The following is a 71,575-nucleotide window of genomic DNA, read 5'->3' on the forward strand; positions in this document are numbered from 1 at the left end:
TCTGTCTGATGTGAAAAACTGACTCATTGGGAAAGCCCCTGATGCTGGGAAAGATTGAAGGCAGGAGGAGAAGGGGAGGATGGAAGATGAGATGGTTGGATGGCATCACCGACTCAATGGATATGAGTTTGAGCAAACTCCAGAGATAGTGAAGGACAGAGAAGCCTGGTGTGCTGCAGTCCGTGGGTCACAAAGAGTTGGACACAACTTGGCGACTAAACAACAACAGCAAAACTGTCCCCTAGTGTGTAGAGGTGACGGGGCCTTCACAGAGATTTGTGATGTACCGATAGGGGACTTTTCGGTCTAAACAGTTGTTTTTCATGTACGTGCTGTCATCTGTCCGCAGGAGGATCCTGCTTTTAAAATATTGCAGGCTCCGTCGTGTTTAGGAAGGATCTACAGGAAGTCCACTACATACGAACTTTCAAGTCACGAGCTTTCAAAGATACGGACGTGCTTTCCATAATGACAGGCGTGAGTGAAATCACAGCTTGCCCTCCGTCTCCTATTGCTGACGACCCTTCATCCCTACCATCTCCCACCTCCTCTCCCTCCTCCAGGCAGTAACCCTTCTTGCCTGGTCACTCAATGCCAGCCCCTGGGGACCAGCTGCTGTACTGCACTGCTGAACTTTTCAAGGTACTGTGCTATAAGATTAAACGTGTTTTCTTTATTTTTGTGTGTTTGTTCTTTATGTATCATTTGTATAAAAAGTGTTATAACCCCATTATAGTACAGTACTATAGAGCCGATTGTGGTAGTTGGGTTCCTAGGCTAACTGTGCTGGACTTTTATAAATGAGCTCTCAGAAGGAAGTCCAGTCGTATGTGGGGCACTTACTGTGCTTGTTTTTTTAACCTGACTTTCCACTTCAGTGAAGAAAGTTCGCAAGAGGAATCCAGAGGAGGAAGGGGGAGAGGAGAGGAGGAAGAAAGGCAAGGAGGGAGAAAGGAGTTGGAATGAACAGCAGCGAGTCTCCAGTGCCCGAGGTTACGTATCGATCTTAGGCCTACTCAGAAAGCTGAGCAGAGGCCCCGCGAGAAAAAGAAAATCGAACCAGTTTCACGGGCTGGTTTTCCTACACCGGTCTTCTATTTGTTGCTGACGTCTGCCCCCCTGTGGACATTCTTCACATCGCTTGGATTTTCAGAAACGGAAGGGCTCACAGTGGAAAACAACGTTTTCAGAGCGTCCCCAGTGCCCCAAACAAAGAGCCTTGGGGATCCAGCCCCTGCCAAGACAGCCTCCTGTCCGTGTCCGCCCCCACCAGCCTTCATAGTTCCCCAATAACAGCCTTGATCAGAGACCAACCCTGGGATCAGATCTTTTCTCCTCAGCTGTGTGACTCTGGGCAGGTCACCTAACCTCTCTGAGCTTGTTCCTCATCTGTAAAACGGGCACAATAATAGCACCTACCTCCTGGAGCTGTTGTAGGGTTAAATGCCATAAAGCATGAAAACTGCCTTACAGGTTACACACCTCGATGGACTTCAGCTGCTCTGCGCTGTGTGCTTAGTCACTGCGTCGTGTCTGACTCTTTGGGACCCTGTGGACTGTAGCCCGCCAGGCTCCTCTGTCCTTGGAGTTTCCCAGGTGAGAATACTGGAGTGGGTTGCCATGCCCTCCTCCAGGGGATCTTTCTGACCCAGGGATTAAACCCATGGCGCTTCCATCTCCTGCATTGGCAGGCAGCTTCCTTACCACTAGCGCCACCTGGGAAGCCCTCTCTGTAAATTCATTCTTTCTGCCTCTAAGATTAGTCACTAAGTTGTGGACAGAGGAGCCTGACAGGCTACAGTCCATGGGATTCTCCAGGCAACAATACTGGAGTGGGTTGCCATTTCCTTCTCCAGAAGATCTGCTTCTAAACCAATCATTTAATAAGAATTTTTTTATGAACTACATGGATGACAAATAAAGCAGCCTTTAAAAGACCTATAGTCAAATGGAAGAGAAAGAAATACAAATAATCGTGATATTTTTTATTTTGGCAAAGGCAGTGGTAGAGTTCAGGGTAGATTTGTGTCCTTAGCTCAGTCATGTCCGACTCTTTGTGACCCCATGGACTGGAGCCCACCAGGCTCCTCTGTCCATGGGATTCTCCAGGCAAGAATACTGAGTGGGTTCCCATTCTCTTCTGCAGGGGATCTTCCCGACCCAGGGATAGAACCTGAGTCTCCTGTATTGCAGGCATGTTCTTTACCATCTGAGCCATGAGTGATTTTGAGTTCCTCCAAAAAAGCAAACCTAAGATAAAGAATTGTAGGCATTGATTCATCTGGGGAAGTGGTCCTAGGGAACAGAGCTGGGGGTTTGGGAGGAGTGAAGAGAAGCAAGGAAGAAAGCCCATAGAAGGCGCTTTATCGAGTGGGATCTTGTGGACAATTGAGGCTTGAGCCCATGGGGACTCTCTAAGGAGCCACAAAGAGTGTGACTCGTATTGACTGCCTAGAGGACTGAAAAAGGGGACATTTATCCAGCAGCTCTTATGTCTCAACCGTCAGGATTGTCCCTTAGAGTGTTGACTCCCTCACTCTCCCAGGCCTGTGCGCCTGCAAGAACCCAGCACATCTCAGCATGGATCCTGAGCCCCAAAGTCAGGCACGCCCAGAGGCAGAGAGCAAAATCAGCGGGACAACTGAGGCAGCGTGGGCAACTTGCACCTGCCCAGAGCTGGTGGCCCAGGAGTGGCTGGAATAAATGAGGGCAGGCAGGACTCAAAGAATTGATGCCTTACAACTTGATGCCAGAGAAGACTCTTGAGAGTCCTTTGAGCAATAAGGAGATCAAACCAGTCCATCCGAAAGGAACTCCACCCTGAATATTCATTGGAAGAACTGATACTGAACCTGAAGCCCCAATACTTTGGCCACCTGATGCGAACAGCTGACTCATCGGAAAAGACCTTCATGCTGGGAAAGAATGAAGGCAGAAGGAGAAGAGAGTGACAGAGGCATCACTGATGCAATGGACATGAATTTGGGCAAACCACAGGAGACGGTGAGGGACAGGGAAGCCTGGCATGCTGCAGACCGTGGAGTCGCAATGAGTCATACATGACTTGGCAACTGAACAACACCAGGATGCAAGGCTGGGCACGAGAGACGTCCGATGCTGGCCCAGGGAATCACAGGCGCGGAGGACCGGCCCTTAACACAGCTCAGCCTTCGGTCAAAGACCTGCGGTTTCATCACACAGAGTTTCCTGGAGTGAATGGCTACCCCAGGGCTAGAGCACATTGCCCTCATCTGGGGAGAGGGGGACAGACTGCTGAAGGACTGAGCTGGGGCAATGCCAGGGGGGCTGAGGGCAGAGGTGGAGGAAGGGGGTGGTCAAGGGGTCTCTGCAGGAGCTAAGGTGGGCAGGGTTTGGTGAGACAATAGTCACAGTGGTCGATGACTCTGGGTGACCCACGGTTCCAACCTGAACGCTACCATCCAAGGCAGAAAAGACTTGCCCCTCGTGGATTGCTATGGTTTCATTGATTGAGTACACATACCCTCCCCAACAAATTCCTATGCTGAAATCCTAACATCTGATAGGATAGAATTAGGAGGTGGGGCCTTTGGGAGGTGCTTAGATCATAAGAGTGGAGACTTCGAGAATGGGATAGTTGTCATTGTTCAGTCGCTCAGTCACGTCGACTCTTTGTGACCCCACAGACTGCAGCAGGCTCCCTTGTCCTCCACTAACCCCCTGAGTTATCTCAAACTCATGTCTGTTGAGTCGATGATACCATCCACCCATCTCAGCCTCTGTCGTCCACTTCTCCTTCTGCCTTCAATCTTTCCCAGGATCAGGGTGTTTTCCAATTAATTGGCTCTTCACATCAGGTGGCCCAAGTATTGGAGCTTTAGCTTCAGCATCAGTCCTTCCAATGAATATTCAGGACTGATTTCCTTTAGGGTTGACTGGTTTGATCTCCTTGCTGTCCAAGGGACTCTCAAGAGTCTTTGCCAACACCACAGTTCAAAAGCCTCAGTTCTTTGGCACTCAGCCTTCTTTATGGTCCACCTCTCACACCTATACCTGACTATGGAAAAACCATAGCGTTGACCAGATGGACCTTTTTTGGCCAAGTGATGGCTCTGCTTTTTAATATGCTGTCTAGATTTGTTATGGATTTCCTTCCAAGGAGAAAGCTTATTTTAATTCCATGGCTGCACTCACCAGCCACAGTAATTTTGGAGCCCAAGAAAATGAAGTCTGTCACTGCTTCCATAAGGGTAGAGCCCTTGTGACAGGGATTAGTGCCGTTATACAAGGCCCCACAGAGCTCCCTAGCCCCTCCTGCCATGTGAGAACACATTGAGTAGTCTGGGACCCAGAAGAGGGCCCTCCTCAGTTCTGTTGGCACCCTGATCCAACTTTCTTCCAGTCTCAGGCTCTAGGAAATAAAGTTTTGTCATCTGTAAGCCCTCAGCAGGCTGGCATCTCAGCATCCAGAATGGACTAAGACAGGGATGGATGCTGAGCTCTGACATAACATGTCAAGTTCCCTCTGGACACCGAGTGGAAAGGGTCAATAAGCAGATAGGAACCGGAGTGTAGTAATTAGGGAAGCTTCGGCACTGGAATACGGAGAGACAGAACAGGAGGTTGAAAGGGACCTGGTGAGTCAGTTTTTCTGTTGATGCCCACAAGTGACAGCATGATAGCTACCTGGTACCTGTGTTGGTGTGGGGCCCCTCGAGAGCCTGGGAAGTCACTGCTAGAGTCCTTCACACCTACCTCCAGCTTGTGACAGAGCAGAGGATGGAGAAGGAGAGATGAGCTACTGAAGACTGAGTCTCGTCCCTTCCCTTCTGTGTTAGACAGAGGAACCAAGACTCAGACTCGTGGGGCAAGCCAGAGGTGGCCACGTGGGAAGAAGCCAACATCGAGGCCTCTTGGGAAGGACACTGCCCAGGAGAGGTGGCCTGGCAGGACGAAGGAGCCCAACACAGAAAGGTACCATGGCATCAAAAGGTGAGAACTATGGCAGTTTCTTCCCAGGTGGCTCAGATCATAAAGAATCTGCCTGCAGTGCAGGAGACCCAGGTTTGATCCCTGCGTTGGGAAGATCCCCTGGAGGAGGGCATGGCAACCCACTCCAGTATTCTTGCCTGGAGAATCCCACTGACAGAGGAGCCTGGTGGGCTACAGTCCACGGGGTCGCAAAGAGTCGGACACGACTGAGCGACTAACACTTTCACTTTTCTTTCACTTTCCTGGCAGCCTAGTGGCCAAGGGTTACTCCTGCTGGAGGAGAAAGCTATATTAAGGGTTGCTGGTTGTAGGCAGTGGCCAGAGGACTCCAGCTGAGATGTACTCGATGAAATAATTAGCCTGTAAAACTGCCATTCCCAGACAGCACCTGTGGCTGAATATACCTGCGTCAGCCCAGCACACCCTCCTGGTCCTGCATTCTTCCTGGAACCAACTTACCGGCACCCTCGGAAGTGGATACGCCAGCCCTAACCAAGCCTCCAGATGAGTGTAGCCCCAGATGACATCTGACAGCAACTTCAGGGAGACCCTGAGCCAGGATCCCCGAATTAGCCACCCCCAAAACAGAAACTGAGGAGGATAAGAAATAATGGTTTTTTAACCCACTGTTTGTTACGCAGCAGCAGACAACTAGTAAATGGCTCCACCCACAACTATGATTCAGAATGGAGGAGAGTTCCAGGAAAGCGTTTTTAACAAACTCGTTAGAAGATCCTTCTGATGACTCAAGTCAGAGGAAGAACGGGACCAGAGCAAGGTATCTGGGGTCTTGACACTTGGTGTCTCTATGTTCAGTGCCTCCACGGAGCTCACAGCCCCGGGGTGCAACAGGCAATTTTGTTGGTCAGTCGCTAAGTCATGTCTGACGCTTTGCAGCACGCCAGGCTTTCCTGTCCATCACCATCTCCAGGAGTTTGCTCAGACTCATGTCTATTGAGTCGGTGATGCCATCCAACCATCTCATCCTCTGTCGTCCCCTTCTCCTCCTGCCTTCAATCTTTCTCAACATCAGGGTCTTTTCTAATGAGTCAGCTCTTCACATCAGGTGGCCAAAGTATTGGAGTTTCAGCTTCAGTATCAGTCCTTCCAATGAATATTCAGGACTGATTCTCTTTAGGATGGACTGGTTGGATCTCCTTGCAGTCCAAAGGACTCTCAAGAGTCTTCTCCAGCACCTCAGTTCAAAAGCATCATTTCTTCAGTGCTCAGCCTTCTTTATGGTCCAACTCTCACATCTGTACATTACTACTGGAAAAACCATAGATTTGACTATAAGGACCTTCGCTGGCAAAGTAATGTCTCTGCTTTTCAATATGCTATCTAGGTTTGCCATAGCTTTTCTTCCAAGGAGCAAGTTCTTTTAATTTTATGGCTGCAGTCACCATCTGCAGTGATTTTGGAGCCTTAGAAAATAAAGTCTGACACTGTTTCCATTGTTTCCCCATCTATTTGGCATGAAGTGATTATTGCAACAGGTAAACATCGTTTTGGGGTCTTGGATTTTGTTTTTATTGAGATATAACTGACATGTAATATTGTGTCAGTTTACAGTGTGCGGCGTGGTGATTTGATACACTTAAATACAGCAACACAATGACCACCATAGCGTTCCATAAGGCTTCTATCACATCACGTAATTACCATCTCTGTGATGAGTACATTTAAGATCTGCTCTCTTACAACTCTGAAGTATAGAATACAGTATTGTTGACTATAATCCTTATCCTGTGCATTAAATCTCCAGAGCTTACTCATCTTCCCGTGGCAAGTTGTTTAGTTATGACTGTAGAATCTGTGTTTGAAGGAGCTAGGCAGTGTTCCGGGGCAGCGGTTTCTAAGAGTCACTGAAACAGCTCCAGAGGAACTTGTAGATAAGCCAGTCGCACTCCCAGCTAAGCTCACAGCACCACCAAGTGGACATTTTAAAATATGCACTGTGTTGTTAGTTTCCAAGTCTTGTCAGACTCTTCGTGACCGCACGGACTGTAGCATGCCAGGCTTCCCTGTCCCTCACTATCCCCTGGAGTTTACTCAAACTCATGTCCCTTGAGTCAGTCATGCTACCTATCCATCTCAGTATGTATAAAACAGATAACGAATAAGAACCGACTGTATAGCGCAGGGAACTATATACACTGTGGTGGTCTGAATGGGAAGGAAACCCAAGGAAGAGAGGGTATATGGATGTACGTGGCTGATTCACTTTGCTGAACGGCAGAAACAAACGCAACGTCGTAAAGCAACTACACCCCAATTTTTAAAAAAACAAACACCTCTCATCTTAGTGGTTTCCTTTTCTACACCTGCAGCTGCAGGCACCTAAAGCCCACCGTGACCACTGGCTGAAATGCTGATTCAGAGCCTGTTTCTCTCTCCTGCCGACCAGCTTTGCTGTTATTTAGTCACTAAGTCGTGTCCGACTCTTTGTGACCCCATGGACTATAGCCCACCAGGCTCCTCTGCCCGTGGGATTCTCCAGGTAAGAATACTGGAGTGGGTAGCCATTCCCTTCTCCAGGGGATCTACCTGACCCACAGATCGAACCCAGGTCTCCTGCGTCAGGCGGGACAGCTAGTGGCCTCCTAAACGAGAAGCCCCTCTCCTCTGCCTCCTGAGAAGTCTGGTTTGGAAGGTCATGTAGGAAAACTGTGAATTCAGAACAAACAACACCAAAAAAGTGATGTCGGAAAAGTATTTTCAAAATGTTGAGTCAGCTTCTGCCCATGGAAATAAACTTGTTAAAAAAAAGAAAGAAGGAAAATCATTCTGCGTGAAATTTTTATTAACAAAAGTCTGCTTCTCCACGACAGGTATTTTTCACATTCCACGAGGATTTTCTCATATCAATAAGAACTGTTTGAAAATGTCATCTTTAATAGTGATATTAGATTTGTCATTAGCTAAGTTCTGCTAGTCATATATTTGCAGGCTGCTGTGGTGTAGTGACTGAGAGCGCAAACTTTGTAGTCTGAACGCCTGTTCAAATGCTGGCTCTCACTACATCCTGTGTACACTTGGGCAAGTAACTTCTCTCTATGCCTCATTCTTCTGTAAAATGGCTGTAAAATGGACACAAACACAGGAATTTCTTCAACAGAATTGCGAGCACTGGTTAATCCTTGTAAAGCTGGAAGTAAAGAAAGTGCTTGATAATGTTAGCTACAGTGATTCAGTTCAGTTCAGTCGCTCAGTCGTGTCTGACTCTTTGCAACCCCATGAACCACAGCACGCCAGGCCTCCCTGTCCATCACCAACTCCCAGAGTCCACACAAACCCATGTTCATTGAGTCGGTGATGCCATCCAGCCATCTCATCCTCTGTCGTTCCCTTCTCCTCCTGCCCCCAAATCCCTCCCAGCATCAGGGTCTTTTCCAATGAGTCAGCTCTTTCCATCAGGTGGCCAAAGTATTGGAGTTTCAGCTTCAGCATCAGTCCTTCCAATGAACACCCAGGGCTGATCTCCTTTAGAATGGACTGGTTGGATCTCCTTGCAGTCCAAGGGACTCTCAAGAGTCTTCTCCAACACCACAGTTCAAAAGCATCAATTCTTCAGCACTCAGCCTTCTTCACAGTCCAACTCTCAACATCCACACATGACCCCTGGAAAAACCATAGCCTTGACTAGATGGACTTTGGTGGCAAAGTAATGTCTCTGCTTTTCAATATGCTATTTAGGTTGGTCATAACTTTTCTTCCAAGGAGTAAGCATCTTTTACTTTCATGGCTGCAATCACCATCTGTAGTGATTTTGGAGCCCAGAAAAATAAAGTCTGGCACTGTTTCCACTGTTTCCCCATCTATTTCCCATGAAGTGATGGGACCACAGTGATTACTGAGCAATATTTCATTGTTGGTCTTTTGAGTTGTTTCAAAGATTGCAGAAATTAACATATTTGTTATAATTTCTTGTTCTTTTTTGGCTGTGCTGGCTCTTAGTTGCTGCTCGGGCTTCTCTGTAGTTGCAGTGTGCGGGCTTCTCACTGCGGTGACTTCTTCTGTTGCAACCCCTGGGCTCGAGAGCACAGACTTAATAGCTGTGGCACAGAGGGTTAGTTGCTCTGTGGCATGTGGGATCTTCCCATACCAGGGATCAAACCCATGTCTCCTGTATTGGCAGGTAGATTCTTTGCCACCGAGCCACGAGAGAAGCCTTCCTTGTGCCTTTTAATCTTATTGAAGTATAGTTAATTTACAATGTTGTGTTAATTTCTGCTGTTACAGCAGATTGATTCAGTTATATACGTATGTGTGTGTGTGTGTGTGTATTCTTTTCCATTATGGTTTATCACAGGATATAGAATATAGTTCCCTGCACTAAACAGTAGGACCTTGTTGCTTATTCCTTCTATCTTGTTTCTGATTATTTCACAGAATCTAAGATATGGGGCTACTAGATCAAATGCTGTAAAGTCTTAAGAGTATTGATAGAGATCCGAGGACTCCTGAAAGCTTTGACGTGACCCTCCGACTAGCAGGACTGGAACACCCACGTCAGCACACGCATTGAAAATAGTTGCTGGTTTGTGTCAGGGAGGAAGAGAGTGTCCTCCACCCTTCTAGGTTCTTCTGGCTGGTCTAAGAATTAAATTGACATGAGACAGATTAATAGGAGAAAAGCAAATAAAATTTTATTGACATGTACGCATGGGAGAGTCCCAGGAAAATGGCCAAAATGGCCAAAGTCCTGACCTTAAATACCATCTTCAGCTAAAGACAAAAGAGGACCTTGTGGGTAGCGGTTTGGAATATGGAAGGGGAGAAAGACAATCCATGTGAAGATGGAAAATAAACAAATGTTTGCTGGACCCTGCAGAGTCGAGGGACACGGAGTGGACTCTGGTCTCCCCCAACCACACCCAGCCCATATTCTTCTCAGATCTCTCTGGAGGCAGCTCTGTTCTCGGAACAAGCTCTTTATCTAGATTCTTTAGGCACCTGATTCTTCTTGTTTTTCATCGCTAAGGCATGTCTGATTGTTTGCAACATCATGGACTGCAGCGTACTAGGCTTCCCTGTCCTCCACTATCCCCCAGAGTTTGCTCAGATTCATGTCCACAGGGTTGATGATGCTATCTGTCTTCTGTCGTCCCCTTCTCCTCCTGCCTTCAATCTTTTCCAGCATCAGAGTCTTTTCCAATGAGTCAGTGCTTCATATCAAGGTGGCCAAAGTATTAGAGTTTCAGGATCAGCATCAGCATCAGTCCTTCCAATGGATATTCGGGACTGATTTCCTTTAGGATGGACTGGTTTGATCTCCTTAGGCTAAGGGAGAGGTCAAAAGAATGAAGTCCTAAATCTCATTCTTCTAAATCAGCCTAGGAGTTCCCTGGTGGCCCAGGGCTTAAGGCTCCAAGTTCTAATACAGAGGGCAAGAATTCAGTCCCTGGTCAGAGAACTGTGATCCTACTTGCCGCCAAAAAATATAAAAACAAGAAAACAAAGTTAAAAAAAAAAATACAGTCAGCCAAAAAAAACCCTCCTGCCAGAGAGATACGTGTTGAGGTGACAGATCTTGCCCCCTTACGCTTAATGATCACTACTGCCATCTCGTTGATTCCGTTTGCATTTCTTCAATAATGAGTGAGGTGGGACATTTAATTTTCCTCTCAGTCAGATTTCTAGTTCAAACTACTTTATCCAGAGATAACATAGTTTGCAAAACATTGTGGAAAGAAAATTCTCCCTGAAGATGGACCTCATATCCTGTGCTCTGTGACAACCTAGAGGGGCAGGAGTGGGTGGGAGGTGGGAAGGGGACCCAAGAGGGAGGGGACGTGCGCATACCTGTGGCTGATGCGTGTGGGTGTATGGCAGAAACCAACACAGCATTGTAAAGCAATTATCCTCCAATTAAAAATAAACATATTTTAACTTAGAAATTCTCCCTGAAAATGGAGCACATATATCTTTGGGACACTGAGGCAGAGGGCAGAAAGGGACTTAGGAGTATTCCCTAGGACACAGTCTCTCAGTGCTAAGAACATTCTAGAAACCCATCAGGTTTCTATCCATAATCCCCTGCACATAGTCTGGTCTGGACCCCCGGATGGCAGATGCCTCTGGCTGAGATGGGCTTCTCTTAGCCTCCATGACGCTCTGTCCTTCTTTCTTTCTCTCTAGAATGCCCCAAGTAGCATTTATTTTACCCATACTAAAAGTCACAGGCATCACTCTGCTGACAAGTTCCATCTAGTCAAAGCAGTGGTTTGTGCAGTAGTCACATAGGGATGTGAGAGTTGGACCATAAAGAAGGCTGAGCGCTGAAGAACCGATGTTTTCAAATTGTGGTTCTGGAGAAGACTCTTGACAGCCCCTTGGACTGCAAGGAGATAAAACTAATCAATCCTAAAGGAAATCAACTCTGAATATTCATTGGAAGGACTGTTGCTGAAGCTGAAGTTCCAATACTCTGGCCACCCGATGTGAAGCGCCAACTCATTGGAAAAGACTCTGATGCTGGGAAAGGTGGAGGGCAAAAGGAGAAGGGAAGGACAGAGGACAAGATGGTTGGATGGCATCATTGACCGAGTGGACATGAATCTGAGCAAACTCCAGGAGACAGTGAAGGACAGGGAAGCCTGGTGTGCCGCAGTCCAGGGGGTCACAAAGAGTCAGACACGGCTGAGCGACTGAACAACAACGAAATGGCAGTGTCACGGTAGAATTGATCTGTGGGGACAACATGAGACTCAACCTTGATTATGTTCCACCAACGGAAACCCGGGATCAGAGCCTTCCTGTCCATTTTTCCAAGCCCCTGGATCAGCTCTCGACTCCACGGTCGATGAAGCACCAGCCTTCAGGGTTTCCTTAGACACGATGCTTTAGCCTTTCCGTTTTCTGGGGTTGTAAACAGCTGCGACTTGAACAAGCTTGGAGCAGCCGCTGGCTCTCCCAGACTCTCAGCTGAGCCACCTGCCACGGACCATGGTCACACTGGGAAGGCCTCGCTCCAGCCCCTGGTCACTCAGCTGCATTGATCCAGCCCCTCACGCATGTCTGGAAGCGTGAGTGATGACAATGTCGCCACCTCCCTACACTGAGACGTGGACACTGCGCACTTGAGCACCAGTGACTGTTGGGGCAAATTTAAACTGCAGACATCAAAGCAGACTCTTCCCTGAAACAGGCCCACTACTTCCCCCTGAATGTGGTGCTTGCGTGCTAAGTCGCTTCAGTCATGTCCAGCTCTTAGTGACCCCATGGACTGTAGCCCACCAGGCTCCTCTGTCCGTTGGATTTTCCAGCCAAGAATACTGGAGGGGGTTGCCATTCCCTTCTCCAGAACACTGAGGATGGGGAGAAACAAGATGGCAAACAATGCTTTCAGGGCTCAGGGGCATGCATGCATGCATGCACTCTCCCCTCCTCTACCTTCTTAACCACCAGGGGCAGGCAGCAGGAGACAAAAAGGCCAGGGTGATGCAAGTCAGCTCCTTGAGGGCCAGGGAGGGAGACACATATTGCCCAAAAGCCACACGGGGCCTGGCCCCTGGTCCACACGGTGGCTGCTCACTCTTCACGCCCAGCCTCTCCCATCAGGTCAGTCCTTTGTCCTCCTCATGCTGGGGTGAGGGCCTGAAGAGAGGGAAAGACAGGTTCCTGTGAAAACCGCCCCTGGGTGTGGACCCCCTAAAGGATATGTGAGGAAGAGCGGCCAGGATGCCCCAGGCTGACCTCTGAGCTGGTGAGAGCCCATCGGGGACAAAGCAGAAGGCTTCCTCTGGAGCATGGCCAGAAATGGGCACATGGGTCCAGGGACCCTCAGATGCGCTCTGGTGAAGGCACTGGGAAAGGCTGCCCTCAAGAACGCTGCAAACCACACATCTCAGGTTAGCTCTCCAGAAAAGACTTCAGCCATAAAGTAAAGCTGACAGCAAAGCAGAGCCAAATGCCTGGTAGACTTTGCCAGATTCTGTTCAGGAAATAGAACTCCCATATAAGCCAGCAATCCCACTGCTGGGCATACACACAGAGGAAACCAGAATTGAAAGAAACACATGTACCCCAATGTTCATCGCAGCACTGTTTATAATAGCCAGGACCTGGAAGCAACCTAGATGTCCAATGGCAGACGAGTGGATAAGAAAGCTGTGGTACATATACACAATGGAGTATTACTCAGCCATTAAAAAGAATACATTTGAATCAGTTGTGATGAGGTGGATGAAACTAGAGCCTATTATACAGAGCAAAGTAAGTCAGAAAGAAAAACACCAATACAGTAATTAACACATATATATGGAATTTAGAAAGATGGTAACAGTGACCCTATACGCGAGACAGCAAAAGAGACACAGATGTAAAGAACAGACTTTTGGACTCTGTGGGAGAAGGGGAGAGTGGGATGATTTGAGAGAATAGCATTGAAACATGTATATTATCATATGTGAAACAGATTGCCAGTCTGGGTTCGATGCATGAGACAGGGTACTCAGGGCTGGTGCACTGGGATGACCCTGAGGGATGGGATGGGGGGTGGGGAGGAGGGAGGGGGGTTCAGGATTGGGAACACATGTACACCCATGGCTGATTCATGTCAATGTATGGCAAAAACCACCACAATATTATAAAGTAATTAGCCTCCAATTAAAATAAATAAATTAATTTAAATAAAAAAAGAATAACATTTAGGAGACTCCAACAAAATACCTAAACTGAGTTAGGGACTTCCCTGGCAGTCCAGTGGTTAAAACCCCACCCGCCAATGCAGGGGACGTGGGTTCACTCCCCGGTCGGGGAACTAAGATCCCACAGGGCAGCTAAGCCCGAGCACCACACCTGCTGAGCCCGAGAGCACTAGAGTCTGTGTTCTGCAACGAGAGAGCCGCGTGCCACAGTGACAGATCCCGCAGGCCGCAGCGGACACCCGACGCGGCTAAACGTAAAACTAAACATTTAAAAAAGGAAACCGAGACAGAGGCGTCTACACACTCATCCCCTCTCTTCCCTGCTCTCCGATGTGGAAGTGTTAGTCACCCAGTCGTCTGATTCTCTGTGACCCAAAGGACTGTAGCCCTCCAGGCTCCTCTGTCCATGGGATTCTCCAGGCAAGAATCCTGGAGGGGGTTGCCATTCCCTTCTCCAGCAGATCTGCCCGACCCAGCGACTGAGCCAAAGTCTCCTGCACTGCAGATTCTTTACTGTCTGAGCCACCAGGGAAGCCCTCTCTGAAGCTTGCTCGAATCTTTGACCCCCACCACTCCACTGAAAGTGCTTGCCAGCGTCATCCGTGATCTCCCTGCCGCTAAGTCCAATGGTCTGTTTCTAGCGGTCGCCTTCCTTAACTTCTCAGCAGCATCTGGCCTGTGCATTCTTTCCACCTCAATATGCTTTCTTCACTTTACTCCTAAGACAGCACATTCCGCCGATCGGTTGTTCCCTCCAGTGTCCTTTGCTGAGTTTCCCTCTTCTTCCCAATTTTAAGAGAGCTCAGTCCCTGGTCATCTTCTCTTGTCTGCACACATTTTATGTTTTCTAGTGTCTTAGTTCAGGCAGCTGTAACAAACTGCCTTGGATGGGGTGGCTTATAAATGACAGAAATATATGCTCTGGAGGTTCTGGGAGCTGGAAGCCTGAGACCGGGTGGCCAGCATGTCTGGGTCCTGGTGTGGACCTGCTTCTCAGCTGCAATGGCCGGCTTCTCGTTGTGCCCACCCATGGTGGAGATCAGAGCAGAGGGAAGCGAGGTGTCCAGGACTCTCATAAGGACACTAATCCCGTTCATGAGGGCTTCACCCTATGACCTCATCTCATCCTAATTATGGGGCTTGTTGGTCTAAGGGTATGGTTCTTGCAAGAATTGGGCTCATAAAATCGTCTCCCAAGGATATGAACTTGACTGTGTGACTAAGCACACATGGTGGATGAACCCTGAAAACATGCTAAGTAAAATCCACGCGTGTGCGCAGTCATGTCTGACTATGATCCCATGGACTGTAGAGCCTGCCGGGCTCCTCTGCCCATGGGATTTCCCAGGCAAGAATACTGGAGTGGGTTGCCATTTTCTCCTCCAGGGGATCTTCCAACACAGGGATCCAACCCATGTCTCCCACGTTTCCTGCAGTGGCGAGCGGATTCTTCATCCACTGAGCCACCCGGGAAGTAGAAGTAGTCAGACACAGAAGTCTACATCGTGCACGACTGCATTTACATTCTGAAACATTGGGAACAGGTCAATTCACGCAGACAGAGAGCAGACTGTTGGCTGCCAGGGGCTGGGGCGGGAGGAAGAGAATGACTGCTTGGAGGCTAAGGAGCTGGATTTGGGGATGATGAACACGTTTGGGAACCAGACAGAGGTGGTCACCAGACCACCGTGAACATAGTAAATGCCACCAAATGTTTCACTGTAAAATGGCCAATTTTATGTTATATGAATTTTATTTCAATGAAAAAAAAAGGCTTTAAAAGAATTAAGGAGAGGACAAACATGGTAAAGGCCTCTGTGAACTGCAACCATCTGGTGACTGGGGTTCGGGCTCACTCTGATACCTACTGACTGTGAGGATGACAAGGCACTGCTGTGGGCCTCAGTTTCGCCACCTGTCAAAGGGGTCGCACTGCACCACCAGTTCTCAGAGCAGCCTGTGTGAAGTCACAAGGAGCCCTGCTTCTAAACGCACGGGCCACCCTGCAGATTCCAGTACGCCTGTGAGGCAATCGTGCCTCTTGCCGCTGTGCTGAAAACACTTATTTCAGGGTTTGAATCCAACCCCCTTTCTAGAACATCAGGCTAAAGAGCACTGGCAGCCCACGATTCTAGTGCAGTCACCCATGATCGTTCATAAGATGCGTTTCAATTAGAGAAGACAATACCATAAACGAAGTGCATTTATTAGGAGGGTAAACACCACACCATCACAAGTGGGCACTCGGCAACTTCACAGGAAAAAGACACCTTGACAGAGCCCACAGGATTTTGCTTATACCACAGCAGGAGCTTTAAGGCAGATGAATTCGAGGCTACGAAAACTACATCTGTGATACAGGCACAACATTCAGAAATAAGTCAGGCTCCAAATGTCCCCATTCCCAACAAATCTCTGAACGAGTCGGTCAACAGCCACGGTCAGGGACTCAGACGCAGAGTCTCAAAAGCAATTCAATACGACACCAACGCAGAGGGGGTCGTCCTGAGACCTCCCAAATCTCGTGGATAACACTGACCCACGCTGCTGTCTGTGAGCCTCACATGCTTTTATTTCACACAAACTTGGATACCATCCTAGGAGAACAAATGCACATTAGGCGAGAGGAAAACAGGACTTAGAATCACATCCCACAAACAGGATTACAGAAAACAAGGGCCACACTCGGCTGTGCGGATGGACTGATGACTTTTCTGACAGACGGTGAAACGAAGCTTATAGAGATGCTGCGGTAAGCTCTGTCTTCCCCTCCGTGGTCACCACCTGGATTAGGCTTCCTGAGCTTGGTCGATTCTTCTCTGTGATCCAGTCATGGAAGGTTCTAGAAGAAAAAGAAGAAAAGCTTTACATTCTAAAAGCAAAAATCTGGACACAGGCTTATCTTCACATTAGGGCCAAGCAGCAGCTTTAAAAAAGCCTCCAAGGCCTCATGGACACACACCCACGTCCCCAGTGACTCTAGGACTTCACTGACTGCAGTTCCCGAGTGGTTAGGATTTGCCAAGGTTTTCACTTGGCTATTTTCCTGCGTTGTTGGAATACAGTGATTTTATGTGATTAAAGAAAGATTTTCATGAGTTCATCCTAAGAGACATGGGCACCAGTCTGGCATTCTATGATGACCAGGAGGGATGGGAAAGGGGGAGGAGAGGGAGAGAGGGGATGATTCGCATTGTTGTTACGGCAGAAACCAACACAACATTGTAAAATTCTTTTTAATATATATTTAAATTAAAAAAACAGAATAAATGGCAAAAGAATTAGAAAAAAAGAGAGAGAGACATGGGGAGAATACTTTATACTTTGTTATATTACCTCCCAGAAAGTTAAAAAGAGAAAAAATTATTATTATTTTCTTAACAAACATTTATGGAGCATCCATGGCTGTGCCATGCAATGGAAAAAGATATTTAAAAAAACACAGTACTGCAATAAAACACATCCGGTGCCAGGATGGGGCATTTAATCACCAGCTCTGTGTGGGGAGGGGTGTGGGTTGCCTGGGGGAGTTGTGTTCGGTGTGTGTGTGTTTGTGTCAGTCACTCAGTCGTGTCCGACTCTTTGTGACCCCAATGGACGGCAGCCTGCCAGGCTCCTCTGTCCGTGGAATTCTCTAGGCAAGAATACTGGAGTGGGTTGCCATTCCCTTCAACAGAGGATCTTCCCGAGCCAGGGAGGGAACCCAGATCTCCCGCATTGCAGGCAGATTCTTTACTGTCTGAACCACCAGGGAAGCCCTTTCACAATGTATGTGAATATAAAAACTCAAACTCTATACCTTCAATCTATATCATTGTCAGTTATATCTCAATAAAATCTAGCAGTTGCCAAAAAAAAAAAAAACGAGGAAAGAAAAAGGGTACAAGGAATTATTAAGGTTTAATGATGCTGAAGCTGAAAGTCCAGTACTTTGGCCACCTCATGCGAAGAGTTGACTCATTGGAAAAGACTCGGATGCTGGGAGGGATTGGGGGCAGGAGGAGAAGGGGACAGCAGAGGATGAGATGGCTGGATGGCATCACTGACTCGATGGACATGAGTCTGAGTGAACTCCGGGAGTTGGTGATGGACAGGGAGGCCTGGCGTGCTGCGATTCATGGGATCACAAAGAGTAGGACACGACTGAGCTACTGAACTGAACTGAACTGAACAAGAGACTGATAATTTTTATTTTTTAATTTGGCCACACCATACCGCATGCGGGATCTTAGTACCCCTATCAGGAACTGAACCTGTGTCCCCTGCATTGGGAACACATAGTCTTAACCACTAGACTGCCAGGGAAGTCCCCTGGTCATTTTTAAAGCATTAACTCCTGCTGTTGAGAATATTGTCCGCTCTGACATCCCCCATCCACAGGTGGGACTGTGGCCCCTCCTTCGCTAGAAAGTCCTCAGGAGCTCCTGAGGTCTTTAGTGCCTATGAGAAACCTGCTGGACCAGAGCAGACCTTCAGCCGTCCAGTCATTCGAGCTGCCACAGACCAGGGGCTGAGTAGGTACAGGGAGGCTGCTGTTGCTGTTGCTCAGTCACTAAGTCGTGTGCGACTCTTTGTGACCCCACGGACTGTAGCCTGCTAGGCTCCTCTATCCATGGGGTTTTTCCAGGCAAGAATACTGGAATGGGTTGCTATGTCCTCCTCCAGAGGTTCTTCCTGACCCAGGGATTGAACTCCCATCTCCTGAGTCTCCTACATTGGCAGGCAGATTCTTTACCACCGAGCCACTTAAGAGGCCCCTGCTACAAGCATTTAATAAGACCAGGGTTATGAAGTCAAATGGCTTGGCACATAGGTGCTATGTAAGCGCTTGTTCCAAACATAAAAGTTGCAACTATCTCCCAATTCCATCTAAATAAAAGGCAACCTCAGACCAGAAGTACATCGCAAGCCTACAAACATCCCATATGAACACAGCCATCCAGGCAGCTCACCACTCACTCTGCTGGACAAGGTGGTCCCTGCTCCCTCATCATCGTCCCCAGGCGCAGCACAGCCCCCAGCCCCAGTGGGTGCTCAGCGAACATGTGCTCAACACCCCCTTAAATAGAGGGGTCTGGGGGAACTGAGATCCAGGTGAACACAAGCAAGCAGAAAGCGCATCCTCTCCTGACCTTCCAAAGCCACTCATATTCACAAAGGGCCTTGGGGGCCGAATATGATCTGGGGGACAAAGGACGCTTTTCTGAGGTTTGGCACTAATTCAGACACGTGGGCCCAGAGGTCTCACCCAGGTCAGCGGCTCACTCCATGCAGCTGTGCTTGTTAACAGAGAGAGCCAGTGTTCCAGGCGATGGGCTCACACAGCATTTCTGTGGGTCAGACATGGGCTGGGAGCCTGTCCCACTCTACGACGGCTTACCCTCCCAAAGGTCATCACGGACCCCCATTGTACAGACTGAGAGGCTGAGGCCTAGAGGAATTGAACCACTCCTGGTGGAGGCGGAGGCACCATTAACCCCTCCAGCCTGCGAGGTTCACACAGAGTTGCGAGATGCCCTTGGAGGTCAGGACCTCATGGAGCAGCGAGTTGATTGATAAGCCAGGAGAACACGGGCCTGTCCTTTCACCCGCAAGAGGGAGGCACGAGGGCTGTGAGCTGCTGAGTCAGTGACGTGACTGCGATACTCACTCGACCAGGAACTCCAAGGGCGTCCAGGAGCTGAAGTCGGCTTCGGGCATTGACTTCCTGTTCACCGGGGTGTCCAGGGTGACCCTGCAGAGCAGAGACAAGCCTGTCACGTGTGTGTCCCCACTCCCGGGAGACGATGGCACCAAGGGTGACCACGCCGACGTGGACAGACCACTCGAAGCTCACCAGGGAGGCTGGGAAGCTGCCCCCGGTCAGAGACCACAGCCCAGCCCAGCCCTGAGCCAGCAAGGCACTTTGGGTAAGAGCCACGTTTTGCCTTTTTCTAAAACAGTCTTTACTGCAGTAAACTCTTTTTCTGCCTGTGTCTCCATTCCCTCCCTAAAATGCAGCAGACTCATTTCTCAGGATTTTTTTAAGTGTAATAATAATATTTCTTTAAATATGGGGGGAAGACAGCCTCATCCTTCATTGTGTACTGTTTTCCAGGGAATCTTATGACTTTCAATAACAGAATACAGAATTCTGAAATAAATGACTTTCCCAGAACTTTCAGGCCTGGGAAATCACTCAGAATCATAGCCCTGGGACCAGGTCACAGAATCTCAGAATGAAAGGTGAGAGGACCGTCCAGTGCCCCAGCCCACCGACATCATCTTTCAGGACTAAAGCCAAGAGACAAGGTCTTTGGTCTGGAAATCCTTCCAGAAACATCTCCCAGAGTTCCCCAAATTCTCCCCAAATTCTCTTCCCACACCCACAGACCAAACAGGAGTCTTTCTTCCATGCTGACCTTAACATGACTTGAAAGACAGAGCTACAGATATTAAAATTAAATGTGTCCACTATTTCTTAATCAAGAGGGACAGAAGGACAGAAAATGAGGAAGACGCAGGCCAGGAAGACCCATCCCATCAGCTAAGAAACCATCCGGGAAAGCCCAGATAATCCAAAAGCCAAACAAGTGTCGTCAGGGCCTTTGACGACTCTCAGGGGCTGAGGTGACAGCACGCGCTCATCCCTGGTGTGGAGTGACTCCAGGACCCACGTTAACCCTGGGTGGGAGTCAGATGTGGAGGGACCCCCAGCCACTTACGGGAGCAGGGCGACGGCTGCAGCCCCGGGTGGCAGGCCACTGCTCTTCCCGGCCAGGCTCTGGCAGAGCTGGTGAACCGCGGCCTTGGCCATGCCGTAGCCGATCATCCCTGGGAAACGGGGAGAAAACATTTCAGGGACCGCTGGCCACCACTGGCACATCCAAAGGGCAGCATGCCAGGGTCCCAAGGAGGCTGGGAAGAGAGAACTAGGGACATCTTTGGAAATTGGGAAGGACATAACCTACTATTCACCTGGCATTTAATGGTTATCAGAGAAGCCATGAGGCTAATCCTAGTTCTACTGCTAAGGAAACGGAGGCTTGGACAGGCCCAGGCTCACACACAGACTCGTACCGAGGCCAGCGGAGAGATGAAAAGCCAGGCAAGGGTTCTGAACCCTTGAATCCATAACAGCTTGTGAGCAGCCAGCATTCACCGCTGGGTGCCCTGTGGGTTGGCACAGCAGTTTGAAGTACAGGCTTTAGGGTCAGGCTGCGCAGGTCCAAAGCCCAGCCCTTCCCATTCACCACTGCAGAAATCCTGGGCAGCTTCTCAAGACCTTGCTAACCCTCAGTTTTCCCATCTGCAAAAATGGGGATAAAGTACTCAATTCTAGGCCCAGGACAGGGGAGCACCTCCATACATGTTGCCCATCATATTAACACAAGTGCTGTGCCCTGGGGTCCGGCTCCCATTATAGGACACCATTTGAATCACATGAGACTGCTTACATGTGGAATCTAAAACAGTACGGGGTTGGCCAAAAAGGGCCCTCGGGTTTTTCTGTAAAACGTTATGGAAAAACCCGAACGAACTCTTTGGCCAACCCAATACAAATAAACGTACTGACAACACAGAAATAGACACAGATGCAGAAAACAAACTTATGGTTATCAAGGGCGGGAGGTGGGGGTGGGGTACATTGGGAGACCGAGACTGACACGTACACGCCGCTCTATGTAAAACAGAAGGACAGGAGGAGCCACTGTACAGCACAGAGCACCGGACTCATGACTGTAATGGCCTACATGGGGACAGAATCGAAAAAGGAGTGGCTATATGTGTATATGTGTGTGTGTGTGTATATATATATAACTGATTCACTGTGCTGCACAGCAGAAACTAACACATTGAAAATCAACTAGACTCCAAAAAAAGTAATTAAAAAATAAACCACACTATTTGAGCAATCGCAACATATGCGTATACTTGCTTCCCATGGGCCTTCCTTTCCCCCACCAGTCAGTGAACGCTTGCTGACAGAAGCGAGGCATGTCTTTCTTTTTTTTAACTGAAGTATAGTTGATCCATAATGTGTTAATTTCTGCTGTGCAGCAAAGTGATTCAGTTACACACACACACAGACATATACATACACACACATACACACACACACACACACATACACACACACACATACACACACATATACACACAAACATACACACACACATATACACACACACACATACACACACACATACACACAAACATACACACACATATACACACACACACATACACACACACATACACACACACATACACACACATACACACACATACACACACATATACACACAAACATACACACATACACACACATATATACACACACATACACACACACACATAAACACACACATATACACACAAACATACACACACATACACACACATATACACACACATACACACACATACACACAAATATACACATACACACACATACACACACATACACACACACACACATATACACACAAACATACACACATATACACACACACACATATACACACACACATACATGGTGGTGGTTTACTCACTAAGTCATGGCCAACTCCAGTGACCCCATGGGCTGTAGCCCACCAGGCTCCTCTGTCCATGGGATTTCCCAGGCAAGAACAGTAGAGTGGGTTGCCATTCTCTTATCCATGGATCTTCCCAACCCAAGCCTTGTACCCGTGGTGCCTGCACTGCAGGTAGATTCTTTACCAACTGAGCCACCAGGGAAGCCCCATATATATATATATATATACACACACACACACATATGCATTCTTTTTTAATATCCTCTTCCATTAGGGTTTATTACAGGATACTGACTAGTTCCCTGTGTGATACAGAAGGATCCTGTTGCTTACTCAGTCTATACGTAACAGCTTATCAGGACAGGGCTCCATCTGTCCCACAGACACGCGAGGTCTCTCTCGTCTCAGAAGCACCCCACAGCACCCAGCTGTAGATGCACTAAACGCAGCCATCACAGCAACAAAGAACATTGTTGGCTCATTGCTGCCAACATCCCTCCGCCTTCAGCAAACCACTACTTCCAAAGGTCGGCCGCTCCCTAAAAACCCAGCAGGTCGGCTGTTTAAAGTACAACAGCTCAAGAGGCATCAGAGTCTGGTGGGAGGTGGGACTCACAGCCCAGAGGAGCAGCCAATCACTGGACCGCTTCCACAGTGACTCAAATTGCAAAAGAGGGTCAAGGTCTCAAAATTTTATTTAGAAGCACAAGAAGATTATTTCACCATGCCTGGTTTTCTTGGCTTAATTAGGGGCAGAAGGCCGACCATGGCATGAAGATCTAACAAACTCTGTAGCAATTAAAATAAACCAGTGGAAGGGTTGGGATGAGTTGGGAGGCTGGGATTGACATTGCATATACACCGCTGCTGCTGCTGCTGCTGCTGCTAAGTCGCTTCAGTCGTGTCCGACTCTGTGCGATCCCATAGACGGCAGCCCACCAGGCTCCGCCGTCCATGGGATTCTCCAGGCAAGAACACTGGAGTGTGTTGCCATTTCCTTCTCCAACGCATGAAAGTGAAAAGTGAAAGTGAAGTCCGTCAGTCGTGTCCGACTGTGTGACCCCACGGACTGCAGCCTGCCAGGCTTCTCCGCCCATGGGATTTTCCAGGCAAGAGTACTGGAGTGGGGTGCCACTGCCTTCTCTGTGTATACACTACTATGTATAAAATAGACAACTAATAGAGAACCCACCATATAGCTCAGGGCTCCATGGTGACCTAAATGGGAAGAAGATCCAAAAGAGGGGGATGTATGTGTACCTATAGCTGATTCACTTTGCTGTGCAGTGGAAACCAACACGACATTTTAAAGCAACTATACTCCAATAAAAACTATAACAAATAAATGAGTGAAAAATCACCATTCCAACAGCTTTAAACAAACCAGCGCATGAATTTCATCTGACCAGCCCCTGTCCCCAGCACTCTCTCTTCTCCCAGGACTCTCTCTTCATCCCATTCAAACAGCATGAAAGCAAGGAATCGGATGAGGGGGGCAACAAGCAAGAAGCAACGAGTAGCCCTAAAGGTTTAATTCCACAGAATTTTGTACAATGCTGGTGAGGATCATGTGCAAAATATGGGGAAAGAACGCACTTCATCAAGAAGATAAATAAGGATAAAGTGATCAGTGTAGTCCCTAAAGACTGGTTTCTAAACACAGCACAGATCCTTAAATGGTACAGGAGAGAGATCACCAACTCTTGGATACCGTTTACCCTCCAGTGGACTGTCCCCAAATAAACAACCTTGGAAAGAGGAGCTGGGGGCAGGGGGTGGTTCTCAGCGTGTTTCCACATGAAAACCTTTTCATTTTTGAATACCTCTTCTTGGGTTTTCAAGGACTATTAAGCCTGTTCATCGCCTGCTTTCATAGACTTCCCCAGATTTTTCTGGAGTCTGAATAGAAGTGAAAAGATTTCATGACTCAAATAAGTTTAACAACATCTAACTAAAGAGCTAAAAGAGGAACAAACTTATCAACATCTGAAGAAGTAACTGAGCAAAAAGAAAGCTGGAGTAAATAATAACAGTTCACATTTACCGCTGACTCTCTGCAATACCTGTCTTAAACCATTTACATCCATTAAGATGTGTGCAAGTCCCAACCACCATATAAAGGAGGTATTACTGTTTCTTCTCATTATACTAATGACAAAACTGAGGCTCAGAGAGGTTAAGTAATTAGCCAAATATCACACAGCGACCAAACGGCAAAACCACAATACGAAACCAACCTGTATAGTTCCAGATCCTATAGTCTTAACCAGTATCAGAAACTATAAGCAAAGAATGATACTAATAAACCAAAAGCAAGGCTAGAAAGCTGTTTCATCCTTCAGAAAAATTAGTGTTTCAGTCCTAGGGTTTTCTCTTTTCAATGTCAAGCTATTACTCATTTCTGTATTTACTCTCTCGAGTCTCTGATTTTAACAAAAATCAGATCTCAGCCAGACTACCAATGAACATTTACACAGTGTGAATTATTGCAAGAGCCATGGATTTATAAGATCACTTTCTCTGTGAAACCTAATAAAATGAGTGGCAAAAAAATGATTAATTTGTAAAAGCCTCACAGTTCAGTTCACTACACAAAAACTCAAAAAGATGCTCAAGGTTTCACCACTTACTAAAGAGGTCCAAAAACACTCCCCTCTTTTTTTATAAGAGTTTAATTTAGGTAGTGGAGACAGTTCCTGGCTCCCTGAACTATGTTCCCCACTCCCTGCTTAAACCCCTTTATCCCAATCCAAAGGGAGAGTGAACTGTCCCCAACCCCTCACTAAATTCAGATGGTGAAGTCTTAACCATCCCCTGCCCGCACTTCAGTACAAGTGTTAGTCACTCAGTATTCGGAGAAGGCAATGGCACCCCACTCCAGAACTCCTGCCGGAGAAATCCCATGGACGGAGGAGCCTGGTAGGCTGCAGTCCATGGGGTCGCTCAGAGTTGGACAGGACTGAGCGACTTCACTTTCACTTTTCACTTTCATGCGTTGGAGAAGGAAATGGCAACCCACTCCATGTTCTTGCCTGGAGGATCCCAGGGACGGGGAGCCTGGTGAGCTGCCATCTATGGGGTCACACAGAGTCGGACACGACTAAAGTGACTTCGCAACTCAGTATTATCTGAATTCTCCAGGCAAGAACTGGAGTGGGTTGCCGTTCCCTTCGCCAGGGAATCTTCCCGATCCAGAGACTGAACCTGGGTCTCCTGCATTGCAGGTGGATTCTTTACCATCTGAGCTACCAGGGAAAAGCCCATATTAATGAGGTGAGAGTCACTGCAACACCACCCATTCCCTGGGTGGGTCCCAGACATACACACACAAGACAAGCCGGTGCCAGAGGACAGTGGTCCTTGGCCAGCACGACTGTGAGGACAATGCCTGTGAAAAGATGAGGGGTGCTGCCCCTAAAAAAATGTGGGCCTAACAGGGAGCAAAAGCCACCCAACTGCAAACAGCCCTGGAGAGTAAAGGGCTCTAATACTCCCCCTCCCACGGAAGCGCTCAGCACCCCAGCGAGTGAGAAAGTGTGAGCGTTCCCATTTCACAGACGGGATAACGGAGGCTCACCGGGCGTCCCATCCAGGGCGGCCCTGGCCCCTGCCAAGGTCAGGAGGCCTCCTTCCTTGAGGTGCTTGGTGGCCAGGTGGCTGGAGATGGTGGATGTCCACACGCTCTGCTTCCACATCAGGTCACAGTTTTTAAAGAGCGCTGAGCAAAGAGACACACGAGGTCAGCATTCACAAGGAAGAAACTGAAGGGTGAGCTTGACCCCCAGCACCCAACACTCCAGGAAACCCCCATGGCCACTATGGGTCTGCAGGGAGATCTAACACACACACACACACACAGCCCAGGGCTTGTGCTCAGAGATGCAGGTTCAAATCCAGGCCACGTGATCACCCAAGCCTCAGCCTCCTCACCTGCAAACTGGTTAGTGTTAGTCACTCAGTCATGTCTGACTCTTTGGACCCCATGAACAGTAGCCCACCAGGCTCCTCTGTCCATGGGATTCTCCAGGCAAAAATACTGGAGTGGGGTGCCATTTCCTTCTCCAGGGGATCTTCCCAACACAGGGATTGAACCCAGGTCTCCTGCGTTGCAGGCAGATTCTTTACCATCTGAGCCACCAGGAAAGCCAAACTGGTAAACATCAACCAATAAATGAGGACTGCTAACAGATAGGTGGGACTGGCTTTAATTCAAACACTGCCCTACTTTATAAATGGCATTAGGGGACTCCCCTGGTGGTCCAGTGGTTAGAACTCCATGCTCTCACGGCCAAGGGTCTGGGTTCGATCACTGGTCGGGGAACTAAGATCCCACAAGCCACGTGGTAAGGCCAAAAAAATAATTTTTAAAATTACAAAAATAAATAAAGGACATCAGATCTTTAAGTAGAACCTATATGTCTAAGTCAAGTTTTATCTGTGATAAAAAGATCTCAGGGACTATGACGACATAAAGAGGGCTTCCATGGAGTGACAGTGTTCTATGGTTGAAAGTTTAATGCCAACTTTGAAGACTCTTTAAAAGAAAGCTGAAATAACAACCATCTCGCATTTGTTTTAACCCTCTGGCCTCGCCAGAGACGTGAGGAGGAACAACTGGTAAGGGAGGTCACATTACCAGCTGAATGACCATCCCCTTCCCCCCTCACAGGATACACAGAACCCAGTGCACCCATGACCCAGAGACAGAGCCCTCCTGATACAGAAGGAGGGTCTGCAGTGGGTGATGACCAAGGCACTGCATTTCCCCGTTAAGAAGAACTAGGGGAGAAAAGGGTGGACCCACAATTATAACTTCCTGTTCCCAAAATACGCAAAAGGCCAACAGGTGTTCTGCCAAGCCGATCACGGACAAACTGACAATTTCACATTTAGGTGTGGTTCGCAGGGAAGGAGAAGGAAATGGCAACCCACGCCAGTATTCTTGCCTGGAGAATCCCACGGACACAGGAGGCTGGCGGGCTACAGTCCACGGGGTCGCCAAGAGTCGGACGTGACTGAGCACACACACGTGCATGCACACACAGAAAATCAATTCCTTTTTAAATCACTCCGGCTGATAAATGTAGAAGCAATGATAGAACTGGAAAACTCCCATTTTCCAAGCCCCAGTGGAGGGACTGATTATCAGTGGATGTTTACAGCCACTAGTTCTGGGGAATTTGGGTTTCTCAAGGTGTTTGGGAACAGGATACTCATACATGATGCCAAAGCACAATTGCAAATAGAAAAATGGACTTTATGATGGAGATCTATTGCCTTAAGCCTGACCCAGCATCAAAGTCGGCATCACTCTGGATGGACGGCGGAGCAGGCCGTGGGATACGGTGAGGACTCACAGGGGTGCAGAGTGAAGCCCACATCACTCAGGAAGCATCCTCACCTCCAGAGTATTTAACCTGAATCTGAGCAACTCTCCAGACCTACCTTCCAGCTCACAGGAAACACCAGGGACAGAGGAACAAGGTAAATGATACCATAAAGAAACGGTCTGACACATTCAGGGTGGGGGCATTCTACATGGAAACTGCTTTGGACCTGCCAAGCCTATCACGGGAAAAAAAAAAAATTCTAGATTGAGAGACACAAATAATAACACAATGCCGTACATAAACCCTGATTAGAATAAATCTAGGGGAAACAGCTATGGAATAGACTGAGGTAAGTGGAACATGGGCTGGTACTATTAATCTTACAGAATTACTGGTAACTGCCTTAGGTATGAGAATGGTATTACACTAACGCGAGAGAATGGCCTAATCCTTGGAGACACATACTGAAATACAGTCAAGTGTCAAAGCACTTTCAAATGATTAACGACAGCAGCAAAAATACACACACAGAGGACACGCGTGCGAGAAAGCACGAGAATGTGAGTATGGCAAACATTAACAAGGACTGAACCTCGACAGGGGCATAAAGGTGTGCACTGAACGCGTCTTTCATCTTTTCTGTATATTTGAAAATGTTCACGAGAAAAAAATAGCAAATAAACTCACAGCTTCAACAAAAGCTCAGTTGTGAACTTCTGAATGATCTCTCCATTCCATTCACTTTCCCAGATCCCAGTAACGAGCCCTGAAAGACTGCGGTGGGGACCATGCTGACTTCGTCCTGTCTCCTTTTTAATCTCAAGGCCCCTCTGCCCTAACTCCTCTGAGCGTCCGCGCGTGCTAAGTCACTTCAGTCGTGTCTGACTCCTTGCCCCCTGTGGACTGCACCCGCCAGGCTCCTCTGTCCATGGGATTCTCCAGGCAGGAGTACTGGAGTGGGTTGCCATTCCCTTCTCCAGGGGATCTTTGTGACCCAGGGATGGAACCCCAGCCTCCTGCAGCTCCTGCACTGCAGGTGGATTCTTTACTGCTGAGCCTCCAGGGAAGCCCCCTGACCCCTTTTATGGGAGGTTTTTTGCTTCCTCTGTAGAACGGGGTGTTGATCCCCACCTTACAGCAACTAGAAAGATTCTGGGCGGCAGACAGGAAAACGTCCGGCCTGGCACATAGGACAGGCCCGACCCGTGCACCTGGACAAAGAGCAGAGCAGGTGAAAGATTAACTCAGAAAAGGACTCACACTTGGACTTGGCATTGCCCCCGGCCCATCCTCCAGCCACACAAAGGATGGCGTCCACCTTCTCTGTGCCCAGGAGCTTCCCCACCTCAGCTGTCACCTGAAACAGAGGACCAGAGAAGACGCACAGGTGGTAGGTAAACCTCGACAGGCTGACGCCTGCCGTTGCTATAGTCACCTCCACTGACCTTTCACTTCTTTGTAAGTCAGCTCACAGTACCTGGCAATTAACACTTTGAAAATCAGGTGCAGGACCAATTTACAATGAACATTTTGGACAGTAAAGCCTGCCTACATTTCAGTGTGATTTTTATAAAGCAACCTAGAGTCTTCTGAATATTCTAAAGGGTGGAGACGTACACATTCCTGGGATAAAACAATAAATAAAGTAGGAAAAGTTTAAAAAAAAAATCACACACAAATTCATGAACCATTCCACATTTTTAAAAAAATCACCTAGGATTTCACTGCCTATAGCTAGATTTCTGGTATATTTCTTTCTAGAATTTCTTTGCCAATCACAGAATCATAATCTGAGATAATCAATTCTACTCTCCCTCCAATACAAACATCCCATTAACTGTAACTCCAAAAAAAAAAACCAAAGCCAAAAAGAAATTTTTTCCTTTAAAAAAAAAAGCAATAAAAAATAATTCATGGCAAAATGTTGGTAAGCAATGAATACATGGGGGTTCATTTTAATTCTCTACTTCTGTTTGATTAAAATGTTTAAGGTGTTAAAAACAAACACATGTCTTTTGTTATAGTTTATTAAAACAAAACCCTGAGTAGACACACAACCCTGGCCATCATGCATGAATCTTTTCCATATTTTCCTGGAATGGCTCAAAGGATCATAGCCTGTCAACAACTTTGTTAAGATCAAGCTTCTAAAGAAGCAGCTTAACACAGGACAGTGGAATTCTCGCAGCAGTAACATTTCAGTCTCTGACGGCTTTCCCTAACAATTTCTGAGCCTCAGATCACTCTTTCAGGGGAACTGCCTGGCGGTCCGATGGTTACGACTCCACGCTTCCACCGCAGGGGCATGAGTTCCATCCCTGGTTTGCGAACTAGGACCCCGCAAGCCACGGGGCATGGCCAGAAATAAATTATTCTTTCCTAGAGACCGATTTGGCAATGAAAACCAATCTTTCCTCTCCTCTACATTCTATACCAAAATCTTTCAATTTAAGTAGATTCCTGACCGTCCCTTGGCAAGTACCTGACATAACCTTGGTCCAGCTTTTGAGGTCTTCCTCCTGTTACCCCGGTTCCCTGGCTGCCTCCCCTTCATTTCTAAGCCACATCCCATTGCCAACAGCAAGATCTCATCTGCCAGCAGCTGCGTTATCTCCCCTGACCTCTGTACCCGCACACAATCTGTGCTCTACGTTTTAGGGAAGCACGGGACCCACAGCAACAATGCTCCTGCTTGATCTGTCTTTTTCTTTTCATTTACCACCTCTGTGTTCTATTTTTATAATAAAATTAAAATGAGGCATTTTAAAATTCCTCACCCTTAAATTCTTCCTTCTGCCTATCCAACAGTCTTATATAGGTTTAGTTTTTTTCTCACTTCTTCATCTTCTGTCACTAGTGAATTTTCAGCCTAAGGGGGCCAATTTAAATATGCCTGCATGGGGGCTCATTCAGTCGTGTCCAACTCATTGTGACCCCATGGACTATAGCCCGCCAGGCTCCTCTGTCCCTGGGATTCTCTAGGCAAGAGCACTGGAGTGGGTTGCCATGCCCTCCTCCAGCGAATCTTCCCACCCAGGGACTGAAGCTGCACCTCAAGTCTCCCGCACCGGCAGATGGGTTCTTTCCCATTAGCGCCACCTGGGAAGCCCTAATTTGCATGTCCTAAGGTTGGACTTCCTCTTCTAGAGCTTTAGATTCAAAACCTGGATGTCATGCTTTTTGTCCAGAAATTCCTGATTGAGCAACTAGGGGACGAGAAGACGCAGGAGGGGTTAAAGATGTTAAAAGCTAAGCTTTTCCCAATCTTCATCCTAAAGATGCACCGTATAGTCAAGTCTTAGATGTGGACAATTTCACATCCGAAATGGGATGCAGACATCAGAGACCTCAACTAGAGGAGCAAGAGAGACACTGGCCGCAGAGGACCATGGCTGCAGGAGCCGCAGCTGTCCACGCCCAGGGGCTCCCTCACATCTGGTTTAAGTTTTCATTGCTTTATTCACACGAAGCTATTCTGCTGAGAAGCAACTTTAACATGCAGTTAAGAGCACAGGCACCACCCCCTACCAGAGCCCAGGTTCAAATCCCGGCTCTGCTACCTACGACCTGTCTGAGCAAATACTTGGGGCTTCCATACCATTTCTAAAAGGGAGATACGATGAGACCCTTGGTTTTGGGGTGTTAAAGAGATTAAGTGGCTTATTGCAAATAAGACACTTCTTACAATGTCTGACACACAACAAAGCCATACTGAGTTTTCCTGCTGCTGCTGCTAAGTCGCTTCAGTCGTGTCTGACTCTGTGCGACCCCACAGACGGTGGCCCACCAGGCTCCCCTGTCCCTGGGATTCTCCAGGCAAGAACACTGGAGTGGGTTGCCATTTCCTTCTCCAATGTGTGAAAGTGAAAATGAAAGTGAAGTTGCTCAGTCGTGTCCAACTCTTAGCAACCCCATGGACTGCAGCCTACCAGACTCCTCCATCCATGGGATTTTCCAGGCAAGAGTACTGGAGTGGGGTGCCATTGCCTTCTCCGAGTTTTCCTATTAAGTCCAATAAAACCAATAACATCATTAAGCACAGAAATCATTAGGAGGTTTCCTTGGACTGTGGGCTGCAGGGTTGGCATGAAGACCACAGATAGCACATCCTTCATGCAGCTGGTGGGAAGGGCTCTTCCAGAAATACAGATCTGCTTAAGAGCATCTCAGATACTTATACCAAGACAACCAACGAACTGTCAACAGTTCCTCCTCAGGGACACAGTCACAGGGAGAAAGAGGGATATTTCACAATTTATATAGCTGTAGAGTTTTGCCTGACTTCTTTACAATACGCCTGGTCGGGAAGATTCCCCTGGAGAAGGGAGTGGCTAGCCACTCCAGTACACTTGCCTGGAGAATCCCATGGACAGAAGAGCCTGGTGGGCTACAACAGTCTACGGGGTCGCAAAGAGTCAGACGTGACTCGGAGACTAACATTGTCACTTTCACTTTATAATTGGAAACGACCTAGTTTGTTAGTATTCTTGCTTTTAGGGGGAGCTCCGCTTTCTGGAACGTATCTTCAATAAATAAGAGAGGGAGATGAAGATGTTCACCACAGTATTCTTAACATTAGTAAGTAAAAGAAGTTAGAGTAAAAAAAGAAAAATTGCAAAAAAAGTTTAAATGTACAAGCACAAACCAAAGAAACTATGACCAATCCATACAAAGAAAAATTACAAGTTGACACAGAGGTGTTATTAAGTGATTTGAGAAAGAATTCAAGCTAAGTTAAATTGAAAAAAGAGAAGCTGACCATAGCTTATAAAATACGAATTTATCTCAACCTGTAAGACTTATAGTATGCAGAGGAAGCACAAGAAAATGGGCCAAAATGTGAACTAACTAGTGAGCTAACTAGACATGGATCATGGGCTACTTGTCTTTTTTTTTTTTTTCCCACTTTTTCCAAATTTCCCTCGATGAGCACAATGGCTCTCATAATTAGAGAGACACCTGAAAGACGGAAGGACACACCGCCCTGGAGCCCTCTCCCCAGGGCTCCCCACCCCACATGCAGTCCTTCCCTGGAATCACCTGGTCGGCCTGCTCCGTGAACGAGTCCGTCATTTTAACCACGACGTTGGCACTGGCCTCTTCGTTCTCCTGCACGTCGATGCTGGCAACCCACTGGAGGAAGGAGAAAACAGGTTTGGTCAAGAGGCAGTCAGGCATGACAGATTCATGCTGGAGTTGGAGACAGGTTAGAGGCTTAAGTGAAAACCCACTAGAGAAAGGACCTAGCAATTGACCTCTAGCATCCCTTGCAAGGCTTTCCGGCTTTGGCCAGCATACCCCTTCCTGATCCCCAGGCCAGTACACTGTACCTCCAAACACCTCTTCCCCTTCCACTCTCACCTCTGAAAGCTAAACCCTGCTGGTCAGAGATGCCCGAGACCAGGGATTTGCAAACCTTTCCTTAAAGAGCCAGAGGCTAAGTCTTGCAGGCTGTGATGGCCATACGGCCTCTGCTGCAACTACTCAACTCTGCTATCACAGCTAGAGAGCAGCCACAGAAAACAGCCCAGCAATCGATGAAAGAGCCTGGCTGTGTGCTGAGAAGACATCAGTCACTGAATTATGAATTCTATATAATGTTCACATGTGGCTACTCTTCTTTGGATTTCTTTTCACTAATTAAAAATGGGGAACTCCTTTTTAGCTCTTGGGCTCTGTGATAACAGGCGCCAGGCAAGATCCAGCCCGTGGAGAACTGGAATTTTCCAACCCCTGTCCCAGGGCACGAAAGGATGACTGTGGGCATGGATATCAGGTCAGAGTTTGAATCCTGGTTCTGCCATACAGCGACTCTCATCCACCCACTCGGCAGAGGTTCCTCCCATGCAAAATGTGGGCTGTCAGCAATCAACAGGGTTAGTGACAGAATTAAATGAAATGCAGGATGCTACGGTGGATGAGTGGCATCACAGACTCAATGGATAAGGGTTTGAGCAAACTCTGGGAGATAGTGGAGGACAGAGGAGCCTGGCATGCCGCAGTCCATGGGGTCCCAGAGTAGGACACGACCGAGCGACTGAACAACATCGGCTGCTGACGCTTGGTGCTGACTCAGAAAGCTCCAGGGCCCTGCAGTCTGAAGGCCCCAGAGATAAACATCTCCCCTACAAGCTTTGAAGAACACAGCATCCATTCAAAACACTCACTGCTCTGTGTCACAGCGAGGAGGGTACTGAGACAAAGAAAGAGCTCCATCCCAGAGCCCCCAGAGCTCCCAGGAAGGAAGGGAGGGAAAGACAGAGCCACAGGTAGGTCAGCTCTCCAGATTGACCACGTGAAAGGACAGCCACCGTTCACCCCCCGCCCCCGCCCCGAGAGGAAGCACAGCCCCTGCACCTGTAACACACAGATACAGGAGCCCTGTATTTTTAATTGGAGGATAACTGCTTTACAATGTTGTGTTAGCTTCTGCTGCACAACAGCCTGAATCAGCTATTTGCTTTGTTTGTTCAGCTGCTCAGTTGTGTCCTACTCTTTGGAACCCCATGCACTATGGCACCCCAGGCTTCCCTGTTCTTCACCAACTCTCGGAGCTTGCTCAAACTCGTGTCCACCTAGTCCTCTGTCGCCCCCTTCTCCTCCTGCCCTCAGTCTTTCCCAGCATCAGAGTCTTTTCTAATGAGTCAACTCTTCACATCAGGTGGCCACAGTATTGGAGCTTCAGCTTCAGCATCAGTCCTTCCAATGAATATTAGGATTGATTTCCTTTAGGATTAACTGGTTTGATCTCTAGGGATCTGTACCATTTTTCTAGATTCTCTATATACATGTTTTAACTCTGTATTAACGTTACTGGAAAGACTAAATGGAACTAAGACTATGGAGGGGCTCTGATGTGCAGGAGCTTAGTGCCTGGCCCTGGGCCGGCAGTCCTTAAATGTTCCATGGTCACCACCCACCCCTCCTGCAGACCTGGGAAGACATCTCAAGACAGGTAAATGGTGGGTATTCAGAACCCTTCGAAGCATATTCCTACACTAATACGAGATGAAAACCCTGGCTGCCTTTCTCCTTGGTCCCAGGCTGCTGCTGCTGCGGGCAAGTAAACCCCCAGGAAAGCTCCCGGAGCTACAGCGGGGGGGTCTCTGAGCAAGAAGCCGCTGCAACTGAAGACACTGTGGGCGGAGTCTCCACCTGGAATTCGCGGGGCGGGCTAGGGGCAGAGGGCAGGGGGCAGGGTCCCTGGCTCGGTGACAAGCGCCCCTCCTACCCATGATGCCAAGTACTCCAAGTAGACTTTGCCAAACAAAAGGCATTTGCAAACTTTCAAAATATCACATACAAGGGAAGCTAATGGAACAGGGATATATATCAATAGGGGGTTTCCCACGTGGCGCTAGTGATTTAAAAAAAAAAAAAAAAAACCATGCCAAAACAAGAGATGCGGGTTTGATCCCTGGGTCAGGAAGATCTCCTGGACAAGGAAATGACAACCCACTCCAGTATTCTTGCCTAGAGAAGAATTCCATGGACAGAAGAGCCTGGCGGGCTACAGTCCACTGGGTCGTAAAAAGTCGGACACGACTGAAGCAACTGAGCAGGTATATATCAATAACATATGTATATCAATAGTAGCTAACATTTAAATAGCTTTTACCAGCGTCAGGTAATTTACAACTTATGCGTAATGACACCGATTATTTAATCCTCATAACACCTCTAAGAAATAAATACAATTAGTACCCCCATTTTACAGATGGGGAAAGTGAGGCTCGCTAACATGAAGCGGTCAGTTCAGGGTCACAGGGCTAGTAACCCCAGTGGCCGTGAACAAGGCAGTGATTTCAGATCCTTCCCTCCCGTGACCTCTCCCTCCGGTTCTGGTCTGTCCTGAATCACGCCCGACACTCCGGACCGCGCAGAGGCCGGAGAGCAGAGCCCCCTGCGCCAGCCTCCCGGCAGAGCAAGGCCCTGCACCTCGGCCCGGGTGCGCACGCAGACGTGTCGACCTGTGCGAGCACCTGCGAGCACTCACGTCTCGGGGGGTTCAGCGGCCCCCAGCTCCCTTCCAGACCGCCCTGCATCGCGGCGCCCGAAGGCCCCTCCGCGCCAGCCCGCCGAATTACCCAGTTGCGGGCCCGGAAGGCCTGCACGCATCGCGAGCCCAGCGCGCCCCGGCCGCCGTACACCAGCACCCGGCGCGCCTCCCCCGCGGCCGCCGCCATCCCTCCGCCGCGTTCGGCTACCGCTGCCGCCGCCGCCCGGATTGCGGACGCGGCGCCCCGCCCCGCCCCGCCCGCCCTCCGGGCCAAGAGGGACCCGCGCGGCGGCCGCGCCCCAGCCCAGCCCGCTGCTGCCGCCTAGCGCGCGCCACCCGCCGGAGCTCGGCCTGCCCCCGCCCCGAGCGCAGGAGGGCACTCTTTATTCAGTAACGCCCTGGCGTGACACCCACTGGGAGACGTGATCTCCAAGTGCTGTTTCATTTTCCTTTGCACAACAAGCCTGAGACAGGTTGTGTGTGTGTGCGTGATGTCATCTCCAAGTGGTGTGTGTGTGTGTGTGAGAGAGAGAGAGAGATATGATCTCCAAGTGCTGTTTCATTTTCCTTTGCACAACAAGCCTGAGACAGGTTGTGTGTGTGTGCGTGAAGAGATCTCCAAGTGGTGGTGTGTGTGTGTGTGTGTGTGTGTGTGAGAGAGAGAGAGAGAGAGAGAGAGAGACATGATCTCCAAGTGCTGTTTCATTTTACTTTGCACAACAAGCCCGTGACAGCTTGGGTGTGTGTGTGTTGTATGTGTGTTGCTCAGTCGTGTCCGACTGTTGGGATCCCATGGATTGTAGCCCACCAGGCTCCTCTGTCCATGGGATTATCCTGGCAAGAATACTGGAGTGGGTTGCCTTTTCCTAGTCTAGGGTAAGAGGAGAAGGGAGTGACGGAGAATGAGATGGTTGGATGACATCACCCACTCAATGGACACGAGTTTGAGCAAACTCAGGGAGATAGTTAAGGACAGGGAAGCCTGGTGTGCTGCAGTTCACGGGGTCACAAAGAATCGGACATGGCTTAGAGACTGAAAAAAGAACAACTCTAGGGGATCTTCCCCACCTGGGGATCAAACCTGTGTCTTGTCTGTCTCCTGCATTAGCAGGTGGATTCTTTACCACTAGCGCCACCTGGGAAGCCCTGTTATATGAATTGTCGACTAAAAAATATTTTCACAACCTGAAATTAGTTATTTTATTTGTTGGTCAAGTTTAGGACTCAGAACCTGGGAGACAGCATCTCAGTAGCTCTGAGAAAACTGCTCCCAGGAAGCAGGAGGGAAAGTCAGGCTACATATAAGTTTGCAACAAAGGGAGCAGGCAATCTGAACATCAAAGATCAGGTATCGAGTTAAGGAACTTGGCTTTCTATGTCTGGGAAGAAGCAAGCCTCTGTACTCACTGAATTCATTCCTTTCATATGCACCTCAGCTATCTGGGGCCAATCCTGTTTCCTTATTCACCTTGCTTCTTGCACTCTCCCAGCTCCTCAGCAATTGGGGCTGGGGGAAGCCTGGGCGGGCAGCCGCTACATCCAGTGGATCATATGGGTCACAATTAGTTTTGGGAGCCCTCATTCACCTTTGGAGGCCAGCAATCGCTGATGGCTGCTTCATTCCTTGTTTATTGATATGGCAGGACATATTTTCATTTCACAGTATGTTGTTCATTACCAGAAAAAAAGAAAATTGCTATGTCAAGGTCATTATGATGAAGAAGCATTTCAAAGACCTGATCTCCAGCCCCAACTCAGACCTTCAGTTTCCTCAGGAAAGAAGTGTCTGGAAAGGCCCGTCCCCTGCCCCCCACAATGGGTTGCAGCACCAGCAGGGGTGAGCCTGGTTCCCTGAACTCCTGTTGGTTAACAATGCAACCCCCAGGACCCCCTCCAGAGATCTGAGACCAAAGGAGGAATTTCACTGGGCCATGTCAACCCCACTCTGCCCCCAAACCTATCCGAGTGGCTGTTGCCAGCCTCACGTGACATGAAGTTGACATTCGGCAATTGTCTAAAAATTAAAATTTTAAACGCACTGTATAAGATAGAAATTAGGGAATATTGCATTCCTTGTGCCTGTAAGTGAAAAGGAAGTGACATACCTTCACTACTCTGTGCTCAGTCTTTCAGTCTTGTCCCACTCCTTGCGACTCCAGGGACTGTAGCCCTCCAGGCTCCTCTGTCCAAGGGATGCTCCAGGGAAGAATACTGGAGTGGGTTGCCATTTCCTCCTCCAGAGGATCTTCACTATCAGAAGAGACAAAGACCCCAGCAGGGTGATGGGAGATTATTTGCTAAAACATTAGAAAAACACTTTCCCATTCAGATGACATGACCTGTGAAGGATAAAGAGGGTGTGTGTGTGTGTGTGTGTGTGTGTAAGTGTTGGGTCCAGGCTGCCCCAGCCATCTCAAAGCTGCAATTTTACCCACAGTGGATCCACCCAGTGATAAATTCAAGAATCATAAAACCTTGCTTACGCATTTCAATTAAAAAGGTTGAGAACAGAGGTCGTTTCATGGTATTAATAACACTTCTAGGGGTTCTGACAGCAGTGACATTTCAGAGAAAGCAATGCCCAGGCACGCATCAAAGAGATCAACATCTGATACCGCGCATTGTTGGCAACATTCAAAGGCTAGTCTTTCCATCTTTGTTTTCCTTCTACCGTTTGCATTTTGTGAGACTGCTTGTTGTCTCTTTAGACTCAAATCTACCTGATTTTGCCTGCTAATAGCTCCTTCGTCCTTAAGAGAGCCGCAGTAGGGTTATTCAAATACTCGAAATGAAGAACAGTTAAACTGTCTTCTGAAACCTTAGTCTAGTGGAAGATATAGGGTTACTTCCTGGGTAACATACTCCTCCACACTGCAGTCAGGTGAAGACGTCCCTGTAGACACTTCCCCTGTGGTTGTAGTAAACATGGGCTGTGGGGGCAGGTGCTGAGGGAGGACCAGGACACGCACCTGAACTCTTGAGCCGGCGTCTGGGAGAGCCAACCCTGAAGCAATGGATCACCCAGTGTCCGGAAGATGCTGAGGACCCCCGGTGTTGCTGGGCCCCCTGGAGCATGACCTGCACTCAGCAGCATGCCTGGATGGTTCAAAAAGGCGTGGTACGGGCTGGCTTCTCTGCTCAGCTTCTCCTCCTTCATCCTGATCATCGTTGCCCTGGCACTGCCCCACTGGCTGAGTGGGAAAATCCTCTGTCAGACGGGAGTGGACCTCGTCAACGCCACGGATCCAGAGCTGGTCAAATTCATCGGAGACATTTACTACGGACTCTTCCGCGGTTGTAAGGTGCGGCAGTGCGGGCTGGGGGGCCGCCAGTCCCAGTTCACGAGTGAGTATACTGCGGCCGCAGAGCTGCTGTAGAACGCTTATTTGTAAATACTTGTATGGGGTGCGTGCACGCGCGCTCTGTCAGCCTGTCGAACTCTTTGCGACCCCATGGACTGTGGCCCACCCACCAGGTTCCTCTGCCCATGGGGTTTTCCAGGCAAGAATACTGGAGTAGGCTTGTGTCTAAATGCAGAATTGAAGAGCCACTTCAGTCGAAGGCATGATGACAAAATCCACAGTAAGCCAAGGACTTACTCTTGTTCAGCATCAAGAAAAGATCTTTTTTTTTTCTTTCTGCAGAGATTTGTAGATCTTTGTAGTTACCTCTATGAATAATCACTATTAATATATTGAGTGCTTACTTGTGTCAGACATTCTACAGAATGCTTTCCATGGCTTATCTCTGTTAAGCCTTGTAACAAATTTATAAAGAAGGCATTGTTAACATTTCCATTTTGCAGAGGGTTACACACGGACACTCGGAGATTTCATTACCTAACTTGCATGAGGTCAACCAGCCAGGAAACAGTGTCAGACTTCAGATGCAGGCCATGCAACTGGGGTGCACTCAGCCAGTCTAGCCTGCAAGTGTAGACCAGCTGCTGAAATGAAACTTACACTTCTGTTTATATTAATATAAAAGTTTCAGAGTCTGAGAAAAAGCCAAAGAGCTCTACATCCGAGCACTGGAATCAGACTACCTGGGTTCAAAGCCCGAACCCATTGTTTCCTGGCAGGGAGAGCTCGGGCACAGCTGCTGTCTGTGAACTTGAGCAGGTACCGACCTGGCCAGGCGGACATCCAGGTCACGTCAGAGCCTCTCTGCGTGTAAACAGAGCAGGAATCCAAGCCCAGCGTATGAAGGGTCCTCTGGGAAGGAAAAGCCAACCCCAAAAGGCCAATATTCTGCATGTCTTCAGAATAAAACAGATTACCAGTAAGAACAGTAGCCTACAAATACATAAGTAACCCACATAATGGAAAAACAAGGGAATAAGGAATGTTATTCATTATTTGATTTCTATATGTCAGGATTTTAGTGGAGAAGGAAATGGCAACCCACTCCAGTACTCTTGCCTGGAAAATTCCATGGATGGCTACGGTCCATGGGGTCGCAAAGAGTCAGACACAAGTAAGTGACTTCACTTTCTTTCTTTAGCCAGAGTATCTTCTTAAACATATAAAGAGAGAAAACTGGAACCACTGACAAATAATACAAATTGGCTTCACTTATATACATGAAGGATATATATATACTAAAAATTGTTAGGTATAGCAATAAGAAAAATCTTGGGGAATATTTATATTTACCCAGAAATTAAACTGGACAAGGGATACTGAAAAAATAGCTAGGTCTTTTAAGAATATGAGGGGATAAAATATATCAGCAAATCTGATTGTGCTGTACAGTAGAAACTAACCACCACATTGTAAAGCAACTATACTCCCATAAAATGTAATAAAAAATTACATAGAAAGCTGAAAACACATTTAACATGAATAAATAAAAAAATATAACAAAGAAATAGGACAGGCTAAAAGGAAATGATGACAACTGTGTGCAGTACTCGGTTCTGAGCTGGGTCCATTTACTGTAAATGACGTCACTAGGATAATCGATGGAACTTGAACCGGGCGTCAGGATTAAACACCAGTCATACGCCAGTGTTGACCTAATGATTTTCATAATTGTATCATGGTTGTCAAAGAGAATGCCCTTTTTGAGGAAACTGCCCCTGAAGTACTCAGGGTTGAAGGAGCAATGTACCCTCAAATGGTTCAGGGGGAAAAAAAAATTATTGGTAGCATTAAGGTTATTTCAAACCACTTATACAAAAAAAAAAAAAGTGGGAGATGCACAATTTTTTAAACAGTTGTAGATAATTTGCAAAGTTTTTATTCTGTATTGGATATTCTCATCAGAAGTGAGTCTTGCTACCTTTAGTAAAAGGTGAAAGATTTATATGATTTGAAGAGAAAGCAGAGTATATTTCTACCTTTAGATGTACAGCTCCTAGAGCCAACATCATCTACCTGTGTGAGGTACCTAGGGGGTGCATCAGAGCCCACCACCCCCAATACGGAATCAGGATTTACCTACTACTATCCATAGAAATTAAAAAAAATCCTGCTCCTAGGGCCTGTGTGCAGATCAGGAGAATTGGGGGGTGGGTGTGAAAGTGCTTTGTAAACTGGAGTAGGAGGGTTTGGTTAGGTCTTGTAAGACAAACAGCCTCCATTCCCACCTTCAGAGGGGTCTCCCCTAGAGTCACCCAGGAAGGTCAGTTTCCAAATCAACCAGGGAGAAAAGCAAAGAGCTATATATACAGGATGACTTCCCAGCTAGTTCAGCAGTAAAGAATCTGCCTGCCGATGCAGGAGACTCAAGAGACCTCAGGTTCAATCCCTAGGTAGGGAAGATCCTCTGGAGAAGGAAATGGCAACCCACTGTAGTATTCTTCCTTGGGAAATCCTGTGGACAGAGGAGCCTGGTGGGCTACAGGCCATTAGGTTGCAAAGAGTTGGAACAACTGAGCGACTGAGACTTTCTGAAATAAAAGCAAAACAACCTAGCCATTTGAGTGGAAAGAAAGAGACAGATGCTTATTTAGCCACGTTCACATATTCACCCATATTGTAGAGTATTTGTGGGCCTGATATTCAAGGAAAACAGGGATGAACTAAACAGAGGATTGTCTGCCGTTAGAAGCTTTCCATCCAGGAAAGAGAAAGGCAGTAAGTGATCCCTGAGCAGTGACACATGAGTGTTACAAGCTTCCTTCTTTGTTCATTTCCTTCATCCATTTCTGCACTGGAAAGGAGATCTTACTGATGCCCATCTACCTGATGAGGAAACTGGGGATCAGAGAAACCAATAAAGAAAATAATTTCTGTAAAAGCAGCTGATGTAATGCCTGAAAGGTAGTATGTGCTTGATCATTTTCAATTTGCTGGGGCCCTCGTTATCTCTCACCCCCAAATATTCCATCCACAGCCTGTAACTGACTTCAGCTCTCACACTTTTCTTATTACTGTCTATTTTAGATAACAGTCCTCTCTCAGATGTGTCTTTTGCAAATATTTTCTCCCATTCAGTGACCATGTTGTTGTTTTTTTTTTGACACTGTCTTTCATAAGGCAGAATTTTTCCACTTTAATGAAATCTAATGTATCAATTATTTCTTTTTTAAAATTATTTTTTGCCTTGCTGGGGTAAAAAGGACCTCTGGACTTCTCTAGGATATTACAAATTATGTAATAACGTAATTATCTAATTTGAGATGCTGATAGGTTGATTAATCACTTCTGGGATTCAAGCAAGGTAGCTTTTATATGTACACAATAAGAATACTTATTCAAATTCAGGACTTGCCTGGTGGTTCAGGAGCTAAGACTCAACACTCCCAATATAGGGAGCAAATAAAGATGGAAACTCCCATGTGCTGAAATGAAGATCTGACGCAGCCAATAAATAATTTCTTTTTTAAAAAGGAAAATTCAAAATAAAGCTTCTAGAATTTCAGCTCTGCAAGAACTAAATTTTTACATCTTTGCTTATCCAAGTTATCTGATTTTCCTGCTACGCTGTGTGTGTGTGCTAAATCCCTTCAGTCATGTCTTACTCTTTGTGACCCCATAGACTGCAGCCCACCAGGCTCGCCTGTCCATGAGATTCTCCAGGCAAGAATACTGGAGTGGGTCGCCATGCCCTCCTCCAGGGGATCTTCCCAACCCAGGGATCAAACCTGCATCTCTTACATCTCCTGCATTAGCAGGCAGGTTCTTTATGACCAGTGCCACCTGGGAAGCCCCCATATCACTTCATATGCCCCAAAATGCCCTTGCCCATCATAGTCATTGGTTATTTCTCGATTTTTTATTAGATCAAATCTGAAGATGGCTTCATACCATTACATGGATATGATTAATTCTTTTCAAAAGCTATATTGTATGGACTGTGCTTTAATTAATTAAATCAGTCTCCTACTGATTCATGGGCTTCCCAGGTGGTTCAGTGGTAAAGAACCTGCCTGCCAATGGGGCAGATGCAGGAGACGTGGGTTCTATCCCTGTGTTGGAAAGATTCCCCTAGAGGAGGAAATGGCAACCCATTCCAGTATTCTTGCATGGGAAATTTCATGGACAGAGGAGCCTGGGGGGGGGGAGGTGGTGGAGCTACAGTCCATGGGGTTGAAAAGAGTTGGACAGGAATCAGCACAGCACCAATTCATATTTTCGTTTCTCTCCAACCTTTTGCTACTTTAAGGAATATCTGATACACACACACACACACACACACACACATACAGCTTTGAGCACATGTGGGAATGCTTTTCCTAGAAGTGAAATTGCAGTGAGACATGCTGCCAAATTCCTCGCATGTTGTTGTATAAATTAATATCACTACCAGGTTTGACAGCATCTCCTTCCCTATACCTTCGTCAACACCGTGTATTAGCGAACCTTTGGTCTTTGCCAATCACATAGGTGATGATTTTCTATTTTAAGTGTTTGGTGAGGATTATTATGCTGGTCATATGTCCTAAGGATTGCATGAGCAAGTAAGGGGATAAGGAAACAATTAGGTAATCAGGCACAAGCTACCACGTTTGGAATGAAAAAAAAAAAAATGCTGAGAGTCTGCAATAAAAAATAAAAATCTAAAGGACACTGAGATATAAGGAATGGAAATGAAAATGAGAAGTCCTACAGGGAAAAGTCCCATGGGAAGGAGTTCATTTTCCAGGGTAAAGTTTCTCAGGCCGAGGAGATAACCACATGAAGATAAATACACATGGAAATAAAAAACTAAAAGGAAAATTCGATCAGAACTAAAGATGTAACTGTGCTGTGTCTGGAAACTTCTGAGTGGAAAGGACACTTTAAAGGGAAAAAAATTCTTGTTCTCAGACTTGGCAGACACCAGCCTTCTCTGAATAAAAATGAGCAGGTGAGCCAGCAAAGGAGCGGGGGGACGGGGTCAGGCAGAGAGTGGAGCCAGGAAAGCTTTGAGTCCTGGATCTCAGTTGGGGTGGGAGACGGGCTGGTCAGTTTGGTGCCAAGTAGTGAAGCAGGGATGCGGGAATGCACAGGATGGACCCAGGTTAGACCAGGAAGTGTTCAGTAGAAACCTCAGAGTAGTTGCAGAGGAAGGGGCTTGCCCAGGTGTTTTTATTTATTTTTTTAGCTTTCATCGTTTTATTTTTTTAAGTCTTTATTGAATTTGTTACATCATTGCTTCTGTTTTATGCTTTGTTTTTCTGGCCATGAGGCACGTGGGATCTTAGCTCTCCCAGCCAGGGATTAAACCTGCACCCCCTGAACAGGAAGACCAAGTCTTAACCTACTGGACCACCAGGGGAGTCCCCGCTTTCATTGTTTTAAATCATTCATATATAATAACTGAAGCCAGTGACTCTCAACTCTATATACCATATGGTATATAGGACTATGGGGCTTCCCTGGTGCCTCAGACAGTAAAGAATCCATGTGTAATGAAGGAGACCTAAGTTCGATCCCTGGGTCAGGAAGATCCCCTGGAGAAGGAAATGGCTATCCACTCCAGTCTTCTTGCCTGGAGAATCCCACGCACGGAGGAGCCTGGTGGGCTACAGTTCATGGGGTTGCAAAAGATTTGGACAAACAACACTCTGACCCTGATGAAAGCTTTGTGATCAGCCTTCTTAGACTGCTTCTCATGCCAGGCTCCTTTGCTAAAGAGACACCCCCTGGGGCTTGTGTGGATCAACTCACACCAGATCCCAGAGCCGCAAGGCTGATGCAGCTTAAACACCCAGCTGGGGTATATTCTGATTTTGCATCCACCCTAAGGAAGCGAAGGTTGTTGGGCAACTGATAAGGGGTAAATTTATCTGGGAAGTCTCTTGCTTTTTGGAAGCCCAGTGCTTGCTGCCTTGCCCTCACTCTGCTGTACTAACACCTTCATGGTCAGCAGCCTGGGCCATGTACCCTTGAGCTGAGCTCTGAGGCTAATGTGTTGGCTGTGTCTTGTTTCTGCAGTCTTCCCACACCTGGTGAAGGAGCTCAACGCAGGCCTCCATGTCACACTTCTGCTGCTCCTCTTCTTGGCCTTGGCGCTGGCTCTGGTCAGCATGGGCTTTGCCATTCTCAACATGATCCAAGTTCCATACCGGGCAGTCAACGGCCCTGGGGGCATCTGTCTATGGAATGTTCTTGCAGGTAAGGGAGGCCCCATGGGGAGAGAGATTCCTGCCCACATCACCAGGAGGCTGAGTTCCAAGCAGGTGGGCAGGTGTGAAGGAGTGAAAATACCCCACCTCAAGCTTCACTTCCCTGGGTTTGTTACCTTCTTGATGGGCACCAATGTCCTTCTTACTAAAAGTTGAAGAATAGCTGTCATCATGAAGAATCAGGTCTTAGTGTGTATGAGTGGCTGAGGACTTGGAGAAGCAAAGAGGTTGGGATGAGAGACAAGGGAAGACAGAAAGATGGGGGTGGAGAGATGGGGACCCTGGGACCGGTGGTAGGGGAGCTGCTGCCATGAAGCTGGAGGAAACTCACAAAGAACAGAGGAGAAGGAACCTGGGGGGCTCACAGTCCTTATTTTCTGTAACCCTCACAACCTCCCTATGTTTGTTGTTGTTATTCAGTAGCTAAGTCGTGTCTGACTCTTTGGGACCCCATGGACTGCAGCCCACCAGGCTCCCCTGTCCTTCGCTATCTTCTGAAGTTTGCTCAAATTCATGCCCATTGAGTCCATAGTGCTATCTAACCATCTCATCCTCTGCCACTTCCTTCTCCTCCTGCCTTCAATCTTTCCCAGCATTAGGGTCTTTTCCAATGAGTCACCTCTGTGCATCAGGTGGATAAAGTATTGGAGCTTCAGCGTCACTCCTTCCAATGAATATTCAGGGCTGATATCCCTTAGAATTGACTAGTTTGATATCCTTGCAATCAAAGGGACTCTGCCATATTATTAGACCCATAGTTACAGATGAAGAACCTGAAGCTCAGAGATGTTAAAAGATGCACTGAAAGTCACATAGTCATGAGCAATAGAGGCAAGATTCCAACCCAGGTATAACTGAGTCTAAGCCTTTTGTTTTTTCATTAATCCATGGTGTCATCTATGACCACCATGACCTATTTTCCAAGACAAAACCCAAGTCAAAAGATGTGCATAAGTGTGTGCAGGTGTGTTAATTTAGGAGAGTATATGGTATATAGAAATTAATTCACCTTTAGTTCAGCATTGAAAAAAAAATCACCTGTAATGAAAGTAACAAAATCGTGAAAATGATTTCAGAAAATCCAGGTCAAATGGTGAAGGTGTCCTGATGTCAATAAACCCCACTACCTCACTACCTTATACAGGATGACCAGCAAGTATAAAAACAAGTGACGTTGATTTAAAAAAAAAAAAAAAAAAGAAGGCAAAATTGAAGGCAAAAGGAGGAGACGACAGAGGACGAAATGTTTAGATAGCATCACTGACTCAATGGACCTGAATTTGAGCAAACTTCAGGAGACAGTGAAGGACAGAGGAGCCTAGTGTGCTGCCCTCCACGGGGTTGCAAAGAGCTGGACACGACTTAGGGACTGAACAATGACAACAATGTTACTTTATCATGCATTAGAACCTAATGTCAGTAAATCAGTTATTACATACTTGCCTATATTTGCAGACTGTGACCATCGTGTAGAATTTCTTATAGACTTGGCTCACTCCCATCTAGACTTGCATATCTCTGCCTGAATCCTCACAGTGACTGGCATGTAGAAAGTGTTCAATCTCACTCTTTAAGTAAATGCTTATCTAGGTCAATTTCCTTCCTTCTTGAGGCAGTACTCTCAAGCTCATAGTATTTTTAAGAAGGCAATTTGACAAAACTTGACTCTTAAAAGGCATAAAAACATGAATAGCCTTTGATTAAACAACCCCAGACAGTAATTTATGCTAAGAAAATAACTGGAAAAGAGCACAAAAATATACATTAAAAGGTGTTTCTGGCAGCACTTTATAATATCAAAAATTGGAAGCAATCTAGAAATCCAGAAATGAAGTTACCCTTAATTAAACTTAATTAAGTGTGTCACTGGAATGAAGCATTAAAGATCCATTTAAAGTGGTGCTGTAACAGAATATTTAGCAACATGGAAAAAAAATATTCAAGTTAGAGAGAAAAAAATCAAGTGTAAAAGAGTAGGAGTACCATAATACTAATTCTGTTAAAAAGAGAGAAATGTAAAGAAATATACTAAAATGTTCCAAATGTTTTCATTTGACTTTTAGGGGAAAAAGCAAATTTGTCTTTTCATCTTTATGATTATCTTGGATGTCCAAGTTTTTTTCAAGGAAAGAATAATAATCTAAAGAAAGAGAATAATAAATGTGTTTTTAAAATATTAATTAAAATCAGGATAGGAGAAAAGTTGAGCAAGAGAGAGACATGGGGAGAGAAAAAGAACCAGAGAGAATCCGGAAGGTCGAAGTCCGAAGCAGCAGATAGGGAAAGACATGAAGTCTGCTCCTCTCTCCTCTCCTTTCCTGCTTCTCTTATCTTTCCTTATCACTAAGCTTGGAAGGAGGATATTAAAGAGGAGAGAACTGTCTAGCCCTCTGTTGATCCTCCAGTCCACCCCATAAGATGCTCTTGCATCTTTCCTTATAGCCTCAGGGTCTGCATACACAGGCTGAATTAGTTAGAGATTGAGCTTATCCAACGTGGGTAAGTGCCCTGCACTGGGTAAAGAAAAAATTAGAGGGCTTGAGATTCAAAGTTGATCTGATAGGAAGCTGATTCCCACACCTCTTGCCCCTCACACAGTGAACTATCTGCTGCTTTTAAAAGCAAATCAAAATTTGTGTCACCCTCTGAATGTTTTAAGGGGCTTCCCTGGTGGCTCAGTGGTAAAGAACCCACCTGCCAATGCAGGAGACCTGGGTTTAATCCCCAGGTTGGGAAGATCTCCTGGAGGAAGAAATGGCAATCTGCTCCAGCATTCCTGCCTGGAAAAATCCCATGAACAGAGGAGCCAGGAAGGCTACAGTCCATGGGATCCATCGCAAAGAGTCGGACACAGCCAAGCAACTTAAACCTCAAAAGTTTGTTGCTTGTGCCCCAGAAAAGCCACCTCACCTCTAGGAGTTGAACTGCGGAAAAAAGGGCTCTGTACGAGGGTGTACTTTCTGGGTTTCAGGCGGAGTCGTGGCCTTGGCCATCGCCAGCTTCATGACCTCGGTAAAATTCCACGACCTGACAGAACGAATCGCCAACTTCCGGGAGAAGCTGTTTCGCTTCGTGGTGGTGGAGGAGCAGTACGAGGAGTCCTTCTGGATCTGCGTGGCCAGCGCCTCAGCCCACGCCACTAACCTGGTTGTGGTGGCCATCAGTCAGATCCCCCTGCCGGAGGTCAAGGCCAAGATCGAAGAGGCCACGGTCACGGCCGAGGACATCTTGTATTAATAACCTGCACCTAAATCCAGGTTTTGGTGTGAATGGAAACCTCCCTTTTCTTTTTCCAGGGTTCGCAGTCCAGGATGTCTGTGTTACTGGCAGAAAGAATAAGGAAGTGGGAGGAGGGAGGGTGGTATGTGCACCAGAAAAGAAAACTTTCTGAATTTATCGCATCTCTGTGCTTCTTTCTCACTGATCTTGGAGTTAGAGACTGCCACTTGCCACCTGTCTGTGATGCTGGGCGATTCACTTAGTATCTATTAAATGGGAATATTAATGACCTTGCAATGTGGTAATGAGTTTTTTGTTGTTGTTCAGTCACTAAGTCATGTCTGACTGGCATGGACTTCAGCATGCCAGGCTTCCCCGTCCTTCACTGTCTCCTGGAGTTTGCTTAAACTCATGTCCATTGAGTGGGTGATGCATCCACCCATTTCATCCTCTGTTGCCCACTTCTCCTCCTGCCTTCAATCTTTCCCAGCATCAGCATCTTTTCCAATGAGCTGGCTCTTCACATCAGGTGGACAAAGTATTGGAAATTCAACTTCAGCATCAGTCCTTCCAATGAATATTCAGAGTTTATTTCCCTTAGGATTGACTGGTTTGATCTCCTTGTTGTTCAAGGGATTCTCAAGAGTCTTCAACACCACCGTTTGAAAGCGTGAATTCTTTGGTATTCAGCCTTCTTTATGATCCAACACATCTGTACACGACTACTGGAAAAACCTTACCTTTGACTATGTGGACCTTTGTCAACAATGTGATGTTACGTGGATGATAGTCTTTCCAGCCTTTGTATACTGGCTGGCATCCTGTACATATAAGACAGTATACATTCCAAGAAATGTCTAGAGACTCTTGGTATATTTCACTCAATACTAGGAAAGATGCTAAGAGGAAGATGGTAATATGCCTGACCTCCAGAGACACCTAGTCTTTTCATAGGACACAGGAATCAGAGAGCAACAATAACAGTAAGAATGAAAATAACCACCTTTCTTTGGGGGCTTCCCTGGTGACTCAGCTGATAAAGAAACCACCTGCAATGTGGGAGACCTGGTTTTGATCCCTGGGTTGGGAAGATCCCCTAGAGAAGGGTAAGTCTACCCACTCCAGTATTCTGGCCTGGAGAATTCCATGGACTGGCTACAAAGAGTCGGACACGATTGAGCGACTTTCGCTTTCACTTTTCACTCTTCTTTGGAGTGGCTACTGCCTGCAGTTCTAAAAGCTTTACATACTGTAAGTCATAGGTCCTCAGCACAAGTTTGTTGGTATAGTACTACTTAAGTCCCATTTCATAGATGGAGAAACTTAGGCATAAGGAGGTTGGATCACTTGCCAAGGTCAGGAATTAAATGGAGGGAAGTCTGAAGCTAAAGGGTACATGTTTAACCACTTGGCTAACCTGATGTTTGGTGTACAAACAATCGCAGAGCAATGAGATCAGTGTTCTAACAGCATATGGCGAAAGGACACAAGAAGGAGTTCATGCTTCGGGAGGGGATGCTGTGTGCGTCCCAGAGTTGACACTCGATCTAAACTCTGACAGAAGAGGAGACTTTTTCCAGTGGTAAAGGAAGCAAGGTTGGAGAAGGATTCCAGGTCAAGTCAGTAATGATAAGGAGGCACGGCATATGACATTACAAGTGTTAAGTGTGTTAGCCGCTCAGTCCTGTCTGACTCTGCAATTCCATGGACTGGATCCCCTCAGGCTCCTCTGTCCATGGGATTCTCCACACAAGAATACTGGAGTGAGTTGCCATACCCTTACAAAGGGGACTTGAAAGTATGTGAATGCCCAGCAGGGTTAGAATATTGCTCTAACACAGCTGTTGGACAAACCCAGATGCTTGTATTAGGTTTTCCTAAGTGGTGCTGTGACGATGGTTAATTTTGTGTCAACTTGGCTAGGACATGGTACAGAGATATTGGAGAAACACTACTCTAAATGTTGTTGTGAAGGTATTTGGCGGGGGGGGCGGGGGGGGGGGCGGGATGGGGGTTAAACAGTAGATTTTCAGGAAAGCAGATTGCCCTCCATAATATGGGATGGTCTCATCCAATCAGTTGAAGGCCTTAAGAAAGAGACTGACTCCCCCAAGGGAGAGGGAATTCTGCCAGCAAACTTCCACTGGAGCCAAACTACAACTCTTCCCTTGGTCTTCAGACTGCCAGCTTACACTATAGATTCTGGATTTGCCAGTCTCCACAGTTATGTGAGCCAATTCCTTGTAATTTCTCTCTCTCTCTCTCATACACACAGACACACAAACACATACAGACACACATACAAAGACACACACATCCTATTAGTTCTGTTACTTTGGCACATGACTCTAGTACACAACTATTTGTTGCTGTTCAGTCACTAAGTCATGCCTGACTCTTTGTGACCCCATGAACTGCAGCACACCAGTCTCCTCTGTCCTTCACCATCTCACGGAGTTTGCACAAACTCATGTCCATCAAGTCAGTGATGCCATCCAACCATCTCATCCTCTGCCACCCCCTTCTGTTGCCTTCAGTCTGTCCCATCTTCAAGGTCTTTCCCATGAGTCAGCTCTTCACATCCAGTGGCCAAAGTGTTGGAGCTTCAGCTACAGCAACAGTCCTTCCAAAGAGTATTCAGGGTTGATTTCCTTAAGGGTTGACTGGTTTGATATCCTTGCAGTGCAAGGGACTCTCAAGAGTCTTCTCCAGCACCACAATTCCCAAGCATCAGTTCTTTGGCACTCAGCCTTCTTTATGTTCCAACTCTCACATTGTACATGACTACTGGAAAAACACACTCTGTTAAGCCTATTAATTCATTTTCCCATTATGTCAGCTGGGGTGAATCCTTTCCCAGCCCTCCTGTCTTCATGCCAGGTAAAAGTTATTCCAACCCCACCCCCCACCCCCCCGCAGATTAGCTTCCACTAAAATGACACCTGATATGGACTCACCCTACTTCTCTTAACAATGAACCTCAGAAAGTTTCCATGGAATCTCTTCTAATTGCTTGTGATTCCCTCTATGTCCTGCCCCTTTCAACCCTCTGTCCCCACCCCAGACACAGCTGCAGTCCTACTTAGCAGAGTGTTGTCGCTCATCAAATATGCAGAATGGCACACAATGGAAGGCAGGGAAAATGTGACAGGAGATGCAGCCAAAAGATAGAAGCAGGCTGCAGTGCTGTCTTGAAAACAAGTGGGAAGGTCAATGTTCTATCAAGTTTAACATGAAGTCCTGAGGACAGTTCTTTACAATCAATAACATAACAAAATTTGGGCAACAGTTTATATGATAAACATCTGAGGGTCATGGGACACGTATTCATTCATTCAACAAGTGCTGAAGTTTCTGCAAGTAGAACAATGAACAGACAAAACTTCCCACCCCTGCAAGATCGGGTGGGTCTTGGTGGTTGGTGACTCATCTCTGACAGCTTGTGAGCTCCTAAAAAATGCCAGCCTAAGCCTTAGCTTTCACCCTGATCAGACTCAGTTCTGTGCAGACTCTCAGGTGGTAGAAGAGTGAATTTGGTTTTGCTTCTAATAGTAGAATGGCCTTATCAAGATGGCAACCTTGATGAAGATCCATCTGCTCCATGGTGTCAAAGGGCAGGCTTTTGTGTGAGTGTGTAGTTTTTCAGTGACAGGATCTACAGCTTTCCAAAAGGTTTCAGAAGTGTCTATAACACCCTAAAATTTTCAAACCCTGGTCCACAAGGCAGCAACCTTCATGCTTCTGGAGATAGTTGCGTTTGGTCTGAAAGGTGTCTGTCACGGATATCACAGGAGAGCTTCCTATATGGAATGTACTGAGTTTTGTTAGGAGTGAGGGGAGGAGGAGAGGAGACAATACACGTCTGGGCCACAGTGCACTCACATGAGACTCAAAGGTACAGAGAAAGTATTGCTCCTTTATTCTGACCGTAGTTAATCTGGTCATTTTATGAGTCAGGAAAAAATAATAAACGCCTAATTCAGTTTATTATTTTTCTTGAAGACTTGAATATTACATTTTATTTTATTTTTAAAATTAAATTTATTTATTTATTTTAACTGGAGGCTAATTACTTTACAATATTGTAGTGGTTTTGCCATACATTGACATGAATCAGCCATGGGTGTACATCTGCTCCCCATCCTGAACCCCCCTCCCCGCTCCCTCCCCATCCCATCCCTCAGGGTCATCCCAGTGCACCAGCCCTGAGCACCCTGTCTCATGCATCGAACCTGGACTGGTGATCTGTTTCACATATAATAATATACATGATTCAGTGCTATTCTCTCAAATCATCCCACCCTCGCCTTCTCCCACAGAGTCCAAAAGACTGTTCTTTACTATATCTCTTTTGCTGTCTTGCATACGGGATCATCATTACCATCTTTCTAAAATCCACAGATATGCATTAATATACTGTATTGCTGTTTTTCTTTCTGACTTACTTCACTCTGTTAATAAGCTTCAGTTTCATCCACCTCATTAGAACTGATTCAAATGCATTCTTTTTAATAGCTGAGTAATACCCCATTGTGTACATATACCACAGCTTTCTTATCCACTCATCTGCTGATGGACATCTAGGTTGCTTCCATGTCCTGGCTATTGTAAACACTGCTGTGATGAACATTGGGGTACACATGTCTCTTTCAATCCTGGTTTCCTTGGTGTGTATGCCCAGCAGTGGGATTGCTGGGTCATATGGCAGTTCTATTTCCAGTATTTTAAGGAATCTCCACACTGTTCTCCATAGTGGCTGTACTAGTTTGCATTCCCACCAACAGTATAAGAGGGTTGGTTCCCTTTCTCTGAACCATCTCCAGCATTTATTGTTTGTAGACTTTTTGATAGTAGCCATTATGACCAGCAGGAGATGGTACCTCATTGTGGTTTTCATTTGCATTTTCTTCTTTGGAGAAATGTCTGTTTAGTTCTTTGACCCATTTTTTGATTGGGTCATTTATTTTTCTGGAATTGAACTGCAGGAGCTGCTTGTATATTTTTGAGATTAATTCTTCATCAGTTGCTTCATTTGCTACTATTTTCTCCCATTCTGAAGGCTGTCTTCACCTTGCTTATAGTTTCCTTCATTGTGCAAAAGCTTTTAAGTTTAATTAGGTCCCATTTGTTTATTTTTGCTTTTATTTCCATTACTCTGGGAGATGGATCACAGAGGATCCTGCTGTGATTTATGTCAGATAGTGTTTTGCCTATGTTTTCCTCTAGGAGTTTTTTAGTTTCTGGTCTTACATTTAGATCTTTAATCCATTTTTAGTTTATTTTTGTGTATGGTGTTAGAAAGTGTTATAGTTTCATTTCTTTACAAGTGGTTGACCAATTTTCCCAGCACCACTTGTTAAAGAGATTGTCTTTTCTCCATTGTATATTCTTGCCTCCCTTGTCAAGGATAAGGTGTCCATAGGTGCGGGGAGCCAGTGTGAGGACTTCCACCCGTGGCAAAGGTCATGAGGAAGGAGGCTCGATACATGCAAAGGCGGGATCCAGCCTCAGGAGTCCCCCTGGAAATTCTCGAGCATCTACCCTCATAACCAGAGCCTGCCTACTTTACTACTTTGTGCTCTCACCTACACCTCTGACTTTACGGGGGGCTGTCCCCCACCACCTCTTTCTGAGAAGGAGTTAACTTAGAGCTCCAGTTAATAAAAATTCCTGGGCACAACAAGGGTGTTTTAACCTACAGACTCCTCTGAAGGTTCTCTAGCCTGCCTGACAGGCTTGTCCGGCCACATATGATTGCTCACAGCCTCCCAACTGTGAGAGGCACGAGATGCTTTAAACCTTCTAAAAACAGGTTCCTTAGAAAAGTTAGAAAACTATTAGTATAAGTATAGTGGGCTGATTAGAAATTGTATTGGTGAAGGGTTTTTCATTTGTTGAGCCAATGTTTACTGCTAAGTCTCCACATCCCCTGCCCTTATACACATTAATGAATATGTAAAAGAAATAAGTATTAACCTTTGATATTAATCACGTTAGACCTTAGGCTAAGTAAATTCTTTCCTTAATTAAAACCCACTACACCCTCGCCCTATAGGAATGTAACTTTATCTGGTACCTTCAGAAGGTGGAGTCTTTTTTAAGAATAATCACCCCTGGAGAAATAAGTGACCTGGTTGACTGACCGCTGTCACAAGGAGAGGGTCATAAATTGTCAGCAGGCCTCCTGGCCAGAAGATGATGTAACACCCCTAAGACCTCTGTATACATTTGTATGAAGCACCTGACTTTGATAAAAGTCAGGACTGCTGACCCCGCATGACTTTTGCATAACATCTCAGTGTATAAAAGTAGACCATGGAAAATAAAGAATTGGGATCAGTTTCTCAAAATACTGGTCTCCCCATGTCGCTCTCTCTCTCAAACTCTGGCTGAGTCTCCATCTGGAGCGCGGAACCCACCAAGCTTACTAATTATGCCTGGGCTTCTAAGATCCAACCGGGGAGGCCTCAGTGTCTCCTCTCCTTTGGGAGAATGGAAGGACGCCTGTGGCCTACGTAAGTGGTGCAAACTTCTTGTCTTGGAGTTTTATTGGTCTCCCGGTAAACCAAGCTACTCAGCCTCTTTTCTCCACTGAATTTTCCTACTGAGCTATCCTCATTCTATTACTCTTTATATCTCTAATTAATATCTAATTGAAGCTATTGTATCCTGATCCTCGCCGACGCCGTCCCTGCTTCAAACTCCCTGGATCAGCCGGGACTGGACCTCGGCACATAGGTGCATGGATTTATCTCTAGGCTTTCTATTTTGTTCCATTGAGCTATATTTCTGTCTTTGTGCCAGTACCATACTGTCTTGATGACTATAGCTTTGTAGTATAGTCTGAAGTCAGGCAGGTTGATTCTTCCAGTTTCATTCTTCTTCCTCAAGATTGTTTTGGCTATTCGAGGTTTTTTGTATTTCCATACAAATTGTGATATTATTTGTTCTATTTCTCTGAAAAATACTGTTGGTAGCTTGATAGGGATTGCATTGAATCTATAGATTGCTTTGAATAATATACTAATTTTCACTATATTGATTCTTCCTATATATGAACATGGTATATTTCTCCATCTATTTGTGTCATCTTTGATTTCCTTCATCAGTGTTTTATAGTTTTCTATATTTAGGTCTTGTGTTTCTTTAGATAGATATATTCCTAAGTATTTCATTCTTTTTGTTGCAATGGTGACTGGAATTGTTTCTTTAATTTCTCTTTCTGTTTTCTCATTGTTAGTGTATAAGAATGCAAGGGATTTCTGTGTGTTGATTTTATATCCTGCAACTTTACTATATTCATTGATTAGCTCTAGTAATTTTCTGGTGGAGTCTTTAGGGTTTTCTATGTAGAGGATCATGTCATCTGCAAAGAGTGGAAGTTTTACTTCTCTTTTTCCAATCTGGATTCCTTTTATTTCTTTGTCTGCTCTGATTGCTGTGGCAAAAACTTCCAAAACTATGTTGAACAGTAGTGGTGAGAGTGGGCACCCTTGTCTTATTCCTGACTTTACAGGAAATGCTTTCAATTTTTCACAATTGAGGACAATATTTGCTGTGGGATTATCATATATGGCTTTTATTATGTTGATGTATGTTCCTTCTATGCCTGATTTCTGGAGGGTTTTATCACAAATGGATGTTGAATTTTTTCAAACGCTTTCTCTACATCTATTGAGATAATCATATGGGTTTTATCTTTCAATTTATTAATGTGGTGTATCACAATTATTGATTTGCAAATATTGAAGAATCCTTGCATCCCTGGGATAAAGCCCACTTGGTCATGATGTATGATCTTTTTAATATGTTGTTGGATTCTGTTTGCTTGAATTTTGTTAAGGATTTGTGCATCTATGTTAACCAGTGATATTGGCCTGCAGTTTTCTTTTTTGTGTGGCATCTTTGTCTGGTTTTGGTATTAGGGTGATGGTGGCCTCATAAAATGAGTTTGGCAGTTTACCTTCCTCTGCAATTTTCTGGAAGAGTTTGAGTAGGATAGGTGTTAGCTCTTCTCTAAATTTTTGGTAGAATTCAGCTATGAAGCCGTCTGGTCCTGGGCTTTTGTTTGCTGGAAGATTTCTGATTACAGTTTCAATTTCCATGCTTGTGATGTGTCTGTCAAGATTTTCTCTTTCTTCCTGGTTCAGTTTTGGAAACTTGTACTTTTCTAAGAATTTGTCCATTTCTTACAAGTTGTACATTTTATTGGCATATGCTATGCTAAGTCACTTCAGTCGTGTCCGACTCTGTGTGACCCCATAGATGGCAGCCTACCAGGCTCCCCTGTCCCTGGGATTCTCCAGGCAAGAACACTGGAGTGGGTTGCCATTTCCTTCTCCAATGCATGAAAGTGAAAAGTGAAAGTGAAGTCGCTCAGTCGTGTCCAACTCTTAGCGACCCCATGGACTGCAGCCTACCAGGCTCCTCCATCCATGGGATTTTCCAGGCAAGAGTACTGGAGTGGGGTACCATTGCCTTCTCCATATTGGCATATAGTTGCTGATAATAGTCTCTTATGATCCTTTGTATTTCTGTGTTGTCTGTTGTGATCTCTCCATTTTCATTTCTAATTTTGTTGATTTGATTCTTCTCCATTTGTTTCTTAATGAGTCTGGCTAATGGTTTGTCAATTTTATTTATCTTCTCAAAGAACCACCTTTTAGTTTTGTTGATTTTTGCTATGGTATCTTTTCTTTTTCATTTATTTCTGCCCTAATTTTTAAGATTTCTTTCCTTCTACTAACCCTGGGGTTCTTCATTTCTTCCTTTTCTAGGTGCTTTAGGTATAGAGTTAGGTTTTTATTTGACTTTTTTCTTATTTCTTGAGGTATGCCTGTAGTGCTATAAACTTTCCCCTTAGCACTGGTTTTATGGTGTCCCATAGGTTTTGGGTGTTGTGTTTTCATTTTCATTCATTTCTATGCATATTTTGATTTCTTTTTTGATTTCTTCTGTGATTTGTTGGTTATTCAGCAGCGTTATTTAATAGCTTTCCCCCTGTAATTGACATCTAATTTTACTGCATTGTGATCAGAAAAGATGTTTGGAATGATCTCAGGTTTTTTTAATTTACCAAGACTAGATTTATGGTCCAGAATGTGATCTATCCTGGAGAAGGTTCCACGTACACTTGAGAAAAAGGTAAAATTCATTGTTTTGGGGTGAAATGTCCTACAAATATCAATTGGGTCTAACTCATCCATTGTATCATTTAGGGTTTGTGTTTCCTTGTTAATTGGCAGTTTTAAATTCAGAGAAATAAGTGAATTGCTCAGGCCACATTATTCATCAGCCATGGAGAAAGGATTCAGTCACCACCTAGGCAATGTCAAGGTCACCATTTTCCCACAGCAGGATTGCACTTCTTGCGAGACTTCTTGGACTCCTCCCCAAGACTGCTGCAGAAAGTTGTGCAGGTTGAACCTCACCCACAGGAGAACTGCTCACATCTATCCCCTCCCCAACTGATCTGTTGTGCCCTGATCCCTGCAGATGTTTCCACCAGAGAAGATGCTCTTTCTTCCTGTTCACCAAGGTGCCTGGCAGGCTCACAGCACCTCAACCCAGTCCATGCACAATCAAACTATTTCTCATAATATTACTTTATGACATTGGTTATCAGGGTTGCAGTCTGTGATCTACTTCCTGGTAGTCAGTAGTTTTTTTCTAGTGTTGGTGGTGTTGTTCAGTTGCTAAGTCATGTCTAACTCTTTGTGACCCTATCAACTGTAGTACCCCCAGGCTTCCCTGTCCTTCACCATCTCCCTGAGTTTGCTTAAACTCATGCCCATTGAGTTAGTGATGTCATCCGACCATCTCATCCTCTGTCACCCCCTTCTCCCTTTGCCCTCAATCTTTCCCTGCATCAGGGTCTTTATCAGTGGGTTAGCTCTTCGCATCAGGTAGCCAAAGTACTGGAGCTTCAGCTTCAGCATCAGTCCTTCCAATGGATATTCAAGATTGATTTCTTTTCGGATTGACTGATTTAATCTCCTTGCAGTCCAAGGGACTCTCAAGAGTCTTCTCCAACACTGCAGTTCAAAAGCATCAATTCTTCAGTGCTCAGCCTTCTTTACGTTCCAACTCCCACATCCATACATGACTACTGGAAAAACCATAGCTTTGACTAAACAATGCACATCATGAAATACCCTTCCTGCCCTTGTTGTCTGTGCTCCACAAAGGTGGGGATTTTGTGCTATTTCCAAGTTCTTGCACAAGCAGCTGCCTGATAAACACTAAATAAACTATGAAGTAAGTTATTGTACACCTCAGATTTGTCCCTGAATGTCTGTACTGTGATGGGTTAAATTGTGTCCTGTCCCAAATTCAGATATTAAAATTGCAACCCCCAGTGACCATGTTTGAAAATAAAGTCTTTGCAGATTTAATTCTTTAATCAAGGACTTGAGAGTGAGTCCCTAATCCAGTTTGACCGGTGTCCTCACAAGGAGTGGAAATTTGGACACAGGCCTTTGGAAGATGAAGGCACACAACAAGTGATGCTTCTACAACACAATGAAGGGCAAAGATGGCCCGTTCATCTCCAGAAGCTGGGACAGAGGTGTGGGACACAGTATCCCACACAGACTCAGAAGGCAGCTTCCCTACTGACCCTTTGATCTGGCCTTTTCTATGGCTTAACACACCCAGTTTGTGGCTCTCTGTTACTGTAACCACGGGAAACCATTATGTGAATATCTGTTGATGATTGATCACTTTCTAGGTCAGGTATAACTTGCACACAATTCCAAATATTGAATTGTTATCATATGTTTTATCATATTAAACATGTATTGTGTAGGAACCCTGGCAATAAAGAAAAGCCAGTGAAGCACTGATACAAAATTCCATATAGTGGCTACCTTACATGGTGGGGTGTGTGAGATCCTGATGCAGTGTGATGTGGCATCATAGAAGGCTTCTAATGTACTAGAAAATTTACCAATTCTGGACATTCTTCTAAACATGATTGCACAGAATGCATCTTTCATGTCTGCCTTTCTTCACTATGTACAATGTTGGGAGATTCTTTGTTCTTCTTAGGTGGTGTAACGTTATGACCAACCTAGATAGCATATTAAAAAGCAAAGACATTACTTTGCCAACAAAGGTCTGTCTAGTCAAAGCTTTGGTTTTTCCAGTAGTCATGTATGGATGTGAGAGTTGGACTATAAAGAAAGCTGAGTGCCAAAGAATTGATGCTTTTGAACTGTGGTGTTGGAGAAGACTCTTGAGAGTCCCTTGGACCGCAAGGAAATCCAATCAGTCCATCCTAAAGAAATCAGTCCTGAATATCCATTGGAAGGACTGATGCTGAAGCTGAAACTCCAATACTTTGGCCACCTGATGAAAGAACCTACTCATTTGAAAAGACCCTGATGCTGGAAAAGATTGAAGGCAGGAGGAGAAGGGAATGACAGAGGATGAAATAGTTGGATGGCATCACCGACTTGATGGACATGAGTTTATGTAAGCTCCGGGAGTTGGTGATGGACAGGGAAGCCTGGCGTGCTGCAGTCCATGGGTTTACAAAGAGTCAGACATGACTGAGTGACTGAACTGAACTGTGGTGTCTACCTACATATCCAGACTATGCTGTGTGCAGTAGATAAAGAAAAGATAAACAAGTCAGAGCCAATTGACAAGGAAGGAGGAACAGAGGAGGCACCTGACCCAGCCATGAACCTGAGGGAGCCTGACTAGGAGCTGGTCCAGATGAAGATCAAAGGCAAACCAGGTGGAGGGGGGAGCACTGGTAAACGCTGGGAGGCAAGAAGTAGCCTGGGGTTCACAGGAGTAAATGGGTGTGCAGTGTAATGCACACCATGGAGGGTATCACAACCCCTCGGGGTACACATGCAAATCTTGGGTTCATCTAGACCTGGGTGACGTGTGTGGTCTTGAACACACATGTGCACAAACATTCACACAGCCATGCACACATAGGTGTGGAGGTGTGGAGCCCTGGCAGATGGAAACTGAACTGGAACTTAGAGTCTACAACCTTCTTTGGTTGATTTAGGAAGACTGAGACCCAGAGAAGGAGGATGGTCAGCTCCAGGTCACACAGGCCTTAGGGGCAGAGCTGGGGTCTGGCTGAGGGTTAGGATGGGGACCCAGAGCATGGTCAGGACCAGGGCGTCTGAACCTCTGTGGCCGTGAGGGTCCCGCGTGAGGAAGATACACAGGTCCAGCGGTGCATCTTCCTCACGTCTCAGATCCCTGTGAGCGAGTGCTCCTCCACAGACACCACAGAGCCCAGTCCCCGCAGCACAGACTGCAGGACAGAGCACAGGGAGGGGTGAGCACCCGGACCGCAGATCTGAGCAGAGAACCCGACAGCAACACGGCAGCCGCACCAGGGCCCAGGGCCCAGGGCCCAGCATCCCCCACATCATTGTAGTGCAAGTCCCTGCGGGAGGTGGGGCAGTCCCATTTTACAGATGAGGAACTGAGGCTGGAAGGAGCTGCTCCCAAGTGCCGAGCTGGATCAGCACTCCCAGCAGGTTACAGGCACGTCGAGCCATTCCAACACTGAATGCCTGTCTCTCCGCAATGCTCTCTGGAGCCCTGCATGGTCCTGGGATGATGTCAGTTGTGTTCTGCATCCCCTTTTCCCGAATGAGCGTTAAACCAGCCTCCATGCTGAGAGGGGAGGTGGGTGAACACTCCTCCTGGGAAGGAAGGACAGGCAGCTGCCCTGAGGGCGGGGGTTGTCCTGCAGGAGCTTTCCTGAGCGGGGGAAGGGGAGGTGAGGAGGGCAGGCTCCCTATGCTGCTACCATCTGCCCTCTGCCTTTACATCTGCTCCTGAGGGCCATGCTTGCTTGAGAGGACAGAAATCGGGGTCTGGGACACTGACACCCATCAGGTGTGCCAGGTGCCAGGCACCTGTGTGCACACAGTCCCACCCCAGCCTCTCAGCATCCCTGTGGGCAAAGACTCTCTCCTCCCCATCTACAGGTAAGGAGACAGGCCCAGAGCTCAGGGGCCCATGAAGCCCAGAGGAGGCACCCAGACTCACCCCTGGACTGTGTGACTCTGATCACCCACTAGGGAATCTGTGCAAGAATCTGTTCACTTTCTTATTAAGCATGTAACTTCTGTGTTGTGTAAGAAGTACTACAAGAAAAAATGATAAACAAAATACATGTGTGCTACATGATGGTAAATTCAGAAGACCACCGTGAGGCAGGGTGAGGGACCCCCAGGTTCCTTTGTGAGACCACCCTGATGTGGTGTTTGCCAGGTGCCATCTGAGTCTGGGTAGTCACACCAGGGTTTGTCTCCTGAGGGTGCCTCCTCCTGGGGCCTGATTCAGTGTGTTGGAGCGGGACACGGGAGGGGCAGGTGACCTGCAGGTTCACCGTCACAGGTCGAGACAGCACGGGGTCCTGGTCCACCTCATACAGGTGCTGGAGCTGCAGCAGGATGCAGCGGAGGTCTGCCTTGGCCTCGTGCTTTTGGTCTTGGGGACAGAAGGAAGGTGGCATGAGGACAGTCTCGGCCTGGCACTTTACACTCTCACCTCCATTTCACATCTTCCCCCTCCCTTGCAGGCAGCTAACACAGCCCCACTTCACAGATGAGAAAAACAAGGCTCAGAGAGGGGTGGGCACTTGCCCAGACACACAGCTGAAGTGCATAAAGAAGAAGCAGGGAGGATTCCAATCCAAGTGCAACCAAAGTGGTCACCTCCCACCACCCACACTGAGGCTGGCGCTGAAGTCTGGAAAGTCTTCATTCTTATTCACTGGTGAGGTCCTCATTGGGCCTGTCCCTCCAGCCTCCTGTTCTCTGGAAGATTCTCTCTGCTCCAGCCCCTGTGAAGGGGGGTGTGACCTTGTAACCCTGAAGATGAGGCACCATCACAAATGTGACTGTACAGAGTACAGTAACTGTACACAGTCACTGCGGTGTTATTTCTGCCACCGAGACATAGGAAACGTGTTATAATACAGCCTCCATCTGCTGGTCCTTTGAGACCAGATGAGAAGGGCCATCCTGCCGATCCCACAGAACACGGGGACAAAATGACCTGTGCTGTGGGAGGACAGTGATGCTGTGGGCTCCTTGTTACTGCAGCCTAAGAGGCCTGCAAATTCTCTTCTCTCCATTCATAGAGCCGAGGTTAGGGACTGGAGCTCTAGAATCAGGGAAGGACTTCTCGGTGCAGAACATGAAGTTGATGAGGATAATGGTGATGAAGATGGTGGTGACGATAATGATGGCAATGATCATGCTGGTGGTGGTTCCTTGAGGTTTCAAGCAACAGGAGAGGCAGCAGGCCTCACGGCATCCCTTGTGTGGCTGTGGCTCCCCTGGTTCAGTCTATACCAATCTCTCTCTAACGGGATGGACTTGACCAGCCCAGCCACTTTCGTCTACAGAGTTGAGCCACACTCAGCATCATCCCTCTATCAGAGACAAAGATGACCTTTGGCCTCTGCCTCCTTTTCCTCCTCCTCATTCCACAGACACTTACACTGGAGGGTGACAGCCCTTGGTGGGTCTCTGAGAGCAGAAGGGTGGCTGAGGCAAAGTGAGCCATGCCATTGAGACACATGCAGTGTAACAGAGCAGGTACGGTGGAGCAAACGCCTTGGTGATATGAATAATGGATACCTGGCAGTTGTTTCCTCCTCCAGGAAGCCGTCCCTGATCACCTGCTAGGGGCTTCCCTCTGTACACAGTCACTGCATCTGATGTTATCCAGACCCACCTTGTTCCTGCTTGCTGAATGACCTGCCTCCCTGTGGGCCTCAGACCCCTCATTGGGCAGATAAGGAAACCGTGTGACCTCACAGAGCCTGGATGACTCTGAGGAGGGTCCTTTGTCTGGTGAAGGGTTGGGGGACCGGGGTTGACATGTGGAGGCAGGAGTGAGTCTGGACACCTGAACACCTGCAGCACCTTTCTGGAGAGTCCACAGGTGCTCTATGTGGCTTGAGCTGTACTTCCAGCCGGGGATGCTGAGGATCTGCAGGTGGACGCTTGGGGGCAGCGTCACAGCCTCTTGCTTCCAGGGACCTGAGCCATGCTGGGCAGTCTCTGCAAAGCAGATGGACAACAAGGAGAGGCTTTGGGCCAAACTCTCCTCCTGATACTCACAGCTTGCCACACTAAGTCCCCCACTTCATCTGATCTCACTCGCTCCCACCTGTGGCCCACACAGCAGGCAGCCTGAAGCACCTGTTGGTGCAAAATCCCCAGCCTGCCTTGAATCGAACATCCTCATGTGTAGAATGAGGTTGGACCACTGCCTGACACTGTACTCAAAGAGTAACCCAAGTTAAGCAAAGACTTGATTGTAACTCCTGGAACTATAAGGGCTTCCCTGGTAGCTCAGCTGGTAAAGAATCCACTTGAAATGCAGGAGACTCCAGTTCAATTCCTGGGTTGGGAAGATACACTGGAGAAGGAATAGGCTACCCACTCCACTATTCTTGGTCTTCCCTGGTGGTTCAGCTGGTAATCTGCCTGCAATGCAGAAGACCTGGGTTCAATCCCTGTGTTGGGAAGATCCCATGCAGAAGGGAACAGCTACCCACTCCAGTATTCTGGCCTGGAGAATTTCATGGACTGTATAGTCCAAGTGTTCACAAAGAGTAGGACATGTGAAACTATAAAACCTCCAGAAGAAAATGTGTGCAGTAAATTCTTCATCATTGGTATTGATGATGAGTTTTTGGATTGGCACCACGTGGAAAGGGATAAACAAGAACAATCAAGAAGCAGACTACATCAAACTAAAAAGCTTCTGCACAGCAAAGAAATACCATAAATAAAGACAACCTATGAAAGGAGAGAAAATATTTGCAAGCCATAAATCTGAAAAGGGTTAATATCCAAAATACATAAAGAACACATACAAATCAGTAGTAATAATGCAAACAAGTCAGGTAAAAAATGGACAGAGGTCTTGAAAAGACATTTGTCCAAGGAAGACATGGCGATGCCAACAGACAGACAAAGATGCTGAACAAATCAAACCAGACAGAGGTACACCCTCACAACTATTAGAACAGCTATTGTTTATGAGAAAAGAAACAACTAACGTACATCAGGATAAGGAGAAAAGGAGACATTCATGCACTGTTGGCTTGAATGTAAATTGGCCCAGCCATGATGAAAACAGTACGGAGATTCCCCCCAAAATTAATAATAGAGCTGATTCAGCCATCCCCTCTCTTCATATTCAAAGGCAACAAAAATGCTATTTTGAAAAGACTTTTGTATCCTCATGTTCACTGCAGCATTATTTATAATAGTCAAGGCGTGGAATCAACCAATCATCAATGGATGATCAGATCAATAAAACATAGTATACGTACACAGTGTTATTCACCATCCAAAGAGAAAATCCTGCCATTTGCAGCAACATGGGTGGAACTTGAGGGCATTATGCTCAGGGAAACAGTCAGACAGAGGAAGATGAAATACAGTATGGTGTCATGCGTACATGAATTAACGGAAAAGAGAAAATATGTGAAAAATGGGTTCATGTACAGAGAGAACAGATTGGTGGGTGCCAAAAACAGGAGAGTAGGGTGGATGCATGATGGAGGCTGTAAGGTACAAATTGCCATCTACAAAGTTAGAAGGTTGTAAGGTTACAGTGTACAGAATGGCAGCTGTTGTGAGCAATACTCTATTGTTGATTTGAAAGTTGTTAAAGGCTATGGTTTTTCCAGTGGTCATGTATGGATATGAGAGTTGGACTATAAAGAAAGCTGAGTGCCGAAAAATTGATGTGGTTTTTTTTTTATTATTATTTTAATTGGAGGCTAATTACTTTACAATATCTTATTGGTTTTGCCATACATCAACATGAATCTGCCACTGGTGTACACGTGTTCCCAATCCTGAACACCACCTCCCAGTCCCCCCTCCCACCTCCCTCCCCATACCATCCCTCTGGGTCATACCAGTGTACCAGCCCCAAGCATCCTGTATCCTGCATCGAACCTGGACTGGCAATTCGTTTCTTATATAATATTATACATGTTTCAATGCCATTCTCCCAAGTCATCCCCACCCCCTCCCACAGAGTCCAAAAGACTGTTCTATACATCTGTGTCTCTTTTGCTGTCTCACATACAGGGTTATCATTACCATCTTTCTAAATTCCATATATATGTGTTAGTATACTGTATTGGTGTTTTTCTTTCTGGCTTACTTCACTCCTTATAATTGGCTGCAGTTTCATCCACCTGATTAGAACTGATTCAAATGTATTCTTTTTAATGGCTGAGTAATACTCCATTGTGTATATGTACCACAGCTTTCTTATCCATTCATCTGCTGGTGGACATCTAGGTTGCTTCCATGTCCTGGCTATTATAAACAGTGCTGTGATGAACATTGGGGTACACGTGTCTCTTTCAATTCTGGTTTCCTCAGTGTGTATGCCCAGCAGTGTGATTGCTGGGTAGTATGGCAGTTCTATTTCCAGTTTTTTAAGGAATCTCCACACTGTTCTCCATAGTGGCTGTACTAGTTTGCATTCCCACCAACAGTGTAAGAGGGTTCCCTTTTCTCCACATCCTCTCCAGCATTTATCGCTTGTAGACTTTTGGATCACAGCCATTCTGACTAGTGTGAAATGGTACTACCTCATTGTGGTTCTGATTTGCATTTCTTTGATAATGAGTGATGTTGAGTATCTTTTCATGTGTTTGTTAGCCATCTGTATGTCTTCTTTGGAGAAATGTTTATTTAGTTCTTTGGTCCATTTTTTGATCGGGTCTTTTATTTTTCTGGAACTGAGCTGCAGGAGTTGCTTGTATATTTTTGAGATTAGTTGTTTGTCCGTTGCTTCATTTGCTATTATTTTCTCCCATTCTGAAGGCTGTCTTTTCACCTTGCTTATAGTTTTCCTTTGTTGTGCAGAAGCTTTTAATTTTAATTAGATCCCATTTGTTTATTTTTGCTTTTATTTCCAATATTCTGGGAGGTGGGTCCTAGAGGATCCTGCTGTGATTTATGTCGGAGAGTGTTTTGTCCATGTTCTCCTCTAAGAGTTTTATAGTTTCTGGTCTTACATTTAGATCTTTAATCCATTTTGAGTTTGTTTCTGTGTATGGTGTTAGAAAGTGTTCTAGTTTCATTCTTTTACAACTGGTTTACCAGTTTTCCCAGCACCCCTTGTTAAAGAGATTGTCTTTTCTCCATTGTATATTCTTGCCTCCTTTGTCAAAGATAAGGTGTCCATAGGTGTGTGGGTTTATCTCTGGGCTTTCTATTTTGTTCCATCTATCTATATTTCTGTCTTTGTGCCAGTACCATACTGTCTTGATGACTGTGGCTTTGTAGTAGAGCCTGAAGTCAGGCAGGTTGATTCTTCCAGTTTCACTCTTCTCTCTCAAGATTGCTTTGGCTATTTGAGGTTTTTTGTATTTCCATACAAATTGTGAAATTATTTGTTCTAGCTCTGTGAAAAATACCGTTGGTAGCTTGATAGGGATTGCATTGAATCTATAGATTGCTTTGGGTAGTATACTCATTTTCACTATATTGATTCTTCCAATCCATGAACATGGTATATTTCTCCATCTATTAGTGTCCTCTTTGATTTCTTTCACCAGTGTTTTATAGTTTTCTATACATAGATCTTTTGTTTCTTTAGGTAGATATATTCCTAAGTATTTTATGCTTTTCATTGCAATAGTGAATGGGATTGTTTCCTTAATTTCTCTTTCTATTTTCTCATTATTAGTGTATAGGAATGCAAGGGATTTCTGTGTGTTGATTTTATATCCTGCAACTTTACTATATTCATTGATTAGCTCTAGTATTTTTCTGGTGGAGTCTTTAGGGTTTTCTATGTAGAGGATCATGCCATCTGCAAATAGTGAGAGTTTTACTTCTTCTTTTCCAATTTGGATTCCTTTTATTATTAACATTTTTTTCTGCTCTGATTGCTGTGGCCAAAACTATGTTGAATAGTAGTGGTGAGAGTGGGCACCCTTGTCTTGTTCCTGACTTTAGGGGAAATGCTTTCAGTTTTTCACCATTGAGGATAATGTTTGCTGTGGGCTTGTCACATATAGCTTTTATTATGTTGAGGTATGTTCCTTCTATTCCTGCTTTCTGGAGAATTTTTATCATAAGCCTTTGATAAAATCAATGTTTTTGAACTGTGGTGTTGGAGAAGACTCTTGAGAGTCCCTTGGACTGCAAGGAGATCCAACCAGTCCATTCTGAAGGAGATCAGCCCTGGGTGTTCTTTGGAAGGAATGATGCTAAAGCTGAAACTCCAATACTTTGGCCACCTCATGTGAAGAGTTGACTCATTGGAAAAGACTCTGATGCTGGGAGGGATTGGGGGCAGGAGGAAAAGGGGACGACAGAGGATGAGATGGCTGGATGGTATCACCAACTCAATGGGCGTGAGTTTGAGTGGACTCCAGGAGATAGTGATGGACAGGGAGGCCTGGTGTGCTGCGATTCATGGGGTTGCAAAGAGTCGGACATGACTGAGTGACTGAATTGAACTGAAAGGGTAAATCTTAAAATTTGCATCACAGGAAAAAATTGTGTATTCGTGGTGACAAATATTAATGAGATTTTTGTAGTGATCATATTAAAAAAAAATATATATATATATATATATGCATACATGAAAATGAAAGTGAAGTTGCTCAGTCGTGTCCGACTCTTTGCGATCCCATGGACTGTAGCCTACCAGGCTCCTCAGTCCATGTAATTTTCCAGGCAAGAGTACTGGAGTGGGTTGCCATTGCCTTCTCCAGCTTCAGTTGAACCTGGGTCTCCCGCATTGCAGGCTGACGCTTTACCATCTGAGCCACGAGGGAAGCCTCATATGCATACATGAAAGTGAAAGTGAAGTTGCTCAGTCGTGTCCGACTCTTTGCGATCCCATGGACTGTAGCCTACCAGGCTCCTCAGTCCATGTAATTTTCCAGGCAAGAGTACTGGAGTGGGTTGCCATTGCCTTCTCCAGGGGATCTTCCCAACCCAGGGATTGAACCTGGGTCTCCCGCATTGCAGGCTGACGCTTTACCATCTGAGCCACAAGGGAAGCCCAGATGCATACATACATAAATATAATTCTTGAGACAGTAAACATTTCATTGTTTTTTTTTTTTACTACCTACATATATGCCTGTCAAGCTGCCATAAATTGGTATATTTTGATTTAACTTGTCATACCAGTTTGCCTGTTTACCTAATATATACAAATTTGGTTAAAATTTTATTAATATTTGCTCATATATACTGGAGTAGGAAATGGCAAACCACTACACTATTCTTGCCTACAGAATCCCATGGACAGAGGAGCTTAGAGGGTTACAGTACACAGGATCACAAAGAATTGGGCACGACTGAGTGACTAACACATACACACACACAAACTCATATATTAAAAATAATTTAACCTCCCCCCCCCCCACAAAGAGATAGTTGTATGCAAAGAAAGCAGGCTGTATAGCTTTTCTGAGAGCTCTGAGCACAAATTCCACTTTCCTAGCTTCCCTGCTAAGTACCTGTGTGGTGTCAGGAAGATTCCCTAACCTCTCTGGCTCTCGGTTCCTTATGAGTAGACAGGACACCATAGGGCCTGCCCCTATGCCCAGCTGGGCAGAGAAAATGGGAGAGACACATGCATCCCATAGAAGAGTACCAGGCACACAGTGGGTGCTCCATACAGTTTAGCTGTGACCACAATGGTGACTGGGTGTTAGGCACTGTCCCCCTGGGGTGTCTTTCCCACTTGACCTCAGATCCAGCCCACGGAGCAGGTCCTGTCATCATCCCCATTTCACAGTTGACAAAAGTGAGGCCCAGAGGGTCCCAAGTCTCACAGCCCCTGAGTTGGGGGCCAGGATTCAGGCCCAGGCCTCTGCTCCCAGCATTGAGAAGGGAAAAGGAGGGGAGAGCTGGGGAGAGGCTGGAGCCTGCGTTGGGGAGGGGAGGCGTTGGAGGCGGAGGTGGTGGGGATGATCCAGGGTGGGAGGAGGAGCTGGTAAACTGGGTGAGGACTTGGGAAGGAGGATGAGCCGGGGATGGCATGGCCCACTGCCTGGATGGACACTGACCTGGCTAATGCTGAGCACCAGTCCTGGGTGGACCCAGGTGCTGAGGTCGGACCTATGACTGCACTCCCTGGGCAGAGTTGAGGAACCAGGGCCTGGTTGAGTCCCCAGCTTACCCAGGGCCAGAGAAGGTGTGGTGTCCAGAACCAGATGGCTCATTCCCCGACGCTGTACAACATGGCCTCAACAAAGGATTGGAGTGTTTTCTGAGTGACAGGTAATTGCATGTTGGGGTACCAGCCATCCACAGGTGGATCTGGGAAGATGGATTCACCATCCCAGTAAAATCCTTCACTGAGAGAGGGAGAGGAGTGTGAGGGGGCCCAGCCCTGACAAGGGCAGCAGTCCGAGGTCTGGGAGGCAGGCAGAGCTCAGCAAGGTCAGAGCATCAAGGCTTCTGTTACAGACAGGGTGGTGGTGGGCAGATGAGAGCTATGTGGACAGAAGGTGTCACATTTCAGTCCTGCAGACCTTGGCCATGTTATCCTGAAAGGCCCATAGTTTTTCAGGTGTTCTGTGGAGCACACACCCTCTGGGCCCCAGTTCCTCCACATGGATCAGGTGCGATTTATGTGATCATTCATTCTTTAGCTGACCTTTGGGCCCATCAAATCTTATTCCAAGGACCCAGAGCAGGGCTGGGACCTAAACGATGCAAGTGAGATACTCGCCTTTGCATAAAACTTCATGCTTGCAAAAATCTTAGTATCACCATGATGAGATTTTCACATTTTGAAATAAAATATAATGCAAAAAACATCATGATGAACAGAATCACTAAATTCTACACAAAGATAGAGCAGTAGCACAAAATCCTCAGACTCCAATACAGCTTGGGAGGCTCTGACCCCAGGAAGGAACCTCAGGGCTCTGGACAGCCCCTGGTGAGGGTCTCGCCATTCATGCTGGGCAGCAAGGAGTCACGTAGGAGGGCCCATGGACCAGCCCACAGGAATGACCACTTTGAAACACTGTGAACCTCAGTCTCCTGACCATAAAATGTACGAAGATCACTAAGAGGACTGAGCGAAAGTACTGGTGGAAAAGCTGAGAAGCAGTTCCAGGTGCAGAGTGGAGCCCAATGTCAGTAACGTGCTAGTGAGTCCCCCCAGGCTCTTCTCCAAGCTGCCCCTTCATCCCACCTCCCCTGTTCATGAGGGCTCAGCCCCTGCCCGCAGCCTCGCAGGCACAGAGGGCAGAGGGGACTGGATGTAGAGCTGCCCACAAGACAGCCCATAACGGGGCTTAGGACACAGGGGTCTTGGTGATGCCTCCAGAGCCCAGTGCAGCTGCCCCATGGCTGCTACCGCAAGACCTTGGCTGGGTGTCCAGGCCTCAGTTGTTCTTTCTGTAAGATGGGTGCTCAGTGTGTGTCCTCAGGGCTGACCATGAGGGCCATGCCTGAGGTGGTCCAGGGAGGGAGCTGGGACGGGGGCTGGCCCGAGGCAGGTGCTCACGAGCAGTAGCCGAACTGGTCCAGGACATGTGTGAAGATTTCCTGCTGTGCCGACAGGGATCTGGACCCTCGCCACACGAACTGCAGCTGCTGCAAACCCAGAGGGAAGGGAGTGAGGGCACAGGGGCGACACGGCTGCCGGCTCCCCAACCCACCCAGGCCCCGCCTGAGTCTCCTCGCCGCCCCCCCTGCTCTCAGGGGTTCAGGTCAAGATCCCCCTCTGCTGCCCCCTCCTCACGGTTCCCCCTGACCTCCCAAAGCCACAGGAGGCGGAGGAATCGGCCCTCCAGATGGTGCCTGTCTGCACCTTCATCTGACCCTCCTCAGGGCAGGACTCTTTGCCAGGACCTGCCAGCCAGGCTGTCTCTAACTCAGCTTGAATGGCCCCAGACACAGGGAGCTCATCACCATCACTAAAGGTACTGCAGTGTTTTTAGATCTGATGGTTAGAACATGGATGAGTAGATGCAGCTCACGACTCACCTGGTTATCTTGCATGGCCTCCTTCAGGTCATAGTCAATCCTGGAGATGACATGGGCATTGAAGCCCTCCAGGGCAAAGAGGATGGGGGTCGTGGCAGACGCACCACATGGATCCACCTGCCAGGAGAATTGTGGTCGAATCCCAAATGTTTCATAGAGAAAGCCGTGTCCTTCTGCAAAGCTCCTCAGTGACTGAATGGTGGCCCTTCACCCCCTCACTCTTTCAGGCCTCATGCCCTTCTCCAGGGCTGAAATTCTATTCCAGGCCAAGCAGGGTCTTGCTGAAACAGATACGAAGTCAAATAGCCCATTCCAGAATTACCTAAA

General features: G+C 46.6%; 2 protein-coding genes and 1 pseudogene across 2 annotated transcripts; 1 reads left to right on the plus strand and 2 right to left on the minus strand.

Annotated features, from left to right (window-relative positions):
- Positions 1 to 15,807: 15,807 nt before the first annotated feature.
- QDPR (quinoid dihydropteridine reductase) lies at positions 15,808 to 35,720 on the minus strand. Its single transcript, XM_061420906.1, has 7 exons — positions 35,559 to 35,720; positions 32,512 to 32,604; positions 28,732 to 28,828; positions 25,719 to 25,859; positions 20,327 to 20,435; positions 19,273 to 19,356; positions 15,808 to 16,464 (listed from the first exon to the last, which is right to left on the minus strand). The coding sequence occupies exons 1-7, from the start codon at positions 35,655 to 35,657 to the stop codon at positions 16,359 to 16,361; spliced, it is 729 nt and encodes a 242-aa protein (XP_061276890.1). The 5' UTR covers positions 35,658 to 35,720; the 3' UTR covers positions 15,808 to 16,358.
- Positions 35,721 to 38,544: 2,824 nt separating this feature from the next.
- CLRN2 (clarin 2) lies at positions 38,545 to 48,648 on the plus strand. The gene is made up of 3 exons (XM_061421238.1): positions 38,545 to 38,815; positions 44,836 to 45,015; positions 47,998 to 48,648. The coding sequence occupies exons 1-3, from the start codon at positions 38,563 to 38,565 to the stop codon at positions 48,261 to 48,263; spliced, it is 699 nt and encodes a 232-aa protein (XP_061277222.1). The 5' UTR covers positions 38,545 to 38,562; the 3' UTR covers positions 48,264 to 48,648.
- Positions 48,649 to 69,464: 20,816 nt separating this feature from the next.
- LOC133249183 (epididymis-specific alpha-mannosidase-like) overlaps positions 69,465 to 71,575 on the minus strand; it is a 12,002-nt pseudogene continuing 9,891 nt past the window's right edge.

The sequence above is a fragment of the Bos javanicus genome, chromosome 6, assembly GCF_032452875.1.
Source record: "Bos javanicus breed banteng chromosome 6, ARS-OSU_banteng_1.0, whole genome shotgun sequence".
Classification (NCBI taxonomy): Eukaryota; Metazoa; Chordata; class Mammalia; order Artiodactyla; family Bovidae; genus Bos; species Bos javanicus.

What these genes read in the sequence shown, in the direction of transcription:
- QDPR (XM_061420906.1), bottom strand. Translation starts at nt 35,657, where the DNA reads ATGGCGGCGGCCGCGGGGGAGGCGCGCCGGGTGCTGGTGTACGGCGGC. An exon ending in GGGCAATGCCAAGTCCAAGT is followed by an intron (nt 25,860 to 28,731) that starts GTGAGTCCTTTT and finishes CTCTTTGCTCAG; the next exon opens with CGCTCTTTAAAAACTGTGAC. An exon ending in CGCCCTGGATGGGACGCCCG is followed by an intron (nt 20,436 to 25,718) that starts GTGAGCCTCCGT and finishes CCCGTTTCCCAG; the next exon opens with GGATGATCGGCTACGGCATG.
- CLRN2 (XM_061421238.1), top strand. Translation starts at nt 38,563, where the DNA reads ATGCCTGGATGGTTCAAAAAGGCGTGGTACGGGCTGGCTTCTCTGCTC. An exon ending in CCGCCAGTCCCAGTTCACGA is followed by an intron (nt 38,816 to 44,835) that starts GTGAGTATACTG and finishes TTGTTTCTGCAG; the next exon opens with TCTTCCCACACCTGGTGAAG. An exon ending in TCTATGGAATGTTCTTGCAG is followed by an intron (nt 45,016 to 47,997) that starts GTAAGGGAGGCC and finishes TCTGGGTTTCAG; the next exon opens with GCGGAGTCGTGGCCTTGGCC.